Below are 72,089 nucleotides of genomic sequence, written 5' to 3'. Positions count from 1 at the left end.
TTCATCTCCGTCCTGATCACTCTCTGCACTTAGAATTGATGTCAATGAAGGTTGATAGCTTAATAAATCAAGACTGAAATGTTTCCCTGAAGGTTTCTGTTTGAAAGCAGAAAGGTAATTATATTTGGCAGTGGACTCTTCATTCCTTTTTTTAGCATCATCAATTCTTCTTCCCACTATCAGAAGTATTTATTCGATAAGTCTCTTTCCTAGTTCCCTCAGCTAGCTTGTGTCGACGACTCAACTTTCCTTTCAGAGTTTCACTTTGCTAAAGTAACACTATTCATCTCCTGCTAGAAATGTTCTAATTATTGAATGTTTAGTAATCTATTCTTTTATTTTCACTTGTGAAACTTTGAAATGCTCTTGTGATACATTACATGTTCCTATGAGTCTTCTGTGAAACATGGGCACATAACTCAACACTGAGACTTCATTATTTTGATTTAAGAACGTCCCTGAATTAATTTTAATGGACCTCTAATCTCATGGCCATAAATCCATTCAAAAAGCAAAACCTCGTAGATTCATTTGCAGAATCTCTTGTGAGAAGCAAGAAATTATTAAAAAATGTAATCTTTTGTCTCACTGGTGTGGGTATTCATGATAATGTGCCTTAAACGTGGTTAGGAGAAAGTGAGAACTGCAGATGCTGGAGATCAGAGTTGAAAAATGTGGCGCTAGAAAAACGCAGCAGGTCAGGCAGCATCCGAGGAGCAGGAGAGTCGATGTTTTGGGCATAAACCCTTCATCTGGAATGTGGGCTGGGAGGGAAGAGGGCTGAGAGATAAAAGGAAGGGTGGGTGTGGGGCTGGGGTAAAGGTAACTGGGAAGGCGATAGTTAGATTCAGGTAGGAGTGGTGATGGTGATGGTGATGGGTTGGAGTTGAGGATGGAGTTGGAGCGGAGAGGTGGGAAGGAAGATGAAAAGGTAGAACAGGTTCAGAAGGCAGTGTCGAATTGGAGGGTCGGATCTGGGAGGAGGTGTGGAGAGAGGAGATGAGGAAACTGGTGAAGTCGACATTGATGCCGTGTGGTTGGAGGATCCCAAGGTGGAAGATGAGGTGTTCTTCCTCCCGCTGGACTTGGTGGCAGAGGAAACCCAGCAATTGAATGTCCTTGGCGGAGTTGGGGGCAGGGGGAGTTGAAGTGGTCGGGCACAGGGCAGTGGGGTTGGCTAGTGCCTGTGTCCCAGAGATGTCCCCTGAAGTGTTCCATGAGTTGCTGTCCTGTCTTCCCAATGTAGGGGAGACCACATTGGGAGCAATGGATACAGTAGATGAGGTGTTTGAATGTGCAGAAAACTCTCTGCCAGATGTGGAAGGATCTTTTGGAGGTTTTAGACTGATGTGATCTCTTCAATGTGCCCTCTGTTTACAGATGATACCCAATTCACTATGATTGTTTTATTCACATATTGCTAATGGTTTCCTGGAATATTTTAGGCATAAAGTTAGAACCCTGAATAAATGGTATCTCAAGTGGTAGTTAATAACCTGCTCAGTGATGCCCAGCTTGGGTTCCACCAGGGTCACTCAGCTCCTGACCGCATTGTTGCCTTGGTTCAAACATGGACAGAAGAACTGAATTCCAGAGGTGAGGTGAGAGGGACAGGCCTTGACATTAAGGCTACATTTGACCAAATGTATCATCAAGGAGCCCTAGCAAAACTGGAATCAATAGGAATCAAGGGAAAACTCTCTACTGGTTAGAGTTATACCTAGCACATAGGAAGTTGGTTATGATTGTTCGAGGTCAATCATCTCACCTCCAGAACATCTCTGCAGGGGTTCCTCAGGGTAGTGTCCTGGGCTCAATCATCTTCAGCTGCTCCATCAATGACCTTCCATCCATCATAAGGTCAGAGTGGAGATGTTTACCAATGATTACACAATGTTCAGCACCACTCGTGACTCCTCAGATACTGAAGCAGTCCATGTTCAAATGCTGTAAGATCTGGATAACATCCAGGCTTGGGCTGACAAGTGGCAAGTAACATTTCAACCAGACAAATGCCAGGCAATGACCATCTCCACTAAGAGACAACCTAACCACTACGTCTTGACATTCAATGGTGTTACCATCACTGAATCCCCCACAATCAACATCACTGAGGTTATCATTGACCAGAACCTCAACTGGACACACCATACAAATGCAATGGCTACACAAGCAGGTCAGAGGCTAGGAATACTGCAGTCAGTAACTCACTCCTCTGTCTCCAAAGCCTGTCCACCATCTACAAGGCACAAGTCAGGATTGAGATGAAATACTCCCCACCTGCCTGGGTGGATGCAGCGAGAGCAACACTCAGGAAGACGCCCTCCCTGAAACCACACACCATTCTGACTTGGAAATATATTGCCATTCCTTCACTGTCTCTGAATCAGCATTTGAGGTGTATCTCCAGCACACGGACAGCAGCAGTTCCAGAAGGCAGCTCACCTTCATCTTCCCAAGGGCAACTAAAGGTGGGCAATAAGTAAGTGTCCAGCCAGCAATGTACACAGCCCATGAATGAAAAAAAGAGTAAAGAGCTGAACTAACCTTTGCACTACCATCCTCACTATATTTGTAATTCAAAGAAATAGCTTCTGGGATTCGGGCAGTCAGATCCACAACCGATGTCTTGTTTTCATTTTTGGGAATAATCTGACACAGTTTCCTGACATTCGACCAAATGGTTCTTCAAAAATTCGCCGAGATGTCAAAGGGGCTGGTCTGATTACATGTTGAAGTTTTGCTACCATCTGACATATATATGGTATGTTCTACAGAACTGCATGACATCTTTATGAAGTCCTGGCCATGTAACATAGTGGTGTTTAATGCCTGTGTTTCCTGTATTCCTACATGTTCTGCCTTAGAAAATTTATGTGCTATCTGCAATATCTCTTTACAATAACTGGGTGATACCACTTTTTATGAATGACTGTCATTGTTCACCTGCAGATCTATGATTGTCTAAGTTCATCTCCACTTCCTCATTTCTTCAATACAACCAGTAGAACTAGCTGTCTGAGTCAATTGACCAGGGGGTGCAGTGCATACCCCATCCTCTAGGAGACAGTGAGGACACTGATACCCCATCCTCTGTGTGCCTTCAATTCTGAAATGTTTGGATAGCCAGGGTTTCCATTTCGCTGTCTCTACATATCATTGGTGATCGTAACTCTGATGATCCCAAATCAGTCGATCAAGATATCTGAATAGATAACTAATAGTAAAGGAGGAAACACTGGGAATGCACTCAGGTATAAATAAACTCCCACCCCTTCAACCTTTAATACTCAAGGATTGCTGAGCCCTTACACGCGGGTGGCCCCAGTTTTGGGCAGGTCTGTGATTACCTTAGACGTTGAGGCAGGTTTAGTGAATTTAGATTTATCTTGGTCCTTGTCAGATCCCTTCTTTTCCAGACTGTGACGTCTTGCTGAACGTTTCTGCAGTGATAAGAGAAAGTTTCAGAAATGCTGCATGTAGTTTTCTCTGACTGTACAACCCCTGCTACAATGACCAAGACAGAGCCATCAGATCGAGACCATATTTATGCTTTCGAGACCGTGTGTAGCCATTGAGCAGTGTGGGAGTGCTGGCTGCACACCCCACTCATTAGAAGATGCTGTGATTCCTGAGTCAGTTCCAATCGGAATGTACAGATTGTGTCCCCCTCCTTACTGTCCATTTCTGGTCACAATCAGATGCCCAGACCTCTCATGGTGCCCTGATGCAACAGAAAGAGACACCGTGAATAAATCAAACTTCACCAAAGGAGGGGAAAGTCCAAAATCACACCTGGGGACAAAGCTACCTCACTGAGCTTGAATGTACAGAATCACTGCACAGCTTTCCCATCCTTCCAACTTTGGATAATCAGGGATCACTGCCTCCTTCCCACTGGATCAGGATGTTTGGCTTCATCAGCTGTGGGCCCAGCTTAGGCTGAAGGATTACCTTGTGCTTTAAGGCCTTTTTCAGAATTGGATGATCTGCCTCTTTTATTGAACCTGATGATATTTTCGTGACGAAATCCAGGGTGGGATCGCTGTCTGAAAGATCCTGAAGAGAAGAATATGGTTATTTGCTGCAGTGTTGCTTCTATTTCTTTTGTTACTCTAGACTCTTATTCTGAACAAAGAAGGCCATTGAGATCTTGGAATACTTGGGCAGATAGGAATCATAGAATTCCTGCAGTGTGAAAAGAGGCCATTTGTTTCATTGAATCTGTACTGACCTTCCAAAGAGCATTCCACCCAGACTTCACCCTATCCCCATAACCGCATTTTAACTGTGGCTAATCCACCTGACATGCACACTACAGGTCTTTATGAGTCTGAGGACAGAGCATTTGCTCCTGATCTGGATGGTGTGTCCAGGCCCACAGATGGCAGGGCCTCTGCGGTGGCCTCCCACAGGATGGGTCGGGGGGGTAGTGGTCAGTCTTCCCTCCCCATCTCCCCTCTCTCCCCTTTCCCTCAGGAGAGGCAGTCTCCCCTCTGTCTAATTTTGAAACCATTGATTTCAGCAAGGAACATAGAACAATAAAAAAGTTACACATCTCTTATATTTAAATCTGAACAATTTTTTAATCATCCTGTTCAGAGAAATAATTACACACCTCTGGCACAGGTGGGACTTGAACCTGGGCCTCCTGGTCAATGTTACCTCTACACCACATATATACCACAACAGCAAGGGATCCAACACTGATCCCTGTAGAACAATGCTGCAAATCACCTGCCACTCGCAAAAACATTGTCAAACATTGTCCATTGTTTCCTGTCACTGAACCAATTTCAGATCCATTTTGCCACATTCCCCTGTGTGCAATTGGCTTTAATTTTTCTGATATACCAGACCTTGTCAAATACTTTCCTCAAATCCAGGTTGACAACATCCACTGCACGAGCTCGTCAATCCTCTCTGTTACTGCCTCAAAAAATTCAATTTAGTCTCTAAGACACAGCCTCCCCTTAACAAAACCATGCTGACTATCCCTGATTAATCTGTGCCTTTCCAAATAACAGCTAATTCTATCTCTCAGTCTTGATTCTAATAATTTGCCCACCATCAAAGTCAGAATGACAAGCCTCTAATTACTAAGCCTAGCCCTCACATCTTTTTTCAGTAATGGTACAATGTTTGCAGAGTTCCAGTCTCGGGGACCTCGACTGTATTGAGTGAGGATTGGAAAACCTCTCATATTTTCTCTTTCTTTTAATTTATTGTTTTAATTACATTATTGTGGAGGTCTGTTATTCTGAACTTTTATTTCTTTATTTTTCTAATTTATTACTGTGATTTTGTACTGTTGTGGGACTGTAATGCTGACAATTTTTTTTCAAATTTCTTTTAAGAATTTATACTGAAGAATCTTTACTGAGTTACCTTTCACCCAAGATGGTGCCGTAAGTGATGGTTTGTAAACTTTTCACTCCACTCATCTGACAATAAAGCTCATTCAAATTCAAAACAATCTTCAGAGCTGTCTATATTCCCGCCCTGACTTTGAAGAATACAGTTTTAAACTTGATTATTGATCAGTCGAAAGATCATGTGAACAATGTTGGTGCCCCTGGCTCTCACATAGACTAATTTATGTGCAGGATTTCACAACATCCAATTGCTAAGTTCTGTTGGACCCAAAAATCTGATTTCTCTCCACAGCTGCTGCCAGACTTGCTGAGCTTTTCCCACAATTTCTCTTTATGTTACAATCCATCCAACACTGGTGATTTATTCACCCTCTGGAAGGTCAGTCCATCCAGCAGTTCCCCTCTCACTGTGTTTATTGTATCTACTATTTCACACTATTCATTCTTAACTAGAATATCTCCCACATTTGTGGCTGGCATCAAATCAGGGCATAGAGTTACTGTAGAGCACTGCCACAAAATACCAGGAGGAATAATAAGCTCGACCACTAAGTGGTTAGGTATTGATTCTTTTTGGTGCCTGTGTTTTGGCAGTGGGAATGAAGGAGTTATAATTCCTTGGAGAGTCTGAATCTAAACAAAGTGGAGGAGCAAAGGGATTGAGAGGGACTGATTTATAGCTGTCCCACAGTGACAGCAGAGCGAGCAGGCAATTCCCGGAGTGGCAGTGGAGTGGGCCAGAGCCGGAGCTGGAGTGGTGGCTGTGTGTGTCCTGGATGGAGACCGGCCCCTAGAGGCAGCATGGCCTGGTGTTCTGGGGCTGGCAGGCACCGGCTCATGTTGGAGAGAGGTTGGAACTGAAGTACTTTATGGTCACTTTCCAGGATCTTTCTGGAATTTTTAAAATCTCTTTGCATGCTGAACTCAGTAACAGCACTTAAAGTATCTGTACCGAGGTACTCTGTATCTGAGGTGGCGCTGAGTTGTGACATTACAAATCTTTCACTGCATTCATTCGAGTGCAAGTGACAAGAAAGGCTCTTCTATTCTAGGACTATGAAAATGCGAGGAAAACTCAGGGGTTCATTGCTGACTGTTCAGTTCAAAGGGGGGTCTGCATGATTCACTGCAACTCCAGTATTGACAGGGACAGATCTGGAGTTGGCAGGCTCCTTACTGCTCACCAACCCAGCAATGTCTTCCCACTGATGGTGATGTTTGGATGGCCTCCAGCCACTATGTGGAGAGAACAGATTTCTCCCTCCTCACAGCCAGGGCCTCTGGAGCACCATTGGAAGAGAACCATGTCCCCTCAGGAGTAATGTCAGCCACATCTCTCCACCCACATGTTTCTCCAGAGCATGTGCAGCCAGATGTTCGCCATCTGTTTAAGAACCATTGGCTTCCTTTAGGTGGGATCGTGTATACCTGAAACCTGGTCACCACTGACAGGCGTGACACCAGGGAGCAGTGTGGGAATGCTGCCTGAATGGGTTTAATAGGCATGTGCGGTTCACATCTCACCCTCTGCATGGCCATTGCTGGATACAATCAGATGCTCAGCTCTTTCCATCTTTAATTATCGTCACTGATCCACCTGTTGTTTAATTAATCATCCAAGGGAACAGACCAAAAAATAAATCGACTTCTACCACAGGAGATAAAAGTCCAGAATCTCACCCAGAGGACAAATAAACTGCATTCCTGACCACAACCCACTTACAACACCATAAATTACTGACCGTTTCCTCATGTTTATTGTAATTTTCAGTTGTGTTCTCACTGCTGAGATCTCCACCTGACACGAGAATGGGAATTCCATGATCTGAGCTTCTCTTCGGTGAAGAGTCAGGAGATCTCTCTGAATATTTCTACATTAAACAAAAAGGTAATTTTTTCACAATGCTTTCATCTTTTCCAAACACCCTTCCCCATCTCCTACATTGAATAAGACAGAGCTATCAGCTCTAGGATCTGTTTCCCCATTGGGAAGTTGGTATCCGAGGTAACAGCTGAGCAATGGCTCTAGGTGCGTGATCCCCCATTTCCCGGGTGATGAACGTTCATTGTGAATGCAGAACCCTTTTAATAAATCTGCTCATTGTCTTTCTTGTACGTGGTAAAGGGAGGTTTGTAAAATGGACAGAATTAATTACACATTGGACTGGAGGTTTATCTCAAGTGTTGAAGAGGGTTAATGTTTCTGTCGACTCATTTCAGGTGATTACCAGACAAGTAACTCAGATTCTAGCCATCATTCAGAAGTACAAAGATTGGTGCTGGTGTTGGTGAAGACTAGCCCAGAAAAATAGGCTTTCAGGCAGAAGTTCAAAATATTGCTGAGAGATAGTTTGGGTATAAACAGACAGAGATCACTGGTATTCATGAAAAGTACATCTTTTGGTTAACAACTTGATTTTCAGGTTAAACAATAAGGGGCAAATTTTTTTCCAAATACTTCCTGCTCAAAAGAGCCCCCGAGATGGCTCTTGATCTGCAAACCAATTTACCTCACTGTGACCATAAAACATAGAACATAGAACAGTACAGCACAGAACAGGCCCTTCAGCCCACGATGTTGTGCTGACCATGTCAGGGAATTGAAGCACATGATGGGAAATGACCATCCGGAGGCTGCTTGAAGAAATGATTGTCACTGAGTTGCCTGGCAACACTCATTAAAGAGGCTGCACAGCATTTCTACATCTAATATTTGAGCAAACACCCTTTCTGAACGGCGACTGGGAGGAAACAAGTCATTGCCAAGGACTTAGGGCACCATTGTAGGATAGAATCGATATTTGAAGGGATGAAGAGGATTGGCCTTGTGTAATACCTCCTCCAGCAGTCAGCTTGTGTCTCTGCCCATGATAGGCACTTCACCTTCTTCAAAGAGGCAGTGGGGGGAAGAGGGTTCGCTGGCCAGCTTTATTACCTCCGGAGCTAACCTGCTTTCTCACGATATTCGTCCCTCCCTCCTGCAGGAATGAGGTCTGTTTGTGAGAGTCTTGTGAAGTGTTGTGTACCTGTCGTGGTGTCATTCTGATGCTTTCTGTGTGAGCTTTAAGTTATAGATAAATCAAGAGTTACAGACCCACTTAATGATCATGGTAGGAAGCAAAATGAAAATTTTCTTCAAGTGTTAATTTGTAAAAATTGTATAAATTAAAGCTACAAAGAAGAACAGAATAGATTTTCTGAAAGCAAATTCATGCTGGAAAAATAAATTACTGAACCTTTTTTGAAGGAAAGATAGGATTAATTCACTGGAGTAATATATTTGGATTTTTAATCAACCTTCAATATGATCCACCATCTAATGGAGTTGTGATTAATGTCAAAACATGGAGTCAGGGAAGAAAGAGCAGAAAAGATAGCAGATGTAAAGGGATGGTCCATTGAGCTGAGTACAAGGAACATTGCTATTCATCAGTTACAGAAGGAGTTTGGCCTCAGGTGTACAAAAGCAGTAATTGTTTTTAAAAAATTGAAATGTTGGGGAAAATATCAAATTGCTGAGAAAACACAGTGATATAGAAACTGCACAAGAAGAAAATCTAGAAACTGCTAAACAAACTGGTAGAATGGGTTTGTAAATTGTAAATGTAATGTAACAATATTACAATACTGACTACAGTAACATGTTAACTTGTTCAACTTCACATTTCATAATCATTTTTAAATTATTTCATATTTTAAAAATGGTCTTCCCCAAGATGTCCCATCATGAATTCTGTTTGGCCCATCCCTGGCACTCAATTTTTGTGCAATAATATTTCTTTGTTCAGCTATTCTTAATGTGTTTATTCTTATTCATTTAAAGCTGTCTTGAATCTGTAGCATCTCAATGCTGTTTATAATCTGCTGTCTTCACACATGTATTCTTGTATTGAATCAATGCCTTTTAAATTCTATGGTCTTACATTTTCATCAAATTTTTAATCTCCATTATTACAATGTTGCAGTATTTTATCTATAAGATTTTCAATTCTTTCTAATGACAATTCCACATGTGACTCTTACATTAAAGTTTTAAATTCAGTAAACAAAACTATATTATATTAATTCTTTTAAGCTTTGCACTGTGTTCAATGGCAACACTGCATCTTTGTATAGCTAAGTTGGGTTTTACTGCTTTTTTTAATGATTAGCTTATTGGGTTTCCAAACATCTGCAGCCAAGGTGAAGATTTCCTGTGTCTTCACAGGCAATTTCCAAGGTGAGATAGATAGGTTCTTGAGTACCAAGGGTTACTGGAGAAAGCGGGAGAATGGGCTTGAGTAACTTATCAGCCAAGATTGAATGGTGGAGCAGACTCAATGGGCTGAGTGGTGTACATTCTTCTCCTTTATCTTATGGTCTTATGGTCTTTAGTCGTGGGTCTGGAGATAAGGTGGGGACATTAATAATTACTTAAAGGGGCTCAACAGAAATGGTGGTGGGAGTGGGGGGGGGGTGGAGGTGCAGCTGGAAGGTTATCATAGCCACTGGGATAGCAACAGAAAAGGGAAGATGAAGGAAGGGGGAGAATTCTCGTGTCACTGGTGGAACTTGCAAGTCACTGATACTGTGGAGAAATTAGAACCTTGCCCAATCAAATCACAAGCCAACTGTGCACTAACAAAATAAAATGACTGACACCACACGCAAAGAAGTGGAATTATTTAGTTTTTTTTGGGTAACATAGAACATAGAACATTCCAGTGCAGTAAAGGCCCTTTGGCCCGCCATATTGCGCTGACCTGTGAAACCAATCTGAAGCCCATCTAACCTACACTATTCCAGTCTTGTCCATATGCCTATCCAATGACCATTTAAATGCCCTTGAAGTTGGCGAGTCCACTACTATTGCAGGCAGTGCGTTCCATACCCCTACTACTCTCTGAGTAAAGAAACTACCTCTGACATTTGGCCTAGATCTATCAGCCCTCAATTCAAAGCTAAGTCCCATCATGCTAGCCATTGCCCTTCGAGGAAAAAGGTTCTCACTGCCCAACCTATCTAACCCTCTGATTATCTTATATGTCTCAAGTCACCTCTCAATCTTCTTCCCTCTAATAAAAACAGCCTCAAGTCCCTCAGCCTTTTCTTGTAAGACCTTCCCTCCATATCAGGCAAAATCTGAGTAAATCTCTTCTGAACCCTTTCCATAGCTTCCACATCCTTTCTATAATGTGGTGACCAGACCTGTACGCAATACTCCAAATGTGGCCGCACCAGAATTTTGTACAGCTGCCCCATAATCTCATGGTTCCAAAATTCAATCCCTCTCCCAATAAAAGCAAACACACCGTATGCCTTCTTAACAAACAAATCAACCTGGGTGGCAATTTTCAAGGATCTATGTACCTGGAAACTGCGATCTCTCTGCTCATCTATACTACCAAGAACCTTACCATTAGCCCAGTACTCTGTATTCCTGTTACTCCTTCCAAAGTAAATTATCTCACACTTTTCCTCAGTAAACTCCACTTGCCACCTCTCAGCCCAGTGCTGCAGCTTATCTATGTCTCTCTGAACCTACAACATCCATCATCACTATTCACAACTCTCCTGACCTTAGTGTCATCCGCTACTTTACTAACCCATCTTTCTATGCCCTCATCGAGGTCATTTATAAAAATGAAAAGCCACATTGGACTCAAAACAGATCCTTGTGGTACACCACTAGTAACTGAACTACAGGATGAATATTTCCCATCAACCACCACCCCTCTATCTTCTTTCAGCTAGGCAATTTCTGATCCAAACCAGTAAATTACCCTCAACCCCATGCCTCCATGTTTTGTGCAATAGCCTACCGTGGGGAACCTTGTCAAACACCTTACTGGAATTCATATACAACACATCAACAGCTTTACCCTCATCCACCTGTTTGGTCACTTTCTCAATGAACTCAATCAGGTTTGTGAGGCACGACCTACCCTTCATAAACTGTGTTGACTATCCCTAATCAACTTATTCTTTTCTAGATGATTATAAATTCTATCTCTTATAACCCTTTCCAACACTTTACCCACAACCAAAGTAAGGCTGACAGGTCTATAATTTCCAGGGTTGTCTCTACTCCCCTTCTTGAACAAGGGAACAACAGTTGCTATCCTCCAGTCTTCTGGCACTATTCCTGTGGACAAAGACAGCATAAAGATCAAAGCCAATGGCTCGCGAATCTCCTCCCTGGCTTCTCAGAGAGTCCTAGGATAAATCCCATCATGCCAAAGGTGCTTAGCTATTTTTACACTTTCCAGAATTGCTAACATCTCCTCCTTATGCACCTCAATCCCATCCAGTCTAGTAGCCTGTATCTCAGTATTCTCCTCAACTACTTTGTCTTTTTTTAGTGTGAATACTTATGAAAAGTATTAATTTAGCATTTTCCCTATCTCCTCGGACTCCATACACAACTTCCCACTACTATCCTTGATTGGCCCTAATCTTACTCTCGTCATTCTTTTATTCCTGATATACCTATAGAAAGCCTTAGGGTTTTCCTTGATCCTATCCACCAATGTCCTTTCATGTCCCTTCCTGGCTCTCAGCTCTCGCTTTCGGTCTTAACTGGCTAACTTGTAACTCTCAAGCACCCTAACTGAGCCATCACATTTCATCCTAACATAAGCTTTCTTTTCTTCTTCCTCTTGACAAGAGATTCAACTTCCTTAGTAAACCATGGCTCCCACGCTCGACAACTTCCTCCCTGCTTGACCAGTACATAATTATCAAGGATACGCAGTAGTTGGCCCTTGAGTAAGCTCCACATTTCAATTGTGCCCATCCTCTGCAGTTTCGTTCCCCATCCTAACATCCTAAATCTTGCCTAATCACATCGTAACTGCCTTTCTCCTAGCTATAACTCTTGCTCTGCAGTATATACCTATCCCTTTCCATTGTTAAACATAACAGAATTGTGGTCACTATCACCAAAGTGCTCACCTACCTCAAATCTAACACCTGGCCTGGTTCATTACCCAGTACCAAATCTAATATGGCTTTGCCCCTTGCTGGCTTGTTTGCATACTGTGTCAGGAAACTCTCCCGCACACATTAGACAAAAACTGACCCATCTAAAGTCCTTGAATTACAGTATTCCCAGTCAATATTTGAAAAGTTAAAGTCTCCCATAGCCCTGTCACTCTCACTCCTATGAGGATCATCTTTGCTATCCTTTCCTCTACACCTCTGGAACTATTTGGAGTCCTATAGAAAACTTCCAACAGGGTGACCTCACCTTTCCTGTTTCTAATCTCAGCCCAACCTATCTCAGTAGACGAGTCCTCAAACATCCTTTCTGTAACCATAATACTGTTCTTGACTAACAGTGCCACACCACCCACTCTCTTACCATTTTCTCTCTTCTTCCTGAAACATCTAAATCCAGAACCTTCAATAACCATTCCTGTCCCTGCTCTACCTATGTCTCTGAAATGGCCAGAACATTGAAATCCCAGGTACCAACCCATGCTGCAAGTTCACCCAGCTTATTCTGGATGTCCCTGGCCGGTCGAGCGCGGGAGCCGTGGTTTACTTAGGAAGTTGAATCTCTTGTCAAGAGGAAGAAGAAGGCTTATGTTAGACTGAAATGTGATGGCTCAGTTAGGTCGTTTGAGAGACACACTTCAAACCAACTTCTTGCTTACTGGTGCCTTTTTGTGATCTTGAAATCTTCGTTCTGACTTCACTACTCTCAACGTCTGGTATAACTGAACTATAATTTTGCCTGCTGAATTAGTTTAAATTCCCCTGTGAACTAGTTTAAAATGGAGGAGGATGTTTCACATTTGAGGCTCTGTTTGGGAGAATTGTAGTAATCATGCCTTCACTCACTCATTCAGCAGTGCCCTCCCACTGGTTTGGTTTCAATTTGTACTTCATTGGCAGATAATTCATTCTCTAATAATGAACACAAAGAATTATGTCCTGGAGAACACTTCTCAGCTACCATATTTGCACACATCACTATAAGTATGCATGGATGCCATTTATCATTTGCAATGGATGCATTTCTTTAGTTGGGGAAACATGTTGCTGGCTGGCATACTGCTCGAGCTCCCAATGTGACATAAAAGCTTTGGTTGTTTCATGTACATTTGGAAAGGTGACACGCCTCAGAGCTCCTTACAGAGACATGATATTGACCTCCTCAGCAAGCCTCCCAGTTGCACTCTGTGAGGATGTAACTTGAAGTTTCATTGTGATGAACATGAGGGCTTAGGAGTTCCTTCAGTAATGGTCACTTTTCTCACATTCCTCACGGATTATTGCTCAGCCATCTGACATGAACGTCATGGTGGTTGGATGGCCTTGCGTTAACTCCAAAGGTAACACAGAAGGAGACAGGAACATTGTCAGAAAGCCCAGTGATAACTGCAACCTCGGCTGGTTGTTGTACAGCAGCAGGTGAAGGGCCACCAAGGGGCTGGATGGATCCACAGGTCTCACTATCACTTTCTTCAACTCTCTGAAAAACATTGACAGCTCCGGCTGAGGATGTTTGGACCTTCATCACCAAACTATCAGAAGGATTGGATGGCAATCCCATCCCAGTGGCTGTCAAGGTCACAGCTGCCCTGAATCTTTCTGCCACCGGCTCATTTCAAGGAATAACTAGGAACTCATGTGGAATCTCCCAATCCTTAGCCCATAAATGTATCCAGGATATGACTGATGCCACTTTGTTGCAGATAACTGCCGTTTCTCTCCTTGCCCTGAAACAAGGGGAGTTGAGCGGTCTAGGCAGTGGGACTATTTCCCATTGCTGACATCCCCCTAGATGCAGGGTGCTACTGACTGCACCCATTTTGCTTTGACAACACCCTGTCACCAATCTGTAGAGTCCCTCAATTGAAAAGACTTCCATTCCATAATGCTCCAATGGTATGGTTTGATTTGATTTGATTTATTGTAGTCACATATACCTAAGCACAGTGAAAAGTTTCATTTTGTGAGCAGTACAGGCAGGTCTTGGCAAACCAGGACGTCCAGGACGATCCGAGGGTGCTTAGGCAGCGTGAGGCATACAAGGTTCCAGCTGCACAGGAGTTGAACGCAGTAAGGTCAATATTATTTGAAGTTCGAGAGGTCCTTCCAGCAGTCTAATAATGACAGGGAAGAAGTTGTTCTTGAACCTGTTGGTGCATGTGTTCAAGCTTCTGTGTCTTCTGCCTGATGAAAGAGGTTGGAGGAGAGAATCACCAGGGTGGGAGGGGTCTTTGATGATGTCAGCAGCCTTTTCCACAGCAACAAGAATTGGAATGCATGGATGGGGGGACTGGCTTCCATGATGGTCTGGGCTGTGCACACAACTTTCTGTAAGTGGTCATCGATGCCTGTTCATGGCGGGGGGGGGGGTGTGGTCTGTTCCAGGTGCTGCGGAGCTGCCATGACTCTGAGATACTGCAGGTCTCACAGAATGAAGATATAATGCTCACATTCCAATAGGGTCGCAGCGTATCAGATGACAGGCCACCTTAGGGTGAGATTTCGATGTTTGGAGCCAACAAGGATTGGGAGGAGGGGTGTGCAGATAAAATGATTGATTTCAGTCTTCTGAGGGTGAAGGTAGTGCTGATGATCAGAATGTTGATCAGGAGGGCTGACCAAGGCAGTGTAACAGAACAATGTGTTGTTGAGTGAGAACGTCACTGAGATCTGGAGTGAAACCTGCTTGGTTCCCAGGATGTGTTTGGACTTAATTCAATTGTTTATGATTCTGATGTTAACCGAGCAAGTATCTCCTGCACTGCAAAGTGAACGTGTGGACCATGTTACTTCTGCAGTCCTTTTCCTTTTCTGTTGCTGAATAATTGTCTTGTTATCCATCTAAGCATGTGCGTGATCTCTTTGACTGGCCTCATTTTCAGATATCTACGTGTTAGATTTTTCATTTGGTTATAAAAGTCAGAGTCAGTGAAACAGTGAACTGATGTTGTATGGCACTAAGTAGTTCTTATTAAGGCTTCAGTCAGCCTTATGTTCAAGTGTTGTGCAGTGAAATCTCTCAGAATAGCAAGCAGTTTGAGATAAATTCTGAGGAATCTCTTTTCGATATTGCTATCATTGTTAACCTTTTAATATTTCAGTGAGTGCATAGACAGCAATGATTTGGAGGTGCTGGTGTTGGACTGGAGTGGACAAAATTAAAAATCACACAACACCAGGTTATATTCCAACAGGTTTATTTGAAAGCACTAGCTTTCAGAGCACTGCTCCTTCATCAAGTGGTTGTGTATAAGATCATAAGTCTTATAAACTGGTGTTGTGTGATTTTTAACTTCCTTGACTGCTAAGTTGTCCTGAAATGCTGGAGTATCCTGTAGGACAGGACTTAACCTGCAAGAGGCAGCTTTTCCTGGCAATGATCTGATGAGGGACATGTGAGATGCCCATTGTACATCTCCCAGCCTTCAGTGGTAATACACTCCCTTAAAAAGCTGATACATAGAAAAGAAGGTTGAGGAATGATGGAATGAAAGTCGGAGGAAATGAGAAAGTTGGTAAAAATGTATCCATTTGTGGTGGACTCAAGAAAAATGGTGGCATGAATGTTCGATGGTCACTAATAAATGTGATCCATTATGGAAGAGTATTGATTCAGCAGTTGAGGGAGAAGAGGGGGAAAGAACCAGCCAGTGATTTCCATGTCTAATTTTGCCCTGATAACAGGTGGCTTCATGGAGTGTGCAATCACAGGGTCACAGAGATGTACAGCACGGAAACTGACCTTTCGGTCCAACTCATCCATGCCAAGCAGGTAATCTAAATTAATCTAGTCCCATTTACCAGCTTTTGGCCCATATCTCTCTAAACCCTTCCTATTCATATAGCCATCCAACTGCCTTTTAAATGTTGTAATGCTACCCGCCTCCAGCAATTCCTCTTGAATCTCCTTCCATACATGCACTACCCTCTGTGTGAAAAAGTTAACCCTTAGATCCCTTTTAATCATTCCCCTCTCACCTTAAACCTATGCCCTCTAGTTCTAGACTCCCCTACACTTGAGTCAAGACCTTGCCTCTTCATCCCATTCGTGCCCCTCATGATTTTATAAACCTCTATAAGATCAGCCCACATTCTCTGAATCCTGCAAGTGTTGCTTCCACCCGCTGTATCATCTCTGGTGGAATAGGAATTATGATGGAGGTGTCTGGGACATCAGCTGTGAGGTAGGATTCTGGAAGTTCTGAAGAAGGGTCACAAAACATCAACTCTGCTTTTCTATCCACACAGCTATTGAGTTTCTCCAGAAATTCCTCTCCTTGTTTCAGATCTCTTGCATCCACAGCTTTTATTTTATTACATACAAGCTTCTGGAAGAGCCTCTGTGAAGCCTTGCTGCACTGGGCTGGCCGATGTCAATGTATCGTTCAGCCGACTGTTGCTAATTATTGTTAGCAATGCCGAGATTGCAGTGGATCGAAACATCATGAATAAATCAACTTTCACCCAAACAGTGAATACCCTGAAATCACACTCAGGGTTCAAACAGGTTGCACTGCACATATACAAACCCACACCGGGAATCTGGCTCAATATGGTCATGTCTCCACTCGACGTGCAAGGGTCATAGGGAACTTGACAGGGTAAAAGTGAAGAGATTGTTTCTACTTATGGGAGAAGCTAGAATCTGAGGGTATAATCCCTGATCAAGGAGTTGTCTAGTTGGGACTGAAATGAGGAGGAATTTCTTCCCTCAGAGGGCAGTCATTCTGTCAAATTCTTTAACTCACAGGGCTAGGTCTTCCATGTATTCAAGGCAGAGACAGAAAGATTTTTAATCATTCTGCGAATCAATGTTAATGAGGAAAAAAGGCCAGGAAGTGGACTTGAGGATTATTAGATCAGCTGTGATCTCATTGAATGGCAGGGTAGATGGGATGGATTGAATGGCAGGGTAGGTGGGATGGATTGAATGACCTACTTTCGTTTGTATGTCTCACTGTCTCCCTCTGAGTCAGAAGGTCTGGGTCCATACACCACCTTGTCCCAGATATACCTCTGGTTGATTGAAAATATTGTAAAATCACCTCACAAACATCTCACCCCTTCAGACTTTAAGACACAGAGAATACCTACCCCATCTTGTGGATAATATCTTCATATTTGCCTTTTTCAGCTACAGCCCGAGTTTAGGAGAGTTCACTAATTACCTGAGAAATTGAACCTTTTTTAGCCATTTTAGGATCAAAATCAAATTCCAAGTCAGTCTCTGAACCCGAACTTGATGATGCTGAATATCTGGGTATGTTCAAATATTTCTAAACGGAAAGATATTATTATTTTTAACACTGCAGCATTTACTTTTCTCTTGCTGTGCATTGCCTTGTACACAGAACAAGGTAGACCAATGTGATCATATGGTCTGTTTATTGACTGTAAAACAAGAAGCTAAGGTTATGACTGAGGCATTCAGTTTTCAGAACTGTTGGTGTGACTGTTTCACAGGTTATTGTTCAAGGACCTTTCAGTGCAAACATGTGACACTTTTCATCAACCCCTTCACCAGATACCTTCAGAATGGTGAAAGGAGATTTATTTAACAGATAGAACAACTTGTTTTTTGATGTTGGATCCTTCACTATTCTGTCGTATTGACCCTCGGTTATCGAATCAGGACATTCTAATCTGCTTCTTCCACATCATTACCAACTGGGTGGTGCAAGTAACTAGGGATCCATCTTTCATACAGTCATAGAGGGGCCAAACAACTCTAAAATTGTCCGCAATAACATCTTCTGGTTATTAATACCAGTGAAACCCATGCCATAACTATAGGATTTTAGCTGGAGCAAGAATCCATCAAATAAGCCGACACCATTAACTCGTTGGGGAGAGAGTATATTCTTGAGTTAGTTTAACTCATTTTTAAAGAATAAAGAGTTTGTGAGAAAATATCTTAAGAAACAGAGGAAATCTGAGCATGGCTTCTGTTCCTCCTCCACATTCCAGGGCCATGGCTACCCTCTTCACTTTCCCAAAATTCCCTGATGTGTTGTCATTGGAACAGGGAAGACCAGTGCAATCTGTGGTCTGCCAAACAGGAAGCCATGGTCACGGCTGAACCGTGTGATTTTCATGACTGTTACTCTGAGTGGTTTGGTGCATATTAGAATCATAGAATGCCTACAGTGTGGATGGACGGCATTCAGCCCATTGCATCTGCACCATCCCTCCAAAGTGCATTCCACCTTGACCCACCCCAACCCTGTAACCCTGCGTTTACCACGGCTAACCCGCCTAGCCTACCTATTCAAAGTTTGTGAGAAGATTTGTAGCTCGGGTGCTCGTTGTTGTGGTTCTGTTCGCCGAGCTGGGAATTTGTGTTGCAGACTTTTCGTCCCCTGTCTAGGTGACATCCTCAGTGCTTGGGAGCCTCCTGTGAAGCGCTTCTGTGATCTTTCCTCCGGTATTTGTAGTGGTTTGAATCTGCCGCTTCCAGTTGTCAGTTCCAGCTGTCCGTTGCAATGGTCGGTATTTTGGGTCCAGGCGTTGCAGTGGTCGGTATATTGGATCCTGGACCCAAAATACCGACCACTGCAACAGACAGCTGGAACTGACAACCGGAAGCGGCAGATTCAAACCACTACAAATGCCGGAGGAAAGATCACAGAAGCGCTTCACAGGAGGCTCCCAAGCACTGAGGATGTCACCTAGACAGGGGATGAAACATCTGCAACACAAATTCCCGGCTCGGCGATAAGAACCACACTAGCCTACCGATCCCTGGAGACTATGGGGCAATTTAATATGGACAATCCATCTAACCTGCACATCTTTGGACTGTGGGAAGATACCAGAGTACGCAGAGGAAACCCATGCAGTCAGAGGGAGGATGTGCAAACTCCACACAGACAGGCACCCAACTGTTCCCCCTCCCCTTAACCTGTGGCAGTTTATCTACCTGGTAAGTTCTTGGGCACTCCAGCCTTGCTGAGTGACAATGGACAGCCATCTCCACCAGCTCAACCTCTAACATTCAAAGTGGAGCAAGCACCTGAGATAGTACTTACCAAGTCTATTGTGGGTAAACGCTGATCTTCCTCTGAGATGCCCTTGTCTTTTCCTCGGGGCCTCGGAATGTCCACATTCTCCAAACATAAAGTGAAAGAGAAGATCACAGATTACTTTTTAATGTGAAAGGTGAGCAGAGAGAGACAGTGAGAAAGAGACGTAGGGACAGAGAGTATAGGGTGAAGCAGAAATCTGAAGGGGCAGAGAGGATTAGGGGTGAAGAAGCCCTGAGTGACATCTTTCTCATCATTGCTGGTCTCTGGCTTCAAATCTGCCCCTCCCCACGATTGGCAGCAATGGAGGGGAGAATGGGCAGCACAGCACATCCCTTCCTGCTCCCAGCTGCTGCCTTGAGCTGGGTACAACTTTATTTTGCACAAAAGATGTGTGTCAGTGAGATCCTTGCCATTGTGTTTGTTCCCTTTTGTGGTAAGAGAGAACACACTTTCTGTGTTAATTATAATTGTGTTGGCAGGGGTATGGGAACCAGAAGCAGTGTACCAAGGCATACAGAATTCTAGAAGAGAGATAACAGGAAATAGTAAGATCTTGAATAGGGGACAGCAGGAGGGAGATAGTAATAAAGTCAAAATCAGCTGAGCATGTATGTACGGAAATGCACCGACTTTGATTAAAAGGATTAGCTCTGACAGAGACAGGACTCACGGAAGTGCAGGACTGGATGTTACACTTTCCTTAACACAAGGCACCCAGGAACGCTAGGAAAGGGCGAGAAGGAGTGACTATGGTGATTAAGGTCAGCATTATAGACAAAATCCATTTCAGTAAAGCTAAGGAACTAATTACATAACTTTGTGTAATCTATAAGCTACTGAACAGTGGAAAAGGTGTCGGGATGCAAATTTGCCGACAATTACATGGATATGCAATAATTAAAGAATAGTTATAATGGGAGCTTTATTCAAATATAGACTGGGAGTGTAGTGTACAGGGTAGAGAGGGAAAAAGTTGTTAGTGTGTGTCTGTGTGTGTGTGTGTGTGTGTGTGTGTGTGTGTGTGTGTGTGTGTGTGTGTGTGTGTGTGTGTGTGTGTGTGTTCAGAGGAATTTTCCACAACAGGATGTTGCCAGTCCATTGGGAAAGGAATCTCTGCTAGATCTGGCTCATGGAAATGAGGTGGATCAAGTGACTATGGGAGAACATTTCGGGAACAGTGATCATTGTAGCATTCTGGAAAAGGATGCGGAACAATGCAGAGTAGGTAGCGTTAACTGGAGGAAAGCCAGCGTCAATAGGGTAAGGATGGGTCTGAGCTGAATACATTAGAATCAAAGATTGGCCAGAAAATATGACACCTGAAGAATGGGCGGAGATAGATCAAGCCCCTCAAAGGTTAAAGGTACAGCAAGTAAACCCATATCTCATTGGTTTCAGAAATAGCGATTAAGGTGAGGAAGCAAAAGGGTGCTTATGACAGCTGTCAGGTGGATAATACAATGACAAACCAGGCGGAACATCAAACTTCAGGAGGGAACTGAAAAGACAAATAAAGATGCAAAGACAACTTCTGACAAAAGGCTGGAGGTGAACATTTAATGCTATAAAGTTTTCTACAGGAATATGAATAGCATTCCACACATTACTGCAGTGATTTTTACAAGGGAAACCAGGTGGACCTCACTGTTTCCCTACAGTGTGGAAACAGACTCTTCGGCCAACCAGTCCACACCGACCTTCCGTAGAGTGACCCACCCAGACCCATTCCCCCTGACTAATTCACCCAACACTACAGGCAATTTAGCATGGCCAATTCACCTGACCCGCACATCTTTGGACTGTGGGAGGAAACCAGACCACCTGGAGGAAGCCCACGCAAACACAGGGAGAATGTGCAAACTCCACACAGATAGTTGGGACCCTGATGCTGTGAGGCAGCAGTGCTAACTGCTGAGCCACCGTGCTGCCTGAATAGAATATGAGTTCACTGATTGGATCAGTTTAACAGCTCCAATCAGGGAAACGTGGCTGACAGATATAAACGGGAGTGCCAGAGGTTCTGTTCACTCTGAGAGCTGGCTTTGTGGAAGCTAGACCAGTGTCAAGCACTATGCACGTGTAAATAAAGGGTGACTTGGTGATGGGATACCAGCCTCTGTGGAGTTATTTCACTTGCATGCTATGCAAGTCAAACACTGGCCAGAACGCACCTCACCCTGACCCTCCTGCTCTAGGTCCTGATCAGAAATCCAGGACTTTCAATCTGCAGCCTATAATTACATTTGATAATAAAACTGCTGATCAATGATCTGAGGCGGTTACTTAAGATATTGGTTAAATTAAATAACACCAAAAGAACACAAAACTTGAAATGATACTGACAGAGGTATGCCTGAACTGCATAGTATTGTATATGTATATAATCACTTGTTACGGACCAGGACCGACCCCTCAAAACATTTTTAAGCAGGAAACCCAGACTGTAACTTTGCTATTTGTTTGCAGTAAGTGTATAGTGGATATTCCCGGAGTGAATTCACTGAGTCGACTGCCATGTTTTCAACAGACAGAATTTATTCACAAAATTATGGAATGAAACACAAAGAACAGAAAATAGAATGCCAGATAGCTTATCCTATCCAAAACCTGACAGGCTATCCTGACTTAATGATGCTGTTTCAAAAAACATGCAACAGTCCCAATAAACAAACCCCTTTCCACAAAGAATAAAAATGGCACAGAAAGCTTTCAGGTTATGAAGTCAGAAAGGCAGAAGGAGGGAGGGAGAGAACCAGGATGGACTTGTCCCAGCAGCCTTTCTTCACACACACACACTGCTGCTGAACTGAATCTAAAACCCGAATCTAAACAAAGGCTAGCTACCCAGCGAGCTGGCCACTCCCCTTTGATTATGCTGGTTTTTATTTTTAAGACATGAAAGCCTTAGGCCGGAGGCATTATCTGTTCGGGGTAAAGGAAAAGGGCCCTAATACACTTATCAAACCCAGCCGAGTTGGACCCTGGCCAGTTATGCCCCCCTTCTCTGGAAAAAAACTCAAGGGCTCAGCAACCTTGTAAAAAGACCAACCTTGTTAAACATTGCACACATCCCCTGACACCTCCCCCTCTTAAAAAATGAACTATCAATATCCAAAGATGGCTCCATTTTTCAAAACCCCAAAAACAGTGGTTAGTCCCCTAAAACACACACATACACTCACTGACCATAGACATGAAAAAATGCACAACTACATCTGGATTCAGTCAGTGGTTCTCCCACCATCGAACACCTCCATTTCCTCGTTAAGACATCAGTTTTCAGGTAATAACACTCAGGGATACATTCAGATTCCTTCTCTGTATATGCCTTTTAATACAACTGCTTTAAATGTTCATCTTTCCGCTATACCTCAGTGTGTTTTGCAGAGCTAAAGATTATCTATTTGCTTCTGTTTTGTTGCAACTATCTGAGCGAACACAGTTTCTGCTACTAGCATTCCAGCTTCTTTATCCGTACCCATTGATCTCTCCTGCTTCGATTGGTGACTCTGTGACCTTGTTGCTACACAATCAGGGAAGATTCCTGGATAAGAGTCCTGCATTGCTTCAGTTACCTCAGTCTCCACTGGCTTTTCAACTAGAGTAGGCAGCATGCCTACCGGTAAATCAGCTATATCATTCACAAGGACAAATTGTATTCCTGGAGCTGAGAATTTGTCCAGTACTCCTACCACAAACTCTTCACTCTATTCTGGACTCTCCAATCTCACTTTACGTAACTGAGCGCTTTTTGTCTCACTGTGAATTCCTGTTATCAATACCTTTTCTGGCAATAGTCCTTCAGAAGCATGTATCTCCTCATCTTTCAGCGTCACGGACTGAGAGAATCCTCTGTCCCTTAATATTGTCACCTCTTTACCTGCTACTCTTTGTCTATGTGAATAAACGTTACCTTTGCAGGTACATTTTCTAAGAAGATCTGGCACTTCCTCCCTCACCAACCTCCGATCAGCTTGTCCACTCTGACGCAGCTTTCTAGCTTCCACTGTGCTTTCTGTTACCATTCCAACAAAACTCCCAGGCACGTCTTGTTTTCCTACATCTGGCTTTCTAATGCTTTTCCTAGCCCACCAACCCTGTGATTCCATGTGGCCCACGTTATTGCAATGAAAACACTGAAGCTTTTTACCTTCTTTGTCCCCTCAAGGGTTTCCTTTTTCCCGTGTGGGAAGTTATCCTCATGATCTTCACCGAGATCTATCTTGCCCTTTCCACATGAGGATTTCTCTTTTCCCCAATTTCTATCCCTCATGGCCTGAAATTGATTCTGGAAGCCAAACCATGTTTTATGGACCAGCTCATAACCATCAGCCACTTCAGTTGCTAACCTTGCTGCTGTAACTCTCTGCTCTTCCACATGAGTTCACACTACTACAGGAAGTGAATTTTTGAACTCCTCCAAAATAATTGTCTCTCTAAGAGTGTCACAGGTTTGCTCTATTTTGAAATCCACCTATCAACATTACTTTGTTTGATCCTTTCAAACTCAATATAACTTTGACCATGTCCTTCCTTAGATTCCTGAAATGTTGTCTGTCGGCTTCTGGTAAAAGCTCATGTGCACTGAAGATGGCTTTTTTCACCTCCTCATACCCCCCCCAGATACCTCCTCTGATCGTGATGTGAATACCTCACTAGCTATACCCACAAGTTTTGTTTGGATCAACAAAACCCACAGAGTCACTGGCCAGTGCATTTGTTCAGCCACTTTTTCAAAGGAGATGAAAAAAAGCTTCCACATCCTTCTCATCAAATTTAGGCAACGTGTGAATATATTTGAACAGTTTTTCACCAGGCCTTTGGTTCCCATTGGGTTTGCTCATCCTCACTCTCTTCCTCACCAGACTTACCTTCAGCCTTCATCTCCAGCCTTTTAAGCTGACTTTCCTTTCGAAGTGTCATTTTCTGAAGTTCAAATTCTCTCTTTTTCTTTCTCTTCTGCTTTTAATTGGAACTCAAACTGTTTCATTTCTGCCGCCCTTTCCTTATCTCTCGCCTCGAACTCAAGCTGCTTCATTTGCAGTTGAACTTGAGCCATCTCTACAGATCCCGATGGTGTCTCCAGCAAATGGAAATGCTGAGCTCCTGCTGGAATCAGCTCATCTTTCCTCACGGTAGGAGGCAGCTCCAGCTCCAGCTTGGCTGCTCATTCCAGCAGCTTGGCCTTAACTACGTTTTGTAAAACTTCCAAGGTCACTTCTCCCACCCCCAGAAACCTCTTGGTGACTGAAAGAGCCATTGCTATCCCAGTGCTGTTTAAACCAACCAAATCAACACCTGGAACAAAGACACCGACACCTACCACTCGCTGCCTTAGAGTCCAAACTATTCAAATCCCAAATCCCAATTTGGAACTCCAAACAAATCCCGCAAAGAGCCCCCAATCTGTTATGGACCAGGCCTGACCCCTCTAAACATTTTTAAGCAGGTAGCCCAGACTGTCACTTTGCTGTTTGTTTTCGGGAAGTGCATAGTGGATATTCCCGGAGGGAATTAGCTGGGTCAGATGTCCGAGTTTTAAACAAACAGAATTTATTCACAAAATTATCAAATGAAACACAAAGAACAGAAGATAGAATACCAGATAGCTTATCCTGTCTGAAAACCCGACAGACTATCCTGACTTACTGATGCTGTTCTGAAAATACTTGCAACAGTCCCAATAAACAGAGTCCTCAGCACAAAGAGTGAAAATGACCCAAAAAGCTTACAGGTTATGAAGTCAGAAGGGCAGAAGGAGGGAGAGAACCACACACTGCTGCTGAACTGAATCAAAAACTCAATCTAATCGAAGGCTGACTACACAGTTAGCTGGCCACTCCCCTTTGATTATACTGGGTTCTTTTTAAAAGATATAAAAGCCTTAGGCCAGAGGCATTATCTGTTAGGAGTAAACAAAAAGGGTCCCAATACACCTTTCAAACCCAGCCTAGTTGAAACCTGGCCATATATCTGCTCTCTGGAAAAATACTCAAGGGCTTAGCAACCTTGTAAAAAGACTAACATTGTTAAACACTGCACACATCCCCTTCCTATTGGTTAATCATTCAGCTATTGGATCAATGAAGTGAGATCCAAGTTGAGGCAATTAATAATTACCTGAGAAAGTGAAGGTTCTGTGGAACTCGCTGCTGTTTCATCTTGCTTTTCCTTCCTCTCAGGACGTTTTATTGAGTATTTCTGTATTAATGAAGAGAAAGATAGGACTTTTTCTTATTAATTTTCATGAACATCACTAAGCCTTCATTGACCATCCTTAATTGCCAGGGTGATAGTGCTGGTAAGCTCTCATGTTGAATCACAATAGTCCAGCTGTTACAACATCTTCAGTGCTGTTAGGAAGGCAGTGTCAAGATTTTGACCCAGTGGCTGTGAACAGTGATATCGATCCAAAACAGGATGGTGTGTGCCTTGGAAGGGAACTTGCAGGTCGAGGTGTTTCCACCTGTCCGCTGCACTAACCCTTCCATCTGATAGAGGTCACGGGGTTAGAAAGGTGCTACCAAAGGAGTCATCGAAAGTTATAGCACTGCATCTTGTGGATGGACCCACTGTCACCACTGTGGGTCGGTTTTGAAGGAATTGAACTTTGAAGGCTGTGGATGAGGTCCCAATCAAATGGGATGTTTTGAGCTGGATGGTGTCAAGCTTGTTAAGTGTTGTTGGAGCTGCACTCAGACAAGAAAGCAGGGAGTATTCCATCACATTCTCAATTTGTCCCTTGCAGATGTTGGACAAGGCTTTGGGGAGATATGAGGTGTTTTACTTGCTGCAGATTCCCAGTCTCTGACCTACTCTTGCAACCACAGTATTGATATAGCTAGTCTAGTTAAGCTGCTGGTCAATGATAACTCCCTGGTTGCTTATAGTGGGCGTTCCAACGATAGTTATACTACTGACAGCTAAATGGAGATTGTAAATGGTGACGATTATAGCCTGAAATTTGTGTGGTGGAAGTAACTCCTGACACCTATCATTCCAGATTTGAGTATTGTCCAGGTCTTGTTGTGTGTGGGCAAAGTTTGATTTTGTGTTTGAGGAGTTGTGAATGGAATTGAACATAGGAAGCTCGAAAGAGTTGTAGGCCATTCAGCCCATCCAGCATGCTTCACCATTCAAATAAATCATGGCTGACCATCTAACTCTAAGCCATTTACCTGACTGTTTCCATAATCTCCTGAAGTCAATCGCATCCAGAAGTCTACCCACATCTACCCTGTCACACGCTGTAAAAATTCAGCATGTTTCAATGAGATCATCTCTCATTCTTATAAAGACCAAAGAATACAGGTGCAGTACTGGATCTGAGCCACCCTGGTGGGACCCCTTGTTGAGCGGGCAATTTTGAGTAAGTGTTGCTGACAGTACCTTCCATCACTTGGCTGATGATTGAGAGTAGCATGATGTTAAGTACATGAGTTAGCTCGCTGAGCTGGAAGGCTTGTTTTCAGTTGTTTCATCACTATGACTAGGTAACATCCTCAGTGAGAGTCTCCACTGAAGCATTGGTGGTATGTCCAGCCACTCTATTTATGGGTCATAGTTTCTTCAGGTGGGTCATAGAGTCATAGAGATGTACTGCATGGAAACAGACCCTTTGGTCCAACCTGTACACGCCGACCCGATATCCCAACCCAATCTAGTTCCACCTGCCACCACCCAGCCCATATCCCTCCAAACCCTTCCTATTCATATACCCATCCAAATGTCTCTTAAATGTCGCAATTGTACCAGCCTCCACCACATCCTGTGGCAGCTCATTCCATCCATGTGCCACTCACTGCATGAAAACGTTGCCCCTTTAGGTCTCTTTCATATCTTTCCCCTCTCACCCTAAACCTAAGCCCTCTAATTCTGGACTCCCCGACCCCAGGGAAAAAACTTTGTCTATTTATCCTATCCATCCCCTCATCTATAAGGTCACCCCTCAGCCTCCGATGCTTAAGGGAAAACAGCCCCAGCCTGTTCAGCCTGTCCCTATAGCTCAGATCCTCCAACCCTGGCAACATCCTTGTAAATCTTTTCTGACTCTTTCAAGTTTCATAACATCTTTCTGATAGGAAGGTGACCAGAATTGCATGCAATAGTCCAACAGTAGCCTAACCAATGTCCTGCACAGCCGCAACATGACCTCCTAACTCCTGTACTCAACACTCTGATAAAGGAAAACATACCCAATGCCTTCTTCACTATCCTATCTACCTGCGACCCCACTTTGAAGGTGCTATGAACCTGCACTCCAAGGTCTCTTTGTTCAGCAACACTCCCTAGGACCTTACCATTAACTGTATAAGTCCTGCTAAGATTTACTTTCCCAAAATGCAGCACCTCGCATTTATCTGAATTAAACTCCATCTGCCACTTCTCAGCCCATTGGCCCATCTGGTCCAGATCCTGTTGTAATCTGAGGTAACCCTCTTCGTTGTCAACTACACCTCCAATTTTGGTGTCATCTGCAAACTTACTAACTATACCTCTTCTGCTCACAACCAAATCATTTATGTAAATGACAAAAAGTCGAGGACCCAGCACCGATCCTGATGTCATTTCTGGTTCTTTGTTTTCAAGGGAAGGTAGATGGGAGCTAAATCGTTATGTCATTTGATGAAGCTCTGGTTAGAATGCTATGCCTCTAAGAGTTCTCGTGTATGTCTTTGTTTCACCTGTCCTAGGCTGTGGTTGTTGTTCCAGTACAAGTGGTGTCCTGCTTTGTCTGTCTGTATAGAAACTAGGAGCATGATGTTGCTGTGATTGTTTGGGTTTGATTTATCCTACTTTTTCTTTGATGGAAATTCCCTGGACAAATGTCTAATTTGTAGACGAGATGCCAGGGTTCCAGCTGTACTGGGGTTACCTGGTTTCTGATCTGGCTAGTTCTAGAGCTAAGGTCTTTGATACAATTGCCAGCAATGTGCTCACAACCTGTTGCCTTTGCTGAATTCTGGGTCTTCAGCCACTTTTTGACATCAAAATGGCTAAGGACTGGTATCTGTGATGTTGCAGAACTCAGGAAAAGGGCCAAGGTGGATCATCCACTCAATATTCCTGGCTTCAGAGTGATGCACATATTTTAGCCTTGTCTTTTGCTGCTTCAGTACCACAGTTGGGAAGTCTGTCCTGGTACAGACATGGGGGCAGGGGCAGCAGTGTTTGCCAATGTCATCACCCAAGCACCTCAGGAGTCAGGCTAAGGATTTGAGGAGCTTACCATTACCTCTTCAGCCTTAATGGAGAATCGTGGCTGGAATGCCGTCGGATGAAAACAGAAGGTAGACAGAGTAGTGAAGAAGGCTTTTGATATGATTGTCTTCATTGGTGAGAACGTAGACCATAGGAGTTGGGATATCATGTTACTACAGAGTAGGATTTTGGTGAGGCCACTTTTAGAATACTGCAAACAATTCCTATAAATTCTATAGGAAAGATCTTGCTAAACTTAAGAGGATGCAGAAAATATTTACAAGGATGTTGCTAGGATTGGAGGTGCCAGATCTCTCAGTGGGAGAGCATTTTGGTGATAGAGACCACAACTCCCTGACCTTTACTATAGTCATGGAAAGGGATAGGAGCAGACAGTGTGGAGAAGTATTTAACTGGGTGAGGGGGAATTATAATGCTATTAGGCAGGAACTCGGGCACCTAAATTGGGAACAGATGTTCTTAGGGAAATGCACAACAGAAATATGCAGGTTGTGTAGGGAGCACTTGCTCTTAGTACCAGACAAGCCTGTCCCACTGAGGCAAGAAAGGGATGGTAGGTTGAAAGAGCCTTGAATGACAAGGAATGTGGAACATCTATTCAAGAGGAAGAAGGAAACATAAAGGTTGAGGAGGCAAGGATCAGACAGGACTCGAGGGTTACAAGGTAGACTGGAATGAACTGAAGAATGGGCTTAGGAGAGCTAGAAGGGGGCATGAGAAAGCTTTAGTGGGTAGAATTAAGGAAAACCCTAAGGCATTCTACACTCATGTGAGGAACAAGAGGATGGCCAAAGTGAGGGTAGGGCTGATCAGGGACAGTGGAGGGAACTTGCGCCTGGAGGAAATAGGGGAGGTCCTTAATGAATACTTTGCTTCAATATTTACAGCTGAGAGGGACCTTGACATTTCTGAGGGCAGCGTGAAACAGACTGATATGTTAGAACAGGTTGATGTTAGGAACGAGGATGTGCTGAGAATTTTGAAAAACATAAAGGATCGATATTCCCCAGGGCCAGATGGGATACACCCAGGTTACTATAGGAAGCAATTGCTACATCTTTGGTGATGATCTTTGTGTCCTCCCTGTCCACTGGAGTAGTGCCAGATAGTTGGAGGGTGGCAAATGTTATTCCCTTGTTCAAAGAAGGGGAATAGGGGGAACCCTGCGAGTTACAGACCAGTCAGTGGTGGGCAAAGTATTGGAGAGGATTCTGACAGATAGGATTTATGATTACTGGGAAAACCATAGTTTGATTAGAGATAGTCAGCATGGCTTTGTGAGGGGTAGGTCATGCCTCACAAGCTTTACTGAAATCTTTGAGAATGTGACAAAACACATTGAAGGCAGAGCAATGGATATGGTGTATGGGGATTTTAGCAAGGTGTTTGATAAGGTTCCCATAGTAGGCTCATTCAGAAAGTAAGGAGGCATGGGATACAGAGACATCTGGCTGTCTGGATACTGAATTGGCTGGCCCAAAGAAGACAGAGGGTTTGAGTAGATGGAAAGTATTCAGCCTGGAGCTTGGTGACCAGTGGTGATCTGCAGGGATCTGTTCTGGGACCCTGCTCTTCGTGATTTTTATAAATGACTTGAATAAGGAAGTGGAAGGGGGGATTAGTAAGTTTGCTGATGACACAAAGGTTGGTGGAGTTGTGGAAGGTGTGGAGGCCTGTTGTAGGTTGCAATGGGACATTGATAGGATGCAGAACTGGGCTGATCAGTGGCAGATGGAATTCAACTTGGAAAAGTGTGAAGTCATTCTCTTTGGAAAGTTGCATTTGAGTCCAGAATACAGGGTTAAAGGCAGGATTCTTGGCAGTGTGGAGGAACAGAGGGATCTTGAGGTTCATGTCAAAGTTGCCACCCAAGTTGATAGGGATGTTAAGGAGCCATATGGTATATTAACTTTTATTAGCAGGGGAATTGAGTTTAAGAGTTGTGAGGTTATGCTGCAGCTCTAAAGCGCTCTGGTTAGACCACTGTTAGAATGTTGATTTCCATTCTGGTCACCTCCTAATAGGAAAGATGTGGAATCTTTAGAAAGGGTGCAGAGGAGATTTACCAGGATGCTGCCTGGACAGGAGGGCATGTCTTATGATGAAAGGCTGAGAGAGCTAGGGCATTTGTCATTGGCGTGAAGAAGGATGAGAGATAACTTGATAGAAGTGTACAAAATGATGAGAGGCATAGATAGAGTGGGCAGCCAGAGACCTTTTCCCATGGTGGGAATGTCTATCACGAGGAGACATAATTTTAGAATAATTGGAGGAAGGTTTAAGGGAGATGTCAGAGGTAGGTTCTTTACACAGAGAGTGGTGGGTGTGTGAAATGCACTGCCAGCAGCGTTAGTGAGAGTCAGATACGTTCGGACATTTAAGCAACTCTTGGATAGGCACATGGAAGATAATGCAATGAAGGGTGCATAGGTTAGTCTGATCTTAGTGTAGGATAAAAGTCTGGCACAACAGAAAGGCCTGTACTGTGCTGTACTGTTCTATGTTCTAAAATGCAGGTGTCCCAAATTTACATGAAAATAAACAAAGGCCAACTGCATTGTGTTCAATTCCACAGATCATGTGTGGTCAGGTTGCATTCACTAAGTTTGCGGTCATTTACATAGAACATAGAACATTACAGTGCAGTACAGGCCCTTCAGCCCTCAATGTTGCACCGCCCTGTCATACTAATCTGAAGCCCATCCCACCTATACTATTCCATGTATGTCCATTTGCCTGTCCAATGACGACTTAAATGCACTTAAACTTGGCCAATCTACTACCGTTGCAGGCAAAGTATTCCAGATCCTTACTACTCTCTGAGTAAAGAAACCACCTTTGACATCTGTCTGAAGTCTATCTCCCCTCACTTTAAAGTTGTGCCCCCTCATGTTTGCCGTCCCCAAACTTGGAAAAAGGCTCTCCCTGTCCACCCTATCTAACCCTCTGATTATCTTGTATGTCTCTATTAAGGACAGAACGTATTAACCAGGACAGAACCCAACTGGTCCTCACCTACCACCCCACCAACCTCCATATACATCATATCATCCGTCGTCATTTCCGCCACCTCCAAACGGACCCCACCAGCAGGGATATATTTCCCTCCCCTCCCCTAGCAGCATTCCAAAAAGACCACTCCCTCCGTGACCCCCTTGTCAGGTCCACATCCCCCACCAACCCGACCTCCACTCCCGGCACCTTCCCTTGCAACTGCAAGAAATGCAAAACTTGCGCCCACACCTCCCCCCTTATTTCCCTCCAAGGCCCCAAGGGATCCTTCCATATCCACCACAAATTCCCCTGCATCTCCACACACATCATTTACTGCATCCGCTGCACCCGATGTGGCCTCCTCTATATTGGGGAGTCAGGCTGCCTACTTGCGGAACGTTTCAGAGAACACCTCTGGGACACCCGGACCAAACAACCCCAACACCCCGTGGCTCAACACTTCAACTTCCCCTCCCACTGCACCAAGGACATGCAAGTCCTTGGACTCCTCCATCGCCAGACCATAGCAACATGACGGCTGGAGGAAGAGCGCCTCATCTTCTGCCTAGGAACCCTCCAACCACAAGGGATGAACTTTAGATTTCTCCAGTTTCTTCATTTCCCCTCCCCCCACCTTGTCTCAGTTCCAACCCTCGAACTCAGCACCACCTTCCTAACCTGCAATCTTCTTCCTGACCCCGCCCCCACCCTCACTCCGGCCTATCACCCTCACCTTAACCTCCTTCCACGTATCGCATTTCCAATGCCCCTCCCCCAGTCCCTCCTCCCTACCTTTTATCTTAGCCTGCTTGGCACACTCTCCTCATTCCTGAAGAAGGGCTCATGCCCGAAACGTCGATTCTCTTGCTCCTTGGATGCTGCCTGATCTGCTGTGCTTTTCCAGCAACACATTTTCAGCTCTGTCTCTATTAAGTCAACTCTCAACCTTCTTCCCTCTAACGAGAACAGCCTCAAAGCCCCCAGCCTTTCCTCGTAAGCAATCCTTCCATACCAGGCAACATCCAAGTAAATCTCCTCTGCACCCTTTCTAAAGCTTCCACATCCTTCTTATAATGCAGTGACCAGAACTGTACACGATACTCCAAGTGTGGCTGTACCAGAGCTTTGTACAGCTGCAGCATAACCTCCTGGTTCCGGAACTCAATCCTTCTATTAATAAAGGCCAAGACACTGTATGCATTCTTAACAACCCTGTCAATCTGGGTGGCAACTTTCAGGGATCTGTGTACATGGACACCGAGATCTCTCTGCTCATCTGCACTCCCAAGAATCTTACCATTAGTCCAGTACTTTGCATTCCGATTACTCCATCCAAAGTGTATCACCTCACACTTGTCCGCATTAAATTTCATTTGCCACCTCTCAGCCCAGGTCTGCATCCTATCTATGTCTCTCTGCAACCTACTACATCCTTCGTCACTATCCACAACTCCACCGACCTTAGTGTCGTCCGCAAATTTACTAACCCACTCTTCTAAGCCCTCATCCAGGTCATTTATAAAAATGACGAATAGTAGTGGACCCAACACCGACCCTTGTGATACACCACTAGTAACTGGACACCAAGATGAACATGTTCCATCAACTATAACCCTCTGTTTTCTTTCAGCAATTACTGATCCAAACTGCTATGTCTCCCACAATCCCATTCCTCCGCATTTTGTGTAATAGTCTACTGTGGGGAACCTTATCGAATGCCTTGCTGAAATCCACATACACCACATCAACCGGTTTACTCTCATCTACCCGTTTGGTCACTTTGTCAAAAACTCAATAAGATTCTTTAGGCACGACCTACCCTTCACAAAACCGTGCTGATTGTCCCTGAACAGATTATTCTTTTCTAGATGGTTATAAATCTTATCTCTTATAACCTTTTCCAACACTTTACCAACAACTGAAGTGAGACTCACTGGTCTGTAATTACTAGAGTTGTCTCTACTACCCTTTTTGAACAGGGGAACCACATTTGCTATCCTCCAGTGCTCAGGCACTATTCCTGTAGATCCCATCCGGCCCAGGGACTTGTCTATTTTCACACACTCTGCAGTATTTCTAATACCTCTTCCTTGTGAACCTCAATCTCTTCTAGTCTAGATGCAAGTATCTCTGTATCTTCCTCGCCAACATTTTCATTTCTATGGTGAACACTGTCGAAAAATATTTATTTAGTGCTTCCCCTATCTCCTCTGACACCATACACAACTTCCCACTACTATCCTTGATTGGCCCTAATCTTACTCTCATCATTCTTTTATTCCTGACACCCTGATCCTATCCGCCAACAACTTCTCATGTCTCCTCCTGGCTCTTCTGAGCTCTCTTTTTAGGTCTTTCCTGACTTCTTTGTAACCCTCAAACACCCTATTTACACACAATTTATAAAGTAGGAAATTGGGTGGTCTCAGTCTATTTGTTCAGTGTGTGATTTGCAGACTATTTTAGTGACTGAGGATGTTAAGCCCTCCTCAAATATAATAAACTTTCAACTTTTACCTGCTGCTGGAAGGTTGAAGAGGAGTTCTGAAATTCAGTGGAATTTCTATCAACATTTATTGCCTGAGAATCTCATTTAAAAGTGCTGCTGGACACGTCACTAGGAAAAAACAAGTGACTGATCATGGGCACCCAGAGGGTGAGTAGGTGACTCTCTGCCTTGAAGCCAGAAGACCCCATTGGCATCGGAAGGGGAATTGATGATATTGGAAAAAGGTCCATGTTCAGCCTCCTAAACGATAAGAGAAGTTGGAAAACACAGGGGCTGTCTTCTCAGGATGAGAAGAAGCTCAGAGATGAATTTGGAAAGGTCTTCAAAATTGGTTTGAATGGGTGGTGCTGGCTGACAATGGACAGCCTTAGTATCAGATCGTCACTAACTAATCAATTAATTCAGGCAAAGTTCCTTTTCCCCAGAGAGTGGCTTGAACCCTGAAGCAGGGGAAACACCAATTGGTTAAGATTAACTGTATTTAAGAAGCTACTGTGTGAGGAACTCCAATATCTACAGAGGTGTGAAGCAGGGAAGACACATTGGTTTTCCATATCTTAGTTTCTGTCTGCAAATAGGTTGCTTGACAATAGTCCGAGGTTATAGCTTAAAGCGGTATCACTCTGCATCAAGTGTGGCTGACCAAGGGATTCTCCCCATTCATAGACCACAGCTGGAACACTGCAAACAGTTTTGGAAAGAGCGACTGGCATTGGGGAGAGTCCAGAGAAGGTTCGCGAGGTTGATTCTGGATATGGAGGGATTTTCTGAGCCTGTACTCCTTGAAATTTTGAAGGATGAGATTAGATCTGATTGAAAGGCAGAAGGTTCTTCTGGGCACTTGATACGGCAAGTGTGGAAAGGTTGGTTCCCATGTGGGAGGGTCCAGGACCAGAGGGCACAATCTCAGAATTAAGGCAGAGATGAGGAGGAATTGGTTTTCTCAGGCAGTATTGAAACTGTGCAATTTCTTTTACAGTAGAGGGATGTAGAGCTTGGATTGTGAAACAAATTGAAGACTGATGTGAACAGATTATTAATTAGTATGGGGAATAGGCAGGAGTTGAGGATGATCTGTTCAGCCATGATCTTATTGACTAGCAGAGCAGACCTGATCGGTCTGAATGGTCTGCTTCTGTGCCTGCATTTCACTTGGACACATTGGAAAGGTTTGGAGGTTGACAACTCATTTTTTTGGCCATCAATGGGAGGGGTTGGACCTGAATCGCCTGCCTCAGAATTAGACATGAATCACTGTTCCACAAGACACACAGTCTGTTCCTTAAGTGCAGAAAGAAAGAGAAGGGGACGTGGGTCGAGATTAGTCAAATGTAACTTTTATTTTTCAGTCTTTCCAGTCCAAAAGAAAAAAAAGCAGTAATACTTCGAAATGAACATCCTGGATTTCATTTTGAAGTATACAAGGCGAGTCAGACCAGTATGTTTCATTCACCAATTTTACTGTTTCTTTTCACCCTCTCTCTCATTTCCTAGTTGCTGCCTGACCTGCCAATGCTTCTGACATCATCTTTTTCAATGTATAATGAAGAAGTTTCCCCTGGGCCAACCTTTGATGACTTGATCGGGGAAATGCACAGGGGTTGTTTCTCCTTGTGGGAGCATCGAGGACCAGATACAAAATCTCAGACAAAGGGGTCATCCATTCAGGACGGAAATGAGGAGGAATTTCTTCCCTCAGAGAGTATCAAATGTTTTATTACATGAGCAGTTCATGTCGAGCTGACTGTCTGCCTCATCTCTAATATTCACATGACATGAGACAATGAGGTTTATGCTGTGGGTGCATGAGCCCCTCTGTTACCCATTTCGGAGGTGGGTGTGGGGTGGGGAAGTGGTGTTGGGGTTATCAGACATCCGTGTCTGTCATTTACCATCTCCATTCATCACTGGCAACAGACAGACATCGTGAATAGATCAAACTTCATCAAACAAACAAAACAAAAAGGAAACTCTCCAAAACCAAACCCAGGATACAAATCAACTCAGTGCACTGTGTACTCATAAAACCATGATGCATCTGCACTGAGCCCCCAGCTTTTAATACAGACAGGATCACTGCCCTCTTCCTGCCAATTCCTGTCTTCATGGTGGACCACATCAGGTTGTGCTCCAGTTTAGTATCGATCAGTAATTACCTTGTAGGATGTCAATGATGGGGATGCGTGACCTATTTTGCCTTTCTCCACGTCAGTCTCCCGACTTGAACGCGATGATTGCAAAGATGACAGGTTGGACATCATACCTGCATCGAGCTAAATAGAAAGGTTTGATTATTTTCAGCAATGCTCCATAGAGTTTTCTCTTCCTTGACACTGCCTCCGACACTAAGTGAGGTAGACCCTTGAGACTGAGGTCACATTAATAGATCACAGAATGGTCATAGTAGCTACTGAAACATCATCAAATGTATGATGCAGGTTATTCACTCGTTACCTGGTAATGAGTATTCACTGTGAACATGTGAATCTTTTGTAAATTAGTTCATTAGATTTCTTGCAAGAATTGAATGGAGGTTTGAGCATCATCAACGGTGATAGAAACAGATTTTTAGCTAGTAAAGGGACAAGGCAGGAATGACTGCCCCCTATCTTAGTGCTCCTAATAAGATGTCAATGACATTTCTCATCCCAGCAGAGACATCTGAAGTCAGAATGCACCGACAAAGGAAATTGACAGCAAGGCCGGAAAAAACAATTGGTCTGTCATGAAACAGATGTGAAACTCCCATCAGTGATGGCTGGAAACATCAAGACAGATGCACCCTGTGTCCACTCCCATCCAGTATTTTCATCCCCTCCTCGGATGCTGCCTGAACTGCTGTGCTTTTCCAGCACCACTCCCGTCTAGAATCTGGTTTCCATCATCGGCAGCCCTTGTTTTTACCAAATAAATACTCAGTCAAATTCCTCTCCGACCCTCTCCCAGAGGTAAATACCAGACCCAGGAGATCACATGTTACTTCCCAAAGACAGTTACCACTGTGAGTGTGTTCCAAGTTTAGAAGAGGTTCAGTGAGCAGAGAGAGTGAGTGTCTGACCCATAAGCTGGCAATGTGTTTGAGAGGTTGACCACTCCCTGGGAAAGGAATCACCAACTCATGTCTACTCGATTCCTAATCTCACACAGTTACACCTCCCCTCAGCTGGTGCTGACTATCTTCATGGGGGCATCATGGATACCCACAATCAGGTGCCCTCCTTGAAGTTTGCCAGTGAAGAGCAGCTCAGGTGGAGCTGGCCGCCTGCCTCATCTGTGACACTCACACGGCCTGAGACAACGACAAGAGGCTTACACAGTGTGTGCCTGGGACCCTCCATTACCCATTTCGGAGGGGAGGGGCGGGGAGATTGGGTTTATCAAACGCCCAGGTCTCTCATCTGCCATCTCCATTCACCATTGACTACAGTCGGACTGAGACATCTTGAATACAGCACACTTCACCAAACAGAAAAGAAGATAATCCCCAGAACCAAACCAAACCTAGGACACAGTGCACTGTGTACTCACAAAACCATGATGCATCTGCACTGAGCCCCCAGCTTTTAATACAGACAGGATCACTGCCCTCTTCCTGCCAATTACTATCTTCATGGTGGACCACATCAGGTTGTGCCCCCAGTTTAGTATCGATCAGTAATTACCTCATAGAATTTCAAAGATGGGGATGTATGAGATGTTTTATATTGCTCAAAGTCAAAGTCAGTCTCCAAGCTTGAAAGTGATGATCCTGAAGGCACAGTTGAAGTCAGGTGGGACAGCGTTTCTGAATCTTGCTAAAAAGAAAGATTTGATTATTTTCAGCAATGCTCCGAAGATTTTTCTCTGCCGTGACACTGAACAAGGCAGACCCTTGAGATTGAGGTCACATTAATAGATCACAGAATAGCAAATAATAGTAACTGCTGAGCCATGATCATATATACCATACAGGTGATTCATTAGTTACCCGGGAATGAACATTCACTGAACATATGAGCCTTTTGTAAATTAGTTCATTAGATTTCTTGCAGGAATTAAGTGGAGGTTTGTCTAGTGGATAGAATGACCTGATTGTTAATGATGGAGAAATAATACATGCAAAGTTTTATCTGTGATTCCGGGTCATCCAAGGTGGAGGAATGGGAATAATGGTGGCTGTAAGAGCAGCTCTGTTTTGGAGGTATTTCAGGTGTTGGAGCTGATTTCCTCAAATTCCAGGAGCAGCAATTCCTGTTTGAGAAGCTGTTGCAATTGTTTTGGACTTTGGGGAAAAGAAAAGATCAAAACAACGGCATTTTAAACAGGAGGAAGGGAACAAAGCCAAAGACTACCTGGCCAGAGAGAGGGAGAGACGGAGAGACAGAGACAGAACAGACCGAGATGGAGAGAGAGAGAGAGAGAGAGAGAGAGAGCCCGACAGTGCTGTCTGACACAGCAGTGAATCTGCACAGCTACTGCATTTGAGTTCAACTATTTCTGGACATCAGAGTGTCTCTAAGGAAAATGAACAAATAAAATACAAAACTCACAGCTGACCTTGGAGGAACTTGTGTGAGAGAGCTCACAGCACAGGAACAGATAAGTGCACGGTTTTTAAGTTTAACCTTGCTATCTTTTTTTAATAGTAAGTACAGAGGGTTCTTTTTGGTTCCATGTTTTATCGAGATCAGTTTTTTGATTAAAATGTAAAAATATGAAACATAGGTTCTGAGTTAGCTGAGAGCAGTGTTTTGAGAGCAGTAAGACTGTGCTATTTTCTGGGTCTGTAGATTGTTAAGGTACAAAGATGGCCTTCAGGAGAGTGGTGTGGTCTTCCTGTGGGATGTGGGAGATTAGGGAGAATGTCCTTGTTACTGCTGAGTTATGTCTGCAGTCAGCATGTGTGCTTGTGAATCCTATCAGATCACATGGGTCGGTTGGAGCGACAGTTAGAGGCAAAGAGGAATTTACAGGAGCTAGAGGGTGTGATGGATGGCAGTTAAAGGAAGGGAGAAAAACCGCAGATACAGCCAGGTACAGTGAGAAATCAGAATGGTGTGTTGCCTCCCTGGTGCCAGGATCAAGGATAATTTGGAGAGAGTGCAAAAAATTCTCAAAGGGGAGAGGGACCAGCAGGAGGCCATTGTACACATTGGAACTAATGACATAGGAAGGGAAAAGGATGAGGTTCTGAAGGGAGAATAGAGAGAATTAGGCAGGAATTTAACAAGGAGGCCCTCGAGGGTAGTAATATCTGGATTACTCCCAATGCTAAGAGCTAGGGAGGCCAGGAAAAGGAGAACAGTGCAGATGAATGTGTGGCTGTGGAACTGGCGTATGGGAGAAGGATTCACATTTTTGGATCATTGAAATCTCTTCTGGGGTAGAAGTGACTTGTACAAGAAGGATGGATTGCACCTGAATTGGAAGGGGACTAATATGCTGGCAGGGAGATTTGCTAGAGCTGCTCGGGAGGATTTAAACTAGTAAGGTGGGGCCATGGGACCCAGAGAGATAGTGAGGAAAGAGATCAGTCTGGGATTGGTACAATAGAGAAAAGCAGAAGTCAAACAGTCAGGGCAGGTAGGAACAAAGCAGAGAATGAAGTAAATTAAACTTCATTTATTTCAAAGCAAGAGGCCTAACAGGGAAGGCAGATGAACTCAAGGTACGATCAAGAACATGGGACTTGCATATCAGAGCAATTACAGAGACATGGCTCAGGGATTGTCAGGTTAGTGTTCCAGGATACAAATGCTATAGAAAGAATAGAAAGGGTTGCAATTCTGGTCTCCTTCGTATCAGAAAGATATTGTGAAACTTGAAAGGGCTCAGAAAAGATTTAAGGATGTTAGAGGATTTGAGCTATAGGGAGAGGCTGAACAGGCTGGGGTTGTTTTCCCTGCAGTGGAGGCTGAGGGGTGACCTTATAGAGGTTTACAAAATTATGACAGTAATGGATAGGGTAAATAGACAAAGTCTTTTCCCTGGGGTGGGGGAGTCCAGAACTAGAGGATATAGGTTTAGGGTGAGAGGGGAAAGACGTAAAAGAGACCTAAGGGGCAACTTTTTCATGCAGAGGGTGGTACGTGCCTAGAATGAGTTGCCAGAGGAAGTAGTGGAGGCTGGTAGAATTGCAACATTTAAAAGGCATTTGGATGGGTATATGAATAGGAAGGGTTTGGAGGGATATGGGCCTGGTGCTAGCAGGTGGGACGAGATTGGGTTGGGATATCTGGTCCAAATGCCTTTTAAATGTTGCAATTGTATCAGCCTCCACCACATCATTTGGCAACTCATTCTATACACGTACCTATGCATGAAAAAGTTGCCCCTTAGGTCTCTTTTACGTCTTTCCCCTCTCACCCTAAACCTGGTAGGCATGGACGAGTTGGGCTGAAGCGTCTGTTTCCGTGCTGTACGTCTCTATGACTCTGACTCTAAGAGAGAAGGGGCAGTGGTGTTTTTGATAAAGGATAACAATCCAGCTGTACTTAGAGAAGATATTCCTGGGAATATGTCCAGAGAAGTTATTTGGATGGAACTGAGAAACAAGAAAGGGATGATCACATTATTGGGATTGTACTATAGACCCCCACCCCAATGGTCAGCGGGAAATTGAGAAACAAATTTGTAAGGAGATCTCAGTTATCTATTAAAAGAATAGGGTGGTAATGGTAGGGATTTTAACTTTCCAAACATAGACTGGGACTGCCATAATGTTAAGGGTTTAGATGGAGAGGAATTTGTTAAGTGTGTGGTAGAAAATTTTCTGATTCAATATCTGGATGTACTAGAAAAGGTGCAAAACTTGACGGACTCTTTGGAAATAATGCAGTGTAAGTGACTGAGATGTCAGTGGGGGAGCACTTTATGGCCAATGACGATAATTCTACTAGTTTTAAGGTGGACTTTGGGACAGGCAGCAGAGGAAAGTAGCCGAGCAGAGACTGATAACTAAGTTTGGTACCCATAGGGAGGACCTCAACTGGGACCTTGGGTTCACATCACATTACAGGTGATCACCATTGCATTACACACACACACAGATTTTCCTACACACACACACTCTCACATACACACGAACACAGGTACACATAGACGCACACACAGACACCTACACACACCCTTTTGATACACACACTCCCACACTCATACACTCACACATGCATCCCCTCACAGACGTAAGACACTCTGCACCCACTATATACACACACATACACACACACACACACACACACACACACACACACACACACACACACTTTCTGACCCTCACAACCCCCACCCCAGACAGACACACACACACACAGACAGACAAAGACCCACATGCAGACATATATTTTGTGGGGTGAATTTGTACTTGCAGAGTTACATTGCACTTTGCTCAAGAACTGCATACATTCACGTAGAACTCTGAGCTCAAAAACTGAATGATTTTATGTGAAACACTGTTATCTCACTTTTTAGATTAGAATCAATCTAAACATCAGGTCATAGACAGAGAACACAGGGGGCTAACACCTTCAACATATTGTCTAGCTATCACCATTGTTAATAGTTAACCCGAGAATGCAACTTTTAAAAACATGAAAGAAGTGAAACTATCACTGTATTCTAACAGATGAAAGGCTTAACAGATAATCAATTTTTCAATGTATAATTTCAGTTACATCACACTGCAAATTTTTGCTATAAATTCTGTGTTACGATTGAACCCTCCACAACCACCTGATGAAGGAGCGTCGCTCCGAAAGCTAGTGTGCTTCCAATTAAACCTGTTGGACTATAACCTGGTGTTGTGTGATTTTTAGTTTTAAAATAGTGATGGAAAAGAACAGATAGGATCTATCAGTGTAAGTTCTAAACTGGAGGAATTTTGATGGTATGGGCAAGGTCTTTCAAAAATTGATTGGAGGCAGATGTTTGTAGGTAAAGGGATGGTTAGAAATTGGGAAGCCTTCAAAAATGAGACAACAAGGGTCCAGAGACAGTATATTGATGTTAGGGTGAAAGGAAAGGCCGGTCGGTGTAGGGAATGCTGGATGACGAGAGAAATTGAAGGTTTGGTCAAGAAGGAGAAGGAAACATCTGTCAGGTACAGACAGCAGGGACCGAGTGAATCCCTAGAAGGGTATAAACGCAGTGAGGGGATACTTCAGGAGGGAAGTCAGGAGTGCAAAAAAGGGACATGAAATAGCTTTGGCAAATAGGGTTAAGGAGAATCCAAAGGGATTTTACAAATACATTAAAGACAAAGGGTAACTAGGGCAAGATAAGGGCTCCTCAAAGATCAGCAAGGCTGCCTATGTGTGGAACTATAGGAGATGGGGGAAGATACAAAATGAGTATTTTGCATCAGTGTTCCGTTTGGAGATGGATATGAATGCTGGAAAACTTGGGGAGATAAATGGCAACATCTTGAAAAATGTTCATATTACAGAGGATGAGGTGCTAGATGTCTTAAAGTGAATAAAGGTGGATAAATCCCCAGGATCTGGTCAGGTGTGCCTTAGAACTCTGTAGGAAGCTAGGGAATTGATTGCTGGGCCTCTTGCTCAGATATTTGTATCATCGATAGTTACAGGTGGGGTACTGGAAGACTGAAGGTTGCCTAACATGGTGCTACTATTTAAGAAAGGTGGTAAGGACAAGACAGGGAACTGTAGACCAGTGAGCCTGACGTCAGTGGTGGGCAAGTTTTTGGAGGGAATCCTGAGGAACAGAATCTACATATATTTGGAGAGGCAAGGACTGATTAGGGATAATCAACACAGCTTTATGCATTGGAAATCATGTCTCATGAACTTGATTGAGCTTTTTGAAGTAGGAACAAAGAAGATTGATGAGGGCAGAGTGGTGGATGTGATCTACATGGACTTCAGTAAGACATTTGTCAAGGTTCCTCATGGTAGACTGGTTAGCAAGGCTAGATCATGTGGAATAGAGGGATAACTAGCCAATATGGATACAGAACTGGCTCAAAGGGAGAAGTCAGAGGGTGGTGGTGGTGGGTTGCCTTTCAGATTGTAGACTTGTGACCCGGGTAAGCAACAAGGATCGGTGCTGGGTCCATGACCTTTTGTAATTTATATAACAGGACCTTTATACTTGTAAGGTCCGGTGGAGTGTTGCTGAACAAAGAGACCTTAGAGTGCAGGTTCATAGTTCCTCAAAAATGGAGTTTCAAGTAGATTGGATAGTGAAGGCTTTCGGCATGCTTTCCTTTCTGACAGTGGAGTGGTTTGGTACATAGTGTGTTCTGCAGATCTTTTCTGACTGAGCTGTGACTCTGGGAGATTTTATTTATCACAATAAATCATGTTGCGGCTGGTTTATAGTTAGGACATTGGTTAGGCCACTTTTGCAATATTATATGCATTTCTGGTCTCCCTCCTATCAGAAGGATGTTGTGAAATTGGAAAAGGTTCAGAAAAGATTTACAAGGATATTGCCAGGGTTGGAGAGTTTGCCCTATTGGGAGAGGCTGAATAGGCTGGGGCTGTTTTACCTGAAACATCGAAAACTGAAGGGTGACCCTATAGAGGTTTATAAAATCATGAGGGGCATGGATAGGATAAATGGACAAGGTTTTTTTTCCAGGGTTGGGCCAGTCCAGAACTAAAGGGTATTGATTTAAAAGGTACCTAAGGAGCAAGTTTTTCACACAGAGAGTGATGTGTATATGGAATGAGCTGCCACAGGAAGTGGTGGAGACTGGTACAATGACAGCATTTAAAGGCATCTGGATGGGTATATGAATAGAAAGGGTTCAGAGGGATATGGGCCAAATGCTAGTAAATGGGACCAGATTAATTTGAGATATCTGGTTGGCATGGATGAGTTGCACTGAAGGGTCTGTTTCCATGCTGCACATCTCTGACTCTATGGTATGAATTAATCAGAGTTATTGTCATTAAAAAAAAAAGACCCTTCAGAGTCACAGCCAGGGCAGAAAAGATCTGCAGGGCACAGTATACACCAGACCACTACACTTTCATGATAATTATTTAATTTTTAATCCATATCACTTACCTTGTCCAATTGCTCACGCTCTCCTTCACTTATTTCTGATTTCAGCTGATGTAAATCGTGGAGGTACGAAATGGCAATTTCTATCCCTCGATCAGGCTGTACCTCACTTTTTGAACTTACATTTCTTTGTTCACTCATTCCCTCGAGATGCACATTTGATTTGGATGCTGGTGCTGCTTTCTGTAATCAGAAGCAGAAAGATTTCAGCAATGATCAGGCAGAAGTGGCTTTTCTTCAGGAGCTGTTCATACTGTTTGGGGCTGGAGCTATTCTGACTGATACTTTAATGTCAGTCCTAGAGGACTAGAAACTAAGATCTAATCCAAAATTAGTGATAAGCATTGGACCAAAGTAATAAGTGGAGAAGTGGTCATGAGTCCAAGAAGTTTGCAAAATAAAATTCTGACACATATGATCAAATGAGTCTCTGGGTTTGGCTGAAATGGTTTGGTTTCATTTTAGGTTAGAGGCAATTATTGGGGAACTATTTTACTTCAAGGAATAAAATGATTTCTGAAGAACCTTGCTAAGACAAAGTAGAGGATACAACTTACTTAACAAGGACTCTAGATCATGATTAAGTAGCGCAGACTGCCTGTGACAATTACAGCAGTTTCCAGACTTGATCAGTCATTGATTTCTGTAAGTCACCATTTCATGGTTAACATTGTCAGTGATTTGTTTGAATTTATTCAGGAGACATTAACATCACTGGTAAGGCCAGTATTTCTGGTCCATCCCTGGCCAACTGAGTGGGGTGCTGGACTAGTGCTGGGTGTAAAAAAATGGCATCTCCAAACCTGATCGTTCATAGTTAATGAGACATGACTGTCAGTAACTGCAGGAAGTGGAAAATTACATGGAAAGCAGCCTGTTTTGGTTGAGGAACCAGCAGGAGCTTGGTTGGGTGGGAATCAGATGTTTCCCTTATCGACCTGATCAGAGATGCTATTATTCACTTTTGGAACAGATGGATTTGAATCAGGGCCTCCTGCTCCAGAGGTAGGGATTCTACCACTGCAACACAAGAGCCCTTGGATGGGAACCAGAATATTGCCATGCCATCTGGAAGGGGTTTTCAACTTGTTTTGTGCTGAGTGAAAGGCCTGAGAAAGTACTGAGAAATGCTAACATAGCACTTAACATTAGATTCAGAACAGGATTAATAATGGAGACTTCTCTCCACTCAGTGACCTTTCACCATCGGACTGGGGTTCAAGGGACCAGTGCAATCGAATCAGAGATAGACCTCTAAGTTCCACCTTCAACCACCCACTGAGCCAAAGGCAATGAGTCTCATTAGTTTGCAAATGTTATAGTTTCAGCTTATAGATTTTCTCATTAGTTTGCATATGTATAGTTTAAGCCAATTCATTTGGCTCATTAGCTTGTATCTATTAGGTTGATGAAGTCATAAATTTGCTGTGTATTGAAGTGCACGTTTTCCTTTTGTATTTGATTTGATCAAACCTTAAAGAACCAATTAGGTACATTCAGCCTCACAATATTGCTGACAGTTAAGAGTCAACCGCATTGTTGCTGGTCTGAAGTAGTGGAGGCCACACTGAGGGAGGGTGGCAGCTTCCTCCTCCACTGGCCAATGTACTGAGTTTCAACGCATTTCTTCAAATCATTATTCCCGTCCTCCCAATGGCTCGACCAGGAACATAATCTGATCTACCACACCCAGATATACCCCAGCTTTAAGCAATGCTGCGTATACCTCAGAACCGAACAAATCGATGAGACTTTCTGTCGCTTGTCCTCTTTCGGAGTCAGAGACTAAACCTAAAAATGATGCGACTGACCGACTGCCTCTCGTGTTCAACGTATCTTTTCCTTTTGTATATTTCTGCATAAAAATAGAAAGTTGTGAGTTATTGGAAACAGATTGCATATTTTTTCTGGTTTCTCTGCATCTCCTCTTGCATTAAGAAGGGCAGTCATTGTGACCTTTGCATGATTGCCAGTGTGAATGGGTCACCATTGACTGGGCAAGGAACAGTCAATGGGAACAAATGAACCTTTTGATAAAACCTTTCACTACAGCTCTCAAAAACGGTAGAAGAAGATTTTCCTCATGTTAGAATGACCTGCTTAATATGGGACGGTTCATAATAAACCAATTGGCCCTGTGAAAGTACAAATGACTACACATTATCACTAGCGTCCAACCCTCAATACACATGACTGACACCTTCCTCTCTGTCTTTCTATCATTGCTGCTGGTGTGGAATGCACCTCAGTCCCATAATTACCTTATAAGATTTCAGTGACATGAGGAATTCATCGTCTTCATCACTTAATGAACCTTTGCGTAAAAATTCAGACTGCGACAAATCCAAGCTCTGTTTATGTTCCTGCATTGAAAAGGAAATAGATCACAGTTACTGTTTGCACTGCTGCATGTATTTCCTATGACCTCTTGCTGCCTTATAAACTCCTAAGGGGATGGGGGTGAACTTAATTAAAGGCATAACAGATTGGGATACTGGCAAACTAATTTGAGCTAAAGACTGAGACGTCCCCTGGTGCTGATAAACTTGCACCTATTGGTCTTAAAAGTGGCTGCTGAGGTAGTCGATGCACTGGTTATAATATAGCAAGCTTGCTGGACAGGTCCAGAAGACCAGAAAATAATAAATGTAGTTGTTTCAGGAAAGGAGGAGGTAGAAAGCTGGAAACTAAGGCTGATAGCTTAACGAACATAAAATGGACTGCAGATACTCCATATCTGAAACAAAAGCAGAAACTGCTGGAGAAACTCAGCAGGTCTGGCAGCACCTGTGGAGAGAGAAACAGAGTTAACATTTTGTATCTAGCGACACTTCGAGAAGATCAACCTATTGCTTTCCACAGAGACCATCAAAATGATGTGTGATGAAGTTGAAGGTATGCACTGTACCTTTAAGAGAGAGTGAAAGTTGGCAAACATTCATTTGTAGGTACCAGACATAAAGCAGGGAGATTGGTTTGACGTATAATTACACCGTTTGGAATTTCAAAATGGCTTTGAATATTGCTAAAACTTTTCTGGAGGTAGAAGACATGTCAGTGGATTATTTAACATCTTTGGCTAAGAGTAAACTGAAAAACTGAGCAGGTAAGGTGAAAGTGGACATAAAGGCTTGATCTTTTAAAGATGATTAAACTGAATGCTCAGCATTTGTGTCACCAAGGAGTCAAACTGAAAGATTCCAAAATGATCAGCAAGAAATGCTCGAGCTGAGAAGAGATTTAGAATATGACATCTTTTCATTGTAATAGGAATGACCATACTAATGCCAATAGCTGGAAGGTAAATGGAAGAGATGAGTCAGGACAATCAAGAAAACTATTCTTTGGCAATTGAGAATCAGACCGCTTGAGCTTGTTTTTTTTAAAATAAAATGGTAGAGATCGTTCCTTATTCATCTGGAGGTAAATCAATAAAAATTATTGAGAAGTAATGGAGAAAGTCAGTCAATAATACTGGCTGAGGTTGCTGTTTGTCTATGAGAGGGTTAATGAAGAAAAATATTAAATGAACATAAAAATGGAGGTGATACAAAATGGTGCCATGATACAGAATTAGATTAAAGACTGAATTAGAAAATGGAAAAGACGTAGTTGGAGCAGTAAAAACAAGTACCTTTAGAAGAAATTGATTTTATACAGGACACTATCCTGGCTCATTCAAAAATATTGGCCTCACTGAGGCTAATGGAATAACCAGTGGAAGTAAAGGGAACTGAGATGCTCTTGGAAGCACATCCTGGGCTGTTTCCTGTGTTGTGACTAGATCTCAGGCTCAGAGTTGGATAAAAAGAGGAGGAAGCCATAAAAAAATGGGAGATGACTTGAAAATTCAATGATCTGACACAACCGTTGAAAACTTCTGTAAAATGAGAAGGAGGGCAACAATTTTAGCCCATCTCTTTTAATAGAAATGCAACATGGACTGAGAAACAAAAATCTATTGGTCTACTCAGAAATTTAATCCGAACCAATGCCTGACTGTCACTTGTTAAAAGGCAAAATTATAATGAGGACATGGGAATCAGCTCAAATACCAGCCAATGATACAATGGGCAGAAGTACATCAGCTAGTAACTGTATTGAAATTGTATTAAAATCAGATAGCCCATGAAATTATAATGATCACCTAAGGAGTAGAGATTATTTCCTCACTATGGCAAAGTGAATGTGGTAATAAAAGAGGAGGAAGTGAGGACTGCAGATGCTGGAGATCAGAGCTGAAAATGTGTTGCTGGAAAAGTGCAGCAGGTCAGGCAGCATCAAAGGAGCAGGAGAATTGATGTTTCGAACATGAAACCTTCTTCAGGAACTCAGCATGAGCCCTTCTTCAGTGGTAATAAAAGGTCCATTTACAATTCTATGATTGAAAGATTGTACTGAATCAAAATTTGCTACAAGAATTGATTTGAGAAAAGAATATTGATAAGATCCACTGACTGATTAAACCAAAGATAAATCAGGTTTTGTAATAGCAGATGGACTTTATCAATGCAAAAGTATATTATTTGAAATGAAATATGCACCAGGAACTTTTTAATGATTTTAAAAAATGATGCCTTGAATGCTTGTATGTAGTAATTGGCAGGACCCTGAGGAGCATTGATGTACAGAGGGATCTTAGGGTACAAGTCCATAGCTTCCTGAAAGTGACAGCACAAGTGGATTAGATGGTAAAGGCGGCCATTTGGCAGGCTTGCCTTCCTCTGTTGAAGCACTGAGTATAAAGGTTGGCAAGGAACATTGCAGCTGCGTAAATCTTTAGTTAGGTTACGTTTGGAATACTGTGTGTCGTTCTGGTCTCTACACTGTCAGGAGGACATTGGAGCTTTGGAGAGAGTGCATAAGAGATTACCAGGATGTTGCCTGGATTGCAGAGTTTTAGCTTCAAGGAGAGGTTGAATAAACCTGGAAAGTGTTTGCTAGCATGTCAGGGGCTGAGATAGTGTAGATAGTCAGACTCTTTACAGGGTGGAAATGTCAAACACATGGGGCATAGGTTTAAAGTTAAAGGAGAAAATTTAAAGGAGATGTGCAAGGCAATTTTTTTTGATACACAGAGTGTACCTGGAATGCACTGTCAGGAGCGGTGGTAGAAGCAGATACAAAATCCCTATTTAAGAAAGACACGAGGCAGGAAATAGAGGGATGGAGACAATGTGCAGGCAGCCGAGATTAGTTTAGAATGGAAATATAGTTGGCACAGACATGGTGGGTCAAAGGGCCTGTTCCTGTGCTGGACCATTTTATGTTGTATTGCAGAAATATTGCTTATAGCAATGATTTTGCTGTACTCACCTAAACTTGGAAAGAACATTTATAACGCTTAAACAAACTGTTTGATCAGTTATAAACAGTCAATTTGGTCTAAAATCTGGATAAAAGCAATTGTAACACGTCAAAGTGACTCATTTGGCCATGCTGTGGGACAAAGTGCAGCAATATGTAGGGAACTAAGATAAGGGCTATTTTGGATTTTCCCATGCCTAAAACAAAATGAGATATGTTGTGATAGATCAACATGAGTGAATGTTATCAGCTTTGTTCCGAATTTCGGAATAGTAGTGATTCCTTTGACAACTTTCATTCAGTGAAGGTGCCGGTTTTGGACTGGGGTGGACAAGTTAAAAATCACAACACCAGGTTATCGTCTAACTGGTTTATTTGGAAGCACTAGCTTTCAGAGCACTGCTCCTTTGTCAGGTAACTCAGGAGCAGCGCTCTGAAAGCTAGTGCTTCCAAATAAACCTGATGGATTATAACCTGGTGTTGTGTGATTCTTAATTTTCATTGAGAAAGGCAAGAATTTGAATGGACAAAAGAATGTCAGAGAGTGTTTGACAATTTGAAAGCGGTGTTGACAACTCATTCAGTTTTAGCAGCACTGAATTTTCAGAACCAATGCAAACTGTCAGCAACATCAGTTTGGATAAAGTTAAACAAAGAACGGTGGTCACTGGAAATTTGAAACAAAAACAGAAATAGCTGGAGAAACTGAACAGGTTTGCAGCATTTGTGGAGAGAAAGCAAAATTAATGCTTTGAATTCAGTCACCCTTCTTCAGCTTGTATCTAGTTTTACTAAAGGCTGGAGATTGAAAGGCTAAGAAGGAAACTGAGTAACTAAAGGCCAGTTTGTTTGTTTTCATAAAAACTAATTGAGCATCAAAAGGAATATTTCTCAGTACAGGAAGACTCAGTGAGTGTGGAGTTTATCTGTTCGATAATTCTGAATAGAATATTACTATATGGTCCAATAACCCTTCAGCTTTTTCTGGAATGATTTAATGAGAAAAATCTAATATGTTTTATTGGAGTTTAATGCTATAATCAAACAATTTAAAAATTGTTCATGTTTCTGGCAAGGGCAGTCTTCTAGCAGATACTCCTTCAGGAACAATTATGAAAGAAAACAAATGCAGCTTACATCAAGTATCTGTGTAAAATCTGATTGTATGAAAATCACTGCAAGTTGAATACAATGTCTTCCCTTTACTCTAAGGCTGCCCTCAGGTCCTAGTCTCTCCTCCCAAAGGAAAAATCTTCCCATCATCTACTCTGTTTAGGCCATTCAGTATTCTGGATGTTTCAATTAGATCCCCATCATCCTTCTAAATTCCATCGAGTAAAAACCCAGAATCCTGAAACGTTCCTCATATTCAAATTAGTTCAACTCAAGTTTCAAGATAAATGTTAAAAGACACTGTTGAAGATCATCCAGAAAGAGCAGAGGGATTATCCCACCATGGCTTCTGATTCAGACCCCTGGGGCCTTTCTCCCTCCATATTAGTGGGTCACAGCTCTCTCCAGTTTGTCAGGTTCTCTATAGCTCGCACCCTCCCCACTGTTCTGCTGGAACGATTGACATCTCCTCTGCAGCCACCTTCCAATGGTCTACTTGCCCCACTCTCCCCACTTGTATTTTCTTGCACTACTCCCTCTTTCATCACTTAATTGCTGCATCCCTCTATCATTCCTGGGGCTTTTTGTTTTTTACTTTCCCATGCTCCACTTTCCCCACATCTGCACGCGCTCAGCTGTCATTCATTTCCGACATTAGATTAGATTAGATTAGATTAGATTACTTACAGTGTGGAAACAGGCCCTTCAGCCCAATAAGTCCACACCGACCCGCCGAAGCGCAACCCACCCATACCCCTACATTTACCCCTTTACCTAACACTATGGGCAATTTAGCATGGCCAATTCACCTGACCTGCACATCTTTGTGACTGTGGGAGGAAACCGGAGCACCCGGAGGAAACCCACGCAGACACGGGGAGAACGTGCAAACTCCACACAGTCAGTCTCCTGTGCTAACCACTGTGCCACCGTGCTGCCCACTGACATCCTTCAGTTGCGATAAAGGCTCATTGACCTGAATTGTTAGCAATTTCAATATATCTTGTTGGCTGATGCTGGCATTTTGTCTTTTTTACTCATGAGGAAGTAGCCTTCTGCCAGCCCTCAATGCCCATCTTACCAACTCCTTTTCCTAGCTCTATGATCCTACAAAGTTCTTCCTATACAACGCAATCTCTTCTGACTAATGATGCTGTTGATTCTTGGAAGGTTTTGAACATGAGTGGGGCATCTTTCTCCTACCATCCATGACCCTGTTCCAACATTAGAGCATCCCTGAGCCTTTTAGGTATTTATCTGAACCATATATATCCTTGCAATAGGCATTCTATGCAGTCAGGATGCACCTTCCACTTGATGGCTGTTGGCTGACCAATGAGGAGTGTGGGAAACAGTAGCAGTGGACCATGCTCTTAATGATGACTGGCCAGAATTAAAATTACAGGTCCCCCACTGTAACACTTCACTCATCAGAACTCGATCAAGCATCCTCATTGGGCTAAGAATGTTCTCCTCTCCATATTTCAGGAATTCTATACACTCCTTATTTTTCCATCTGTTCTTCCCTCTGGCTATATTTAGTTAATTCAAGACCCCAACTGGAACTGCCCTGTCATTTCCACATTTATCTGAAACTCAAGAAGAGGCTTGGTCTTCATTGTTCAGGGATCAATATTAAATACTGTCTTGTTAGTACCTGAAGTTCTCTGAATGAGTTTTCATCAAACTCTGCTTCACTATCTGAAGTCATCAGTGACATGTATGACGATGATTCACTTGGATACTTTGAAGTGGATGCTTTACGTGTCTGTCTCTGTGGTAGGGAACAAAAAAGTTTATTTTTTCCAATGATGTACAGTTAGTTTTCAATTAACTCTGCACCATCTCCTACACTGAATAGGATAGACCAATGAGGTCTAGAAAAATTCATGTTTTTCAATTTAGGAAGCAAAGATAAATACTGAACCATTGCAAACATAATTAAAACACCATCAACTGGACAAATAATGCTGACTGTGAAAACAGATGAAATATTGATAAATCCTTTCATTCAATTTATTAAGAATGGCAAGACGAGCTTTGTTTATTGGATAGAAATAAATGCTGGCTGTTAATTTTAACCCAAGGTAATTTTGAACTAACTTGAACTTCTATGTCTGTGAAAATGATGAGAAAATACTCATTCAGTCCCTCAGTCATGCCTCTGGTCCCACAAGATGATTTCCCTCCTTTCCCTTCATTTAATACTTCTTTTATCTGATAAAATCATTTTCAGTTCTCCCTTTGTTACCCATAAATATTTTTGATCTTTTTTCTTATTTTGCATATCATTTCTCAGTTGGCCTCATTTATCTCGTATACTGCTCATTTTCAGTGATACTCTGTATGTGGATTCTCTCATAGACCAGGTTGCATTAACTAATTTAGAGGAATGTGCTTCTTTCATATTGGAACTCTCTCTACTTCAAGGCTCCACACTGTGAGTATACAGTCTTCCTGACACACTCTTCAATTTAAATAATTTCCCTGCTGGATTTCTGGTTAACCCCTTTCCATAACATCTTTGAGATAACTGCACAGAGGTTTGTATTCCATCATCAAGTCACCCTTTATTTACTTCTGCACAGTACATTATCACTAGCCAGTCAACTCGGAGTCAGTCACCTGAACTGAGGAGATTCTAATCTCCTGGTTAGATATATTTTTCTTGCCCTACACTACTGCCTACCTGCAGTAGTGCTTATTTTTTCCCAGCATCCATGTTATGTGTGCGTAGCTGTCAGACACAGTGAAAAAAATGAGTGTCTGCTGGTTATTTATTTCTTTTAGTGTGAACGTACAACAAATCCCACCTTAACTTTCTCCTGGTTATATATATATTTTGTTCGTCCTTCTTTTTAACCCTAATTGAGGCGATTCTAATCTCCAGGTTACTTTTTTATATATATAAACCCCCACACAACCACAGCAGTAATGTTTATTAGCTAGAGAGCTGACCACTCCTCTTTCATTATACAGGTCACTTCTAAAGCTGACCATTTTGGCCTGAAGTCTCATCTGTTTATATTTAAACAAAAGGCCTCTCAAAATCCTTTGCATCTTTGTACCGAGCCAGACCCATCGGAGTCTCTGAAAAAAATTAAGCACAGAGTCTCCTTGAGCCAAGGACAGCTTTAGAAAAAAAACGCAAAAATTAATTTCCAACTGCCGCCGAGACATTAACAGCCTCAACCTGTCCACCCCCCTCCCCCACTCCAACCTCTCACCCTCACAACACACAGCCCTCCCCTCCCTCTGCTCCAATCCCAACCTCACCATCAAATCAGCAGATAAAGAGGGTGCAGTGGTAGTTTGGCGCACTGATCTCTACACCGCTGAAGCCAGGCACCAACTCGAAGACACCTCCTCCTACCATCCCCTCGACCATGACCCCACGCCCCCCCCCCATCACCAAATCATCATCTCCCAGACCATACAGAACCTCCGCACCTCAGGACATCTCCCACCCACAGCTTCCAAACTCGTAGTCCGGGAAACCCGTACCGCCCGATTCTACCTCCTTCCCAAGATCCACAAGCCTGACCACCCTGGCCGACACATTGTCTCAGCCTGCTCCTGCCCCACTGAACTCACCTCCACCTACCTCGATACTGTTCTATCCCCCCCAGTGCAGGAACTCCCCACATATGTTCGAGACACCACCCATGCTCTCCACCTCCTCCACCAGTTTCCTCATTTCCTCTCCCCCCACCTTAGCCCAGTTCCAACCTGCCAGCTCAGCACCATCCTCACGACATGTCCTACCTGCCGATTTTCCTTCCCAGCTATCCACTCCACCCTCCTCTCTGACCTATCACTTTATCCCCACCTCCATCCACCTATTATATACTTGGCTATCTTCTCAACAGCCCCACCCCCAGCTCCCTCCTCCCATTTATCACTCCACCCTGGAGGATACCCTGCCTTCATTCCTGAAGGAGGGCTTTTGCCCGAAACGTCGATTTTCCTGCTCCTCGTTTGCTGCCTGACCTGCTGTGCTTTTCCAGCACCACTCTCATCTAGACTTATCAAAAAAAAACACAAGGGACTAGTTTGTGACACCTGGTTATATTTTCTTCTGTTTAAAAAACCTTTTACCTGAACTGAGGGGATTCTTAATCCCTGTAAAAAAACAAACCCCCACCCTACCAACTAACAGCAGTAGTATTTCTTGCTCCCCAGCACCCATGGAGTGTGTGTGTGTGTGTGTGTGTGTGTGTGTGTGTGTGCAGGTGTAGGACACAGTGAAAAAACAAGTATCCCCCTTTTTTTATTTTTCACTGACTGTGGCTGAGGAGATTCTAAATCTCCTGTTTTTTAAACATTTTATTAAATAGTACAAAATACCAGTTAATAAACAGAAAGCAGCAGTTCACACACACAAAAAAAATACACTCTGAACAGGGGAAAGGGCAGCAGGGCCAAACACCAAACCCCATCGTTCAACCAGTTTTCAGGGAAATGAGGACAAACCTCAAATCCAACTTCCATTCACCACAAAGATAACAATAACAAACACAGGCAAGACAGTGCAACCAAATCAGAAATAGTGCACAGAACACAGACCCAATATAGTTATATAAATATTTTTTAAAAAAAGACAGCTGACCACCCGTCCACTCCACATACTGATCAGGCTGTCCTTGGCTAGCCTGCCTGCAGGACAGTCATTGGCCTTTCAGTTTCCTGCCACCCTGCGTACTGACTGACCCTCCCTTGGCCTGCTTTCCTCCAGGCTGGTCGTCGACCCTCCAGCTCCCAGTTGGTCCCACGTACTGACTAACCCGCTCTGGCCCGTACTCAGACACAATTAATTGCAAAACCCACGTGCATTAACAGAATGTTTCTAGTACCAAGGCAGAGACCATGCCCAAAGGCAGCAAATGCACATCCCACAGCACCCACACAGGTGTTCAGTCTCTTAAGAGGTCTGGCCCATCCATAGAGAACCAGGGCTAAAAATGTGTTGCTGGAAAAGCACAGCATGTCAGGCAGCATCCAAGGAGCAGGAGAATCCATGTTTCGGGCATGAGCCCTTCTTCAGGAATCAGCAACATCTGACTCCAGCATCTGCAGTCCTCAGTTTCTCCTCCATAGAGAACCAGGCCCACTCATAGGAACAGAGAGTACATTGTGAAGCTGCAGTGAGCTCACAGGGGTTAGGTCCACTCCTGAAGGCAGAGTCTACAGCATGCCCATGGCTGTCCAGTCTCCACTGAGGCCTGGTCCATTCAAAGGACCAGGCCCACTCACAGGAACACAGCACATGTAAAGGTGGAGTTAACTGACAGGATTGGGGTCCATTACCAAAAGCAGAGTCCACTCCAGGATGCAGCAATTGCTCACCTCCTAGCACACACACATGGGCATTCAGTCTTTACAGAGGCCTAGTCACCCACAAAGAGCCAGGCCTACCCATACAGGGCCAGCTCATCTGGAAAGATGTGTTTTCTCACAAAGGCTCAGCCCAAACATCCAAAAAGTGGAAGCACATTCCAAAAAAAAGTCTCCCAGTTATACATTTTTTTCTGCTTTTTTTTGTTGAGCTGTCTGACATTCCTGATTTTTTTTCTTTTTTTTAACCCCCCCTACACTACCCCCTAACTGCGGTAGTGCTTATTTTTTCCCATGTTACATGTCTTGCTGTCGAGCGAGGTAGGAATCGAGCTGACAAACTCCTGATTCATAGTCAGGTGTGTTATCCATTGGGCCACTGGCCCCTGAAGCCAAAAGACTGTCCACTGGCCGACTGGCGCCTGTGCCTCCCCATCCCCCCCCAGAGGTCAACCTGGCGCTGGGTTGTGATTTGTTCTTAAATGGTCAGAAAGTCATTTGGAACAGTGACCGAAGTGCATCATTGCCAAGAAGGCATGTACTGTATATACTCATGTATAGGTCAAATTATGAAGATGGCTTTTTAAAGCTGAAAGTAGGGGGGCAAATAAGTCATGAGCACAAGTATTGAGGCGCTAAAATATGTGCTGCACTTTTTAATAATATTAACTTCTGGATGTATAGTGAACAAAGCACGTTAAGTACTGATAGGCTTTGTAGCTGTCTGAATGAATGAATGAATCAAAATATGCTGTAGTAAACCAAGTGTGGTGAGTAGATTAGTGAATGAATAGAGATGCGATATAGTAAACAAAGAGCAATGATTAGAGTTACCGTCATGAATGAATGAATGAATGAAACTCAATGCAATATAGTAGGGATGTCTTATACACAAGATATTTCGAAAATATAATACTTTTTGGCCAAAATAAAGAGTCGACCTATACATGAGTATATATGGTAACTATAGTCAAACGCCTGGCAGATTACCTGTGGTTTTAATTAATGAAAAGTTTATGCTGCTGAGTTTAAAACAAAACCAGAGACATTAGTTGATTTTTGGAACAAGTCAGGAGAATCTGGAGTTCTGTTCAGAAGGGAGAAAAAAATTCTCTTTTCAGGAGAATTCAGTGAAATCAGTCTCCATCGTCAAACTGCTTTTAGTTTGTGAATCTTCCAAGCCAGGAGAGTTTATAAAGATGACTTGAAGTTTTTAGAAGAGAAAAATGTTTTGCCTGTCAGAGTTGAAAAATATTTCTGCGCAGACTCCTAAAACTGCCTCAGCAGGCCAAGGAAAAGAAACTGCCTAATCTGAGTAAATTGATCAGCTGATATCAGCCCCACATATTGGCAGGACTGGCAAATGCCACAAGGTGCCAGGGATGGTCATCTGAAAGACCACCACAATAATCTTATCTTGATCACTGAATCATTCCTGCCCTTCATTCCATTCATTCAGACCGTTCTCTGGGATTGATTCTTTGCAAAAGATTAGTGTTGGGAAACTGGTTGAAACTTTGTTTTTAGATTTCTGTGTTTAGATTTTTATTTCGCAGTTTTAAGCATCTAGCTCTGATTGTGTTTTTTTTAGTGTACTAAAGTTATGTTCTATTGTTAAAGAATATCAGCAGCCTCATGTGACTACATTTCAGTGACTAAGCATCACATTAACCAACTCCTCAAATTAGACATATGATCCACCAGGTCAGTTTTCATTCTGGGATCTAATTGTCCAATATTGCCATCTGATGGAATCATAGCACCTACTAGTACTCCTCTATTATTTAATGGTTTTCTGACATTTGCTGGGATTTTCTCCTCGATCCCCTTTGCTCAGTTTTGTAGAATTATTATAATTAACGTTCCGTTATTACTTGATGTCTCCAGAGATGTGGCTTATGTACAGGTTCGGGTACGGGGTGATTATTTTTCACAATGCTGCATGATTCTCTAACTTTGTTCTGTCTCCTTCTGTCTACAAGTGAGGGTTTAAACTAGATTGGCAGGGGAGTGGGATCCTCGACAGCAGGGAGGCACGGGCGAGGCTGGAAGGAGATACAGTAATCAGAAATAGTATGTTGAAGAGACAGGTCAGGCTGGAATACAAGGGAGCAAGAAATGCCTGTTGGATTAAATTGCATCTATTTCAATGCAAGAGAGCTGAGAGGTTAGCTCAATGTGGATAGATATGTCAGATTGAGATATCATAGCCGTTACAAAAATATGGTGGAAGGGAGGGACTGGACTGGCAGCTTAATGTGCCGGGTACAGGTGCTTTAGGCAGGACAGAGGTGGTGGAAGTAGGGGAGAGGGGAGTTGCGTGTTTGATTAAGGGGAGTTTCACAGAAGTGGTCAGAGATGAGATAACTGAAAAATCATCCAGTGAGGTTTTGTGGGTGGAGCTAAGAAATAAGAAGGGAATAGTGATGTTTTTGGGGTTGTACTGTAGGCTCCCAAATAGTCAATGAGAATTAGAGGAACAAATATGCAAGGAGACTGGGAAGACTTGCAGGAGCAATAGGGTTGTCATAGTTGGAGATTTTAATTTTCCTAACATAGGCTGTGACTGCCAAAATGTTAAAGGCTTAAATGGTGTGGAATTTGTTAAGTTTGTTCAGGAAGGTTTCCTACAGCAGTATATAGAGGGTCCTAATCGGGAAGGGGCAAAACTTGAGCTCCTCTTGGTAAATGAGACAGGACAGGTAACTGAGGTGACAGTGGGGGAGCACTTTAGGACCAGTGACCATAGTTCTATTAATTTTAAAATAGTTTTGGAGAGGGTCAAAACTGGTCCACAGGTTCGAGTTCTAAATTGGGGCAAGGCGAATTTTGTTGGAATTAGACAGGAGCTTGCAGGGGTTGATTGGAGTAGTTTGTTCCCAGGCAAAGGGACCTCCGGCGTGTGGGAGGCCTTTAAAAGTGAGATAGTGAGAGTTCAAGGTCTACATGTTCCAATGAGGGTGAAGGGCAATGTTGGCATGAATAGGGAACCATAGATGATACGAGATATTGAGGCTTTGACTAGAAAAAAGGAAGCGTGGCTCAGGTACAGGCAGCTGGGATCAAAGGACTCGCTGGAGGTATACAGGGAATACAAGAGTTTACTGAAGAAGGAAATCAGGAGGGTGAAAAGGAGGCACGAGATAGGCTTGGCTGAGAAGATTAGGGTGAATTCAAAGAAGTTTTTTGAGTATATTAAAGGAAAAAGAATAATGAAAGAGAGAATAGGACACCTCAAGGACCAAAGTGGACATTTGTGTGTGGAACCACAGGAGGTAGGTGAGGTCCTCAATCAATATTTCTCCTGTGTTTACCATGGAGAAAGACTTGAAGACTTGGGAACTTGGGGAAGTTAGTGGCAATATCTTGGGAACAGTCCCTATCACAGTAGAGAGGGTGTTGGATGCATTAGAATGAATGAAGGTGGATAAATCTCCAGGTCCTGACCAGATAAATCCAAGAAGACTGCAAGAGGCTAGAAAAGAAATTGTGGGGGCCCTGGCTGGTATTTTTGCATCATCGTTAGCCATGGGTGTGGTCCTGGAAGATTGGAGGGTAGCGAATGTTGTGCTCTTATCCGAGATGGACCACAAAGAAAAACCTGGGAACTATAGATCAGTAAGCTTAACATCTGTTGTAGGTAAGTGACTTGAGAAGATTCTGAGGGATAAGATATACATGCGTTTGGAAAGACAGGGTTTGATTAGGTGTAGTCAGCAAGGCTCTGTGTATGGGAGATCATGCCTCACAAATTTGTTGGTGTTCTTTGATGAAGTGACTGTCGGAAGGTAAGGGATGACCTTACAAATGTTTATTAAATCATGAGGACCATGGATAGGATAAATAGACAAGGTCCTTCCCTCGGGTGGGGGTGTCCAGAACCAGAGGGCATAGGTTTAGGGAAAGATAAGGGACCTAAGGGGCTTTTTTACACAGAGGGTGGTGAGAGTATGGAATGAGCTGCCAGAGGAAATGGTAGAGGCTGGTAAAATTACAGCATTTAAAAGGCATCTGGGTGGGTATATGAATAGGAAGGGTTTTGAGGAACATGGGCCAAGTGCTGGCAAATGGGACTAAATTAATTTAGGATATCTGGAGTGTTTCTGTGCTGCACATCTCTATGACTCTCTACTGTAAGTGACTAGGAAGTTTGATGAGGACAGGGTAGTAGATACAGTCTATAAGAATTTCAGTAAGGCCTTTGATAAGGTTCCACATGGTAGGCTGCTCTGGAAAGTTAGACTGCATGGAATCCAGTGGGAGCTGGCAAATTGGATACACATTGGAAGGATGGAAGGAAGCAGAGGGTAATAGTGGAAGGATGCTTGTCTGATTGGAGGCCTGCGACTCGTGGTGTGCCTCGGGTCAGTGCTGGGCTCATTGCTGTTTGTTATCTATATCTATAATTTGGATGAGAATGTACGAAACATGATTAGTCAGTTTGATGACACTAAAATAGGCAGTATTGTGGACAGTTATCAGAAATTGCAGCAGGACCTTTGCTCAGCTGGGGAATTAGGCTGAGAAATGGCAAATGGAGTTTGGAACAACAAAGAATAAAGAAAATTTACAGCCCAGCAATAGGCCCCTCAGCCCTCCCAGACTGAGCTGATCCAAATCTACTGTCTAAACTTGTCACTCAATTCTTAAGCATCTGTATCCCTCTGCTCCCCACCTACTCACACATCTGTCCAGACACATCTTAAATGAATCTACCGTGCCTGCCTCTACCACCTCTGCTGGCAACGTGTTCCAGACACCCACCACCCTCTGTGTAAAGTACTTGCCACACGTATCCCCCATAAACTTTTCACCTCTCACCTTGAAGGCATGACCTGTCATTATTGAATCCCTCACCCTGGGAAAATGCTTATCTCTATCTACACTGTCTATACCCTTCATGATTTTGTAAACCTCAATCAGGCCCCCTCTCAATCTCCTTTTTTCTAATGAAAGCAATCCTAACCTATTCCACCTCTCTTCATAGCTAGCACCTTCCATACCAGGCAACAATATAGATAAATGTGAGGTTTTGCATTTTAGAAAGTCAAATCAAGGTAGGGGTTTCATAGTGAATAGTAGGGCCTAAAGGAGTCTAGTGGAAGAGAAGGACCATGGAGTTCAGGTGCATGGTTCTCTGAAAGTGGAGTCACAGGGTGGGGAAGATGGCTTTTGGCACACTGACCTTCATCAGTCAGGGCATTGAGTATACAAGTTGGGAAATTATATTGCAGTTGTACAGGATGTTGGGGAGGCCGCACGTGGAGTATTGTGTTCAATTTTAATCACCTTGCTCTAGGAAGGATGTTATTAAACTGGAAAGAGTGCAGAAGAAATTTACAGGCATGTTGCCAGGACTCAATGGTCTGAGTGGTCGGGAGAGGTTGGACGAGCTAGGCCTTTGTTCTTTAGAGCATAGAAGACTGAGAGGGGATCTTACAGAAGTGTACATGATCATGAGCAGCATGGATAGGGTGAAGGCACTTGATCTTTTTCCCACGGTTGGGGAATCGAGGACGAGAGGACATCAGTTTAAGTTAGAGGGGAAAGAATAAAAGGGAACCTGAGGGGCAACGTTTTTACACAGAGGGTGGTACGCATATGGAATGTGCTGCCAGCGGAAGTGGCTGAGGCGGGCACATTCACAACATTTAAAAGGCATTTGGACAAGTACATGGATAGGAAAGGTTGAGAAGGATTTGGGCCAAACGCAGGGAAATGGGGTTAGCATTAATGGACATTTTGGTCGGCATGGACCAGTTTGAGCCAAAGGGCCTGTCTCCATGTTGTAGGACTCTATGACTCCTCCACTGAACAAGGTAAGACACCTCCAGCACACATACATCGTGACAGATGAGGCCGGGATAATAACTGAATCAAGGATAAAGCACCGTGTCTACTGAAAATCTCAGTGGGTCAGGCAGCGTCTCTGGAGAGAAAATCAGAATTAACATGTCAGGCTGTGATCCTTCCACAAGACTGGGAATGCTTCAAGATGTGCCTTTTTTTTAAAGGAAGGCAGGGAGTGGGGTGGGGAAGAGAGAAGAACAAACAAAAGTGATGGAGTGGAAATGAGATGCAAAAGTTTCCGCACAAGAAGGAGTTGGTAATGGGCCAAGTAAAGGAATGTAAGACACACCTCCAAGGCTGTGAGTTTGGACACTGCCTGAAGTTCAACTATTTCCCACCAAAACCCCTGCCTCCATTTATTAGCTTTGCTCACTGCTAACATACTAACATTTGTACAACTATTCCTTGGGCTATGTGGTGACAGGAGACTTATCAGATGGATTAAAATGATCAGCTTGTTGGCTTTCATTATTTTGGAGTTTAACCTGGATGCGAAATGTGATTGATGACCTCAGGTCACTTCCATGTCCTTCCCCTCAGGTTATTACGAGCTGTGATCTGCAAATAACTGTGACGTCCATCCAGGACTTGGGGGCAGGGTTCAATAAGCCTGTTCCACCATTCAATCAGTTCATGGCTGATCTGGGAATGGTTTCATCTCCAGCTTCCTGTCTGTGCCCCACAGAACCCTTGACTCCAGTGACACAGAATTCTGTCATAGAGAGGTCAAAGGGTCCAGCAGCAATGACACATTGGGCTCTGAAACAATTTGCCTGTTCCTGTCAGTAATTGAGGACTGTACATTTAAAAGTCTGAGTTCAGGGAGACAAAACTGAAAATAGGTTAATGGTCTGGATTTCTGAGCGATGGCTGGGACAAGCATTGACATTAAATGGGAGAAAATTTCACCTCTTATTTATTTGTTCCTGAGATGTGGGCACTGCTGGCTGGGCCAGCAGTTATTGTCCACCTCTGACTGCCCAGAGGAAATTTTCCAGATGTTTAAAAAAAATTCAATGTCTGGCAGCAGCCATCTGAAAGAGCAAAGAAAAGAAATGATGGGATTTGTGTCAAGGGTTATTATTGAAAAGTATTGAACTGAACGTTTGGTCCAAAAGTTTAGATTAGAGCCCAGCCGTGTGAATGGCAGTGTGACCGGGGAGCGACACCAAACTAAATGCCTGGGATTGAGGAGCAACTCAGGCCTCAGACTGGTCATGGCAGCAGAGAATTTGAAGGATAGGAGTCACAGGAAGGGTGGGGGCGGTTTACTGACAAGTGGGCTGTAGGCAAAGAGGAGAGGCCCCCATCTTCTCCACTATCCCCAGTGCAATAATAGAGCCATCCGCACTGGGCTAGTATCAGTGGCAAATGCATTCGGCCTTGAACTGCTCATGAATTGGCAACTGAGGGAGAAGTTGATTCTGGGGAAGCAGCGAGGTTTAAGCCCTTCCTGCTTTGCAACATACAAGGGGAAGATGTGAAAGGTGTGTCAGAGATTCCCAAAATCCAATCATCTCTCCCAGATGTTGTGCAGAGAGGTTCTGATTGCACATCTCATTCATCCCCATGTTACATCCCCACCATCAATTCCAACAGCAGCACACACAGTGGATCCTGACAGGCATGATCACATGGCCAGTCCTCTCAATCTGCTGTCTCTAATCACCGATGGTGATACCAACATTGCTTGGTGACCTGAGGCAGCAGATCCTGAACAAATCACGTGTCACCACAGGAGGTAAAACTCCAAAATCACACCTGGGGCAGAAATGAGTGTGTGTGTGTGTGTGTGTGTGTGTGTGTGTGTATATATACCTTGCTGACACCTTGTTGCTGGTCAATGTCTTCAGACACATGACCCTGGCACAGTGCAGATCCACAATTACCTGTGAAGTTAACAATAATGTGGAGGCCTCTGCATTCTTGTCTTTAATTGCACCACTTTCCAGTGTTGGCTGTCGAGGTGTGGTCGATGACAAATTCTGATTGGTCCAACTGTCTAAAAAGCTCTGTGTTTAAAAAAATAGAAGCTTTTTTTAGCAAAACTGCAGATACTTTTTCTGTCCTGCTGAACCACCCCACCCAACAAACAGCAGCCCTGTGCCCAGCTCCCACTACAGAGAAACTCTGGGTCAGCACAACAAGGTGCTGTGCTGGCCTGTGCAAGGTGGTGCCTCCTGGGGGCGCTGCAGCTGCACCCCTCCAGCGATGGAGGATTACGTGTCTTTATTTCAAAAAAAGAGCAAATACGTTTGCTTCAATAATATAAACAGAAAGTGCTGGGGAAATTCAGCCAGTCTGGCAGCACATGGAGAGAGAGAGAGAGACAGAGAATGATGCAAAATGTTGTCTCTGTTGCTCTCCCCTTAGACACAGCCAGTCCTGCCATTCAGCCCATCAAATCCACACCGACCCTCCAAAGAGCGACCCTCTGAAGAGCATCCCTCCCAGACCCACCTAATTCCTGTAACCCTGCATTTCCCATGGCTAACCCATCCAGCCTGCGCACTGTGGGGTACTTCAGCATGGCCACCTAACTTACACATCTTTGGACTGTGGGCAAAAACCAGAGTACTCCGAACATAAGCCCACAGACATCGGGAGAACTTACAAACTCCACATGGACAGTCACCCACTGTTGGAATTGAATCTGGGTCTCTGGCACTAGGAGGCAGCAGTAGGAACCACATTCTCCCCGTGTCTCCTCCAGGTGCTCCATTTTCCTCCCACAACACAGAAATGTGCAGGTTAGGTGGAGTGGCCATGCTAAATTGCCCATAGTGTCCAGGGATGTGCCGGTTAGATGGGTTAGCCAAGGGAAAAGCAGGGTTACGGGGATAGAGTTGGGGGTGGGTCTGGGTGGGATGCTCTTCAGAGGTTTGGTGTGGACTTGATGGGCCAAAAGGCCTGCTTCCACACTGCAGAGATTCTTTGTTCTGTGAACCCAACCAGCCACTCACATGAGCTTGACAATAAGCTCTGGGCTATCACTCCCAGCTCTGTGCAAGAGAATTGCCCCTCATTGCTTTTGAAATTCTCTGTCCTCTCACCTTAAAAATGTGCCCTCTTGTCTTGAAATCTCCCACCCCAGGGAAAAGACATCTACCATTAACCCTATCTGTACCCCTCATGATTTTATAAACCTCTATAAGGTCACGCCTCAACTTCGTAAGCTCCAATGAAAAAAGTTCCAGCCTTTCTTTATATTTCAAACCTCCTGTACCCGGCAGCATCCTGGTAAATCTCTTCTGAGCCCTTTCGCATGACAATCAAGGGCAACTGACTGCAATGTGCCAGGACAGTGACAATATTCACAAGCTGAAGAACAGCGAAAGCTTAAAAAAAAAATCAGACATTGCTGGGGAAACACAGCAGGTCTGACAGCGTCTGTGCAGAGAGACGGCAGAGTTTACATTTCGGGTTCAGTGACCCTTCTTCTGAATTGAAGGGTCAAGCTTTCAAACCAAGAAAGGTAAAAAAAAGAGGATTTCTCTATTAAACTGAGCTCCAGAACCAAAAACTTTGATCTCTATAGTTATTTTACCAAGTGAAAACCTTATTTGTCACTTGCTAACCAGGTCTAGTCTCATTTGGAGTGGCACTAAGATCTGAGAGCTGGCACTGTACACAGAGAGGAGGAAAGAACAGCAGTCCTCACTCACACTCCTGGTTTCCACACGGTGATGGCAGCCGGGTGCATGTGAGGAGACACTGGGCACTGTGCCCAGCTGTAATGTCCCTGTGGTCAAGTGACTGATTGGCATTTGCTCAGTAGCAAAGAGCTCCCGGTGAGGGGGAGGAATTAAAGTGTGCTAGTATGCCATAAATGTGGAGGCCATGGTGGGAGGTGGGGTCATCAGGAAACAAAATAAATAAATCACCTCTTGCACCTTTCTGTTTCCCAGCAGTAATTTTCTGTGTGCCAAAGATCCAATTCTCTCCAGATCCTTGATGTTCTTTATCTCTAACGGTTTGGTCCATGTCTCAGGCAAGCCTGTGTCTATTAAATACAATGGTTTCTTTTCTGGTGACTTCAGTTCACTGCCTGTGTTCCAGCCTGTCATAGATGTTGCTTCCTGGTTTTCATCAAAATCCGATAGGCTTTCACGTTCTTCAAGCTGTTTTTGAATTTAAACAGAGAGGGAGAGAGACTGTTTAGCTCTTGTTTTTTTTCTGAAATTCCCACTGCCCTGAATGCAGATCGAACCCGACATAGTGAACGACATTGCATGGAGCAGAGAATTAAGCTCCTGTCAACAGGAGCCAGGACTTTGGCATTTGAAGTTAAGCTGCAGTAACATTTTTCTGAAATTTTCATTCCAGCACACAAAACAAAGTTTATACACATTGGGAGTTAGAATGTGGAAGCCATTTCACCCATCAGGCCTATATCGACTCTTTGAAAGATCTCCACATTTTGTCTAAATTGCCTCCTCCTTCACCATAACCCTGCATTTGTTTCCCTTTTCAACTCTGTATCCAAGTCAATGGGGCTAACTGTGCCCAGTCTGGTTGCCTCCAGTGTAACAATGATTGTGTTTCACAGAAATTCTGTTGAAAGGTCATGATCTAAAATGTGAGTTCTGATTTTCTTTCCATACATGCGGAGTATTTCCAGCATGTTCCATTTCGTGATATTGGTCAAGAAACATGTTTTGGCAGGGATACCTTGAATACCTCCTTTGCTCATTTTCCAAAAGCACAATGGGATTTATTATCTCTCCAGCAGAAGACAGGCAGTTCCCAACTTTCCCTCTGAAAGGTTGCATCTCTGACAGTGCAGCACTCCCTCAGTGCTGCACTGGAGCATCAACCTGGGTGTTTTTTTGCTCATGTTCTGCAGTTAGACTTGACAGCACAACTCCCCCATTCAGAGGTGGGATACTGAGCTACGGCTGACTCGATAAAAAGATCGGTGAATGAAGAAAAGCTAAAAGCACTGCACCTGCTTTTGGGGATGAGGTATCCCAGAATGCACTTCTCGTGGTGCAACCCAACTGTCGGGGAAATTGGTGTCTACCACAAAAATGGGAGTATGTTTGCGTTGGCCAGCTGATGTCTGACTCTCTGGATCCTGGGGATGTTGTTCTAGGTCGTCATTTACGTTTATCAATAGTCTCTGCATCGAAAGACAAGGAGAGGTAGAGAGATAGCATAGCTATAATTATTATTTTTCTGAAATTTCCACTGTCCAAGACGTATACTAACACATGAATGAGCAACAGGAGTAGGCCATTCAGCCCCCTTAGCCTGCTCCATCTTTCGATAAATCATGGCTAACCTGACTCAGCTCTGGTTTCCTCCCTGCCCTGATAACCCTTGATTCCCTTGTCGGTAAAAAAAATGTTAGAAATATTCAGTAATCAACCCCCCTTCACTCCTGCTCTCTGGGAAGAAAAACTCCACAGACTAATGATCCTCTAAGGAAAAAAAATCTCTTTATTCCCATATGAAATATAAGGTCCATTACATTAAAACCCTGTCCTGTAATTCTAGTGTCTCTCACAAGGGGAGATAACCTCTCAGGAACACCATATTATGTCCCCTCATGATTTTCCATGTTTCAGTAAGATCACCTCTCATTCTTCAAAACTCCACTGGACACACTTCACTCCGACAGTGTGGAAACAGGCCCTTCAGCCCAACAAGTCCACACTGACCCTCCAAAGAGTAACCCACCGAGACCCATTTTCCCAAACCTATTATCCTCTATTTACTGAAGACTAATGCACCTTAACCTACACATCCCTGAGCACTGTGGGAAATTTAGCACGGCCAATTCATTTAATCTGCACATTTTTGGATTATGAGAGGAAACCAGAGCGCTCAGTGGAAACCCAGGCCGACACAGAGAGAATGTGCAAACCCCACACAGCCAGTCACCCGAGGCTGGAATTGAACCTAGGTCCCTGGTTGCCCTATGAGGCAGTGGTGCTAACCACTGTGCCACCCCAGAGCCAACAGGGACCCACCTTTCCTCATTTGATAACCCCTTCATCCTGGGTTTTACACAGATGCCAATACCAATGTTAACAACTATTTCTTGTAATAATAGTGAGATTTTTCAAATCCTTTACTGGAGCATAATCTGAGGAATTTCATGATAATGCTTTCAGATCCATAAGAACTGTGACAGGTGAAACCACAAGTCAAACAATTTGTTCCTCAGAAACACAGAGGCAGAGCAGAATATCTGGCCACAAGTGACTTCTATTCTGCAGGAACTTAGAAAGACATCTATACATTTTATGATGTTTCAGGTTGGGAATCTGTCCCAAGTCCTTACTGGTCGTAACACTGCAGCTATTTATTTTGATGATGGTCTAGGTGGCATTCCAAATGGATGATTATGGCACAGTGGCATTGGGAATCCTGAGAGTTCAAACCCCACCATGGTGAGTGCCAAGATCAATGCCAGTGATTTTGGTGATCAGTGGTCAACTGCATGGAACTGTGTATGTGTAACCTCCCAGATTGAAGGCAAAGATCACTTCTCTGTCCTAGAGGTGATTCAAGTCACACAGTGACTGGTTGACTCAATGACCTCTGAAGTGACTACATATGATTGATAAATGTACAGACCTGTATATATAAATGATAAATTCCGATCTCTGTATGCAGATGTTTATGTAGGTATGGCATGACCAACTGTACAGACCATCAAATTATTTTATGAATAAAGTATATTTTTGAAATTTAAAAAAAATGCCCTCTGAAGTGGCTAGGCAACTTATTTTGACTGGAAACCATCCACGACAACAGTAGAAAAGAAACACTGGGCAGAACTGTCAGTAATAATCTATAGATCTCACAACGTGTTCAACTTCGAAGGAGCTATGAGGTCTATTGTGTCTGTTCCCTCTGAGATAGACCAACCAACCAAAACCTACTTTCTCGCTCTTGGTTTATATTGATGAGAGAAGGTGGGGCAATCTCCTTGAAAAGTGTCAATGTTGAGAGGCTGTCCCCACTCACTGGAGAGTCCAGAACAGAAACTGACCATCTTAAGGTAAGAGAAAGTCAATGCGGAAAGAGATGAGGAAAATCCTCTTCATTTAGAGTGTGGTTTTGGAATTTCCCATCCTCAGGAGCTCTGGATGTTCAGCCATTTACCTCTTCAACATTTTGGGCATAAAGGAAAGTATGGATTTGGAAATAGGACAGCTGAGTAGAGTCAATGTTAACATTCACCCACAACCTCGCTGAGTAAACTTCTTGTGATCCTATTTCCTGTAATTTAGATGTTTCCTATATTGATATGGAGCCGACCATATTTAAGTCACTGAACTGAACAATTCTTGATGTTTATCTTGTCTTCATCCTTGTGATTTCCTACTGATTTCCCTGTAAACCTGACTAGGCATTCACTTGTACGATAGTTAGGTTAAATTGTGATATGCTTCTTCTAACCCTAACCCTATTGCATTAAATCGGTTGATAATAATCAGTCTGTAGTTGATGGGAGTTGGTTATACCAGGACTGTCATAATTGGTGATAGCAATAACTGGTGGATTGATGTGACAGGATAAAGTATCTTTCATTCACTCAGGGAAATGCTCTGAGATGAAGGGGAATGTACAGGGTACAAAGCAAAGCTGCATGTATCTATAACACAATCAGAAAAGCAGTAACAAGAGGAATAAAATCAAACATTACATACTTTATCGCTCAGAAACATGAAAGCAAAACAGAAAGTTCCAGGTTTCACACGATCTCTATAACGTAATGTACCTCATGGAAAACCTCTGGTTTGAAGAGACTTTGCTGAAAACTTATTTCCCATCGTTCAATTTCCTCACGTTCTCTCAGATGGGGTGGGGTTTCAGGGGCAGCAAAATCTCGACGTGAGTGTGGATGACGTGAGAGCATTGCACTTCCTTCTGATGTTCCATCAAACATTAATTCATTGCCTGAATCAGGAAAATGTATTTGGGGAATTTCCTCATCTTCAAAGTCTGTTGTGAAACTAGCTCTTTGTTGTTGGTACTATATTGAAAGAGAGGGAGTGTGAGGAGAGTTCAGTGAGAACAAACACAGGAATAATCATTTCCATTCTGACAGATACTGCACAATCCCCCATATTGAGTAGCACAATTAAGTGTGATCCCGTGCACATTGTGTGCCAGAGATTAGTTCAGAGGAACCTAGATTATCCGATGGACACTGGTGAGGAGTTTTTTGTTTGGTTAATCAAATGCCAGATAATCGATGCTGGATAACATAGTTAGCCACACATCAGGACCTTGCGATCTTGTTTGGATAATTCGAAATTGGGTTAATCGAATGCTGGATAAGCGAGGTTTCTCTGTATATTCTACACACAAGTGTGTGGGATAACTGTGAATGAACTATTGAACCATTGGCTTTTGCAGTAGCTTGTCTGAAAGATTCACCCTTCACTACACAAGGAATATTAACAAACTTTTCAACTTTGGGTTTCTCCTCGTGAGAACTGATTTGATCAGATTTGATGCTGTTTACAACTGGTTACTTGCCTCTATAGGAAGATTCATTAGAGAAAGTTATTCCTCTGGTCCTACTGGAGATTTTTCAGACTGTACAAGATCGATCACCATACTAATGTCGATCTTGAACACACTGAGCCAAGATCCCAGTCTTGAAGGTCTCACGTTGGCACAATCACTTTATGCTACCGAACAGTGGATCCTTAGAAAAACAACCTCAAATCCATCATAGCAAATCACAAAATTGAATCCAACTGGTCAGGTGATTGTTACTAAACAAAAAACAAGCCCAAAGAACTGCAGATGCTAGAAATCAGAATCGAAACCAGAAATTGCTGGAAAAGCTCAGAATGGTTGTGAAGTAGCATTCCAAAATGTTAACTCTGCTTTCTCTTCATAGATGTTGGAAGGCCTGCTGAGATTTTCCAGAAATTTATGGCTTTCTTTCAGATGATTGTTGTCTCAGTGTAGATATTTGCCTGTAACCTTCTGAACTGTGTTCTAAGGAAGGAAACATCTGATCTCTTCCCTGACTGGCCTAACCGTGATTTCCATCGCTGAATTTGTTGTTGACCAAATGCCCTCTGAGGTGAACACACAGCTTAAGACCTTGGGAAACATTTGCCACAAAACAGGACAAGTGCATCATCACATGGGCCTCCCCAGCAATAATGATTAGGAAAGGAATATGGAATATTCTCAAATCAGTTCCCTCCAAGGTCTTCCTCACTGAGCTAACCTCAACAGGCAACATAGCCAATGAACTTGAACTGCGCACTTGGTTTAGCCCATTTTAGTTTTTGTGTGTCCCAATTTAAAAATTATTGGCATCAAAATTTAGTTTTAGGAAAGGTCAAAGGTTATTTGATTTCACAATTATAGTGAAGGTTATTGATTAAAACATGAAGTTATTGTTGTGTTTGTCGTTCAGTAGAACCATACATAGAACATGAGGTAGACAGAGAGCGCACTTAAACAGGGAATACTTTAGTGTGCATCCTCTCAGTGCCACAGTCTGTCCGAGACTGCCTCCCACAGCTTGTGTGCCAGGTCACCTTAAAGGAGCAACATCACACTACTACTACATAAAAGTTATTACACAACATACAGAAACAAAGTTTAATTGAAGCTATTAATACTCTCTGAGGAGCAGCACTGCAGCATCATTGCTACATCGCACCAAACCCCTAACATCCACATGCAACAATGAACTGATAGGACAGCTGTAAACAAGAACTTCATGAAGGACTGTGGTTAATCCACAGTAGCAGGATCACAACACCTTGTAACTTTGTGACCCAGCACATCCTTTCCGGTTGCATCATTATCAAGCCACAAGATCAATCCTGGGTCAATACAAAGTCTAAATAATATTGTTAAGAGCAATATTAAACATACCTTACCTTACAATGAGGTGCTAAAGCAGAGCTGCAACACAAGTGACCTATATGTCTCAACACCAAAAGGAGCAAGTTTTACTTCTATCTAAGTAGCGCCATAAAATAAATAGTATGAAGCTTGACTAAGCCACTGAGCAGAAGCTTAAGTGAATCAATTATGTCAGTAACATGAATCCAGCAACAGTGCCACTACAAAAACTGTAGTGAAGACTGAGGTGGCAGGAGTGCACCGTCTCTCTCTCTCTCATTTCACTCCTCCATGGATCATCACACAAATTTAATTGTTTTACCCGGTTCCTGAAAATGGCCAATCAATATTAGGCTTAACATAAAAATATTAGTCTAATAGGTTTTTCTCATCAACCCAAAATTGTTTATTTATTGTCAAACACAACTTATTCAATGAAGGTGCAAAACTGTGAACACACTCAGTTTGTAATATGTAAATATAAACATTTACTCCACGAGATAGCTCAAACTATACATATAAATGCACATACAC

At 43.3% G+C, this 72,089-nt stretch overlaps 1 protein-coding gene across 1 annotated transcript; it reads right to left on the bottom strand.

Moving 5' to 3' along the window:
- Positions 1-17,824: 17,824 nt before the first annotated feature.
- LOC132817659 (uncharacterized) lies at positions 17,825-44,275 on the bottom strand. Its single transcript, XM_060828158.1, has 6 exons — positions 44,118-44,275; positions 37,766-37,897; positions 36,260-36,376; positions 25,499-25,579; positions 19,382-19,459; positions 17,825-17,881 (listed from the first exon to the last, which is right to left on the bottom strand). The coding sequence occupies exons 1-6, from the start codon at positions 44,253-44,255 to the stop codon at positions 17,825-17,827; spliced, it is 603 nt and encodes a 200-aa protein (XP_060684141.1). The 5' UTR covers positions 44,256-44,275.
- Between the last annotated feature and the right edge of the window lie 27,814 nt (positions 44,276-72,089).

Source organism: Hemiscyllium ocellatum, chromosome 7 (genome assembly GCF_020745735.1).
Source record: "Hemiscyllium ocellatum isolate sHemOce1 chromosome 7, sHemOce1.pat.X.cur, whole genome shotgun sequence".
In the NCBI taxonomy this organism is placed as follows: domain Eukaryota; kingdom Metazoa; phylum Chordata; class Chondrichthyes; order Orectolobiformes; family Hemiscylliidae; genus Hemiscyllium; species Hemiscyllium ocellatum.
Note: the sequence above shows the minus strand (reverse complement) of the source record. Positions and strands in the feature narration are given on the sequence as shown.

Excerpts from the sequence above, each read along its gene's own strand:
- LOC132817659 (XM_060828158.1), bottom strand. The coding sequence starts at position 44,255 with ATGAGTGAACAAAGAAATGTAAGTTCAAAAAGTGAGGTACAGCCTGAT. Across the intron at positions 37,898-44,117 it reads AGCGTGAGCAATTGGACAAG|CAAGATTCAGAAACGCTGTC; the intron begins GTAAGTGATATG and ends CTTTCTTTTTAG. Across the intron at positions 17,882-19,381 it reads GTTTACCCACAATAGACTTG|GTATCTGGTGAAGGGGTTGA; the intron begins GTAAGTACTATC and ends ACCATTCTGAAG.